At 44.8% G+C, this 71661-nt stretch overlaps 5 protein-coding genes across 5 annotated transcripts; 3 read left to right on the top strand and 2 right to left on the bottom strand.

Moving 5' to 3' along the window:
• The first annotated feature begins 11142 nt into the window (after nucleotides 1-11142).
• Nucleotides 11143-12117, top strand: LOC135984373 (olfactory receptor 52N2-like). The gene has a single exon (XM_065599422.1). It carries the CDS (start codon nucleotides 11179-11181, stop codon nucleotides 12115-12117), a length of 939 nt encoding a protein of 312 aa, XP_065455494.1. The 5' UTR covers nucleotides 11143-11178.
• Nucleotides 12118-20751: 8634 nt separating this feature from the next.
• LOC103306782 (olfactory receptor 52P1-like) lies at nucleotides 20752-21744 on the top strand. The gene has a single exon (XM_008175902.4). The coding sequence runs from the start codon at nucleotides 20788-20790 to the stop codon at nucleotides 21742-21744; it is 957 nt and encodes a 318-aa protein (XP_008174124.4). The 5' UTR covers nucleotides 20752-20787.
• Nucleotides 21745-30263: 8519 nt separating this feature from the next.
• LOC103306781 (olfactory receptor 52P1-like) lies at nucleotides 30264-31238 on the top strand. The gene has a single exon (XM_008175901.2). It carries the CDS (start codon nucleotides 30300-30302, stop codon nucleotides 31236-31238), a length of 939 nt encoding a protein of 312 aa, XP_008174123.2. The 5' UTR covers nucleotides 30264-30299.
• Nucleotides 31239-42186: 10948 nt separating this feature from the next.
• On the bottom strand, nucleotides 42187-43152 carry LOC101933583 (olfactory receptor 51G2-like). The gene has a single exon (XM_005311821.3). The coding sequence runs from the start codon at nucleotides 43150-43152 to the stop codon at nucleotides 42187-42189; it is 966 nt and encodes a 321-aa protein (XP_005311878.3).
• A 13860-nt stretch (nucleotides 43153-57012) lies between these two features.
• Nucleotides 57013-58658, bottom strand: LOC101933299 (olfactory receptor 52P1-like). The gene has a single exon (XM_005311820.3). The coding sequence runs from the start codon at nucleotides 58620-58622 to the stop codon at nucleotides 57666-57668; it is 957 nt and encodes a 318-aa protein (XP_005311877.1). The 5' UTR covers nucleotides 58623-58658; the 3' UTR covers nucleotides 57013-57665.
• Nucleotides 58659-71661: the final 13003 nt, after the last annotated feature.

The following is a 71661-nucleotide window of genomic DNA, read 5'->3' as shown; positions in this document are numbered from 1 at the left end:
GCCACCATGGAAGGACTATGTGGAGCTCAGGAGTGCTGGAGGTCCTGCATCCTATAGAGGGAGGAGGAGCTACAGGAACTGGCAGCCATGACAGGGAATACCCAGAGATGGGAGCATAGAATCATAGAATATGAGGGTTGGAAGAGACCTCAGGACGTTATCTAGTCCAACCCCCTGCTGAAAGCAGGACCAATCTCCAACTAAATCATCCCAGCCAGGGCTTTGTCAAGCCTGACTTTAAAAACCTCTAAGGAGGGAGGTTCCACCACCTCCCTAGGTAACCCATTCCATTGCTTCACCACCCTCCTAATGAAATACTGTTTCCTAATATCGAGCCTAGACCCCCCCGCCCCACCACCACTGCAACTTGAGACCATTGCTCCTTGTTCTGTCATCTGCCCCCACTGTGGACAGCCAAGTTCCATCTGCTTTGGAAACCCCCTTCAGGTAGTTGAAGGCTGCTATCAAATTCCCCCTCACTCTTCTCTTCTGCAGACTAAATAAGCCCAGTTCCCTCAGCCTCTCCTCTTAAATAAGCTCATGTTCCCCAGCCCCCTTTTCATTTTCGTTGCCTTCCACCGGACTCTTCCCAATTTGTCCACATCTTTTTCGTATTGGGGAGCCCAAAACTGTTCACAGTATTCCAGATGTGGTCTCATCAGTGCCAAATAGAGGAGAATAATCACTTCCCTCCATTTGCTGGCAATACTCCTACTAATGCAGCCCAATCAGCCATCAGCCTTCTGGGCAAGAAGGGCACACTGTTCACTCATATCCAGCTTCTCGTCCACTGCAATCCCCAGGTTCTTTTCTATAGAACTTCTACTTAGCAAGTCAGTTCCCAGCTATCGCGGTGCATGGGATTCTTCCCTCAGAAGTGCAGGAGTCTACACTTGTACTTTTTGAACCTCATCAGATTTCTTTTGGCCCAATCCTCCAATTTCTCTAGGTCACTCTGGACCCTATCCCTATCTTCCAGCATATCTACCTCTCCCCCCACCTTAGTGTCATCTCTGAACTTGCTCAGTGTGCTATCCATCCCATCATCCACTTCATTAATAAAGATGATGAAAAAATATGGCCCCAGGACAGACCACAGGGGCACTCCGCTTGATACCGGCTGCCAATTAGACATAGATCAAGACTCACTGAGGCTGACGATCTAGCAGGCTTTCTATCCACCTTATAGTCCATTCATAGAATCCATACTTTTTTAACTTGCTGGCATTTATACTGTGGGAGCCGGTAACAATAGCTTTGCTAAACTCTAGATATATCACATCCACCATTTTCCACATATCCACAGCGCTAGTTATCTCATCATAGAAGTGAATCAGGTTGATTAGGCATGACTTGCCCTTGGTGAATCTATGTTGACTCTTCCAGATCAGCTTCCTCTCCTCTAAATGCTTCAAAATGGATTCCTTGAGGACCTGCTCCATGATTTTTCCAGGGACTGAGGTGAGGCTGACCGGTCTGTAGTTACCCGGATTCTCCTTCTTTCACGCCTTTTTTTTAAGGATGGGCACTAGATTTGCCCTTTTCCAATCGTCTGGAACCTCCCCTGATAGTTCTGAGCTTTCAAAGATAATGGCCAATGGCTCTGCAATCACATCAGTCAACTCCCTCAGTACCCTTGGATTCATTACATCCAGACTCACGGACCAGTGCATTTTCAGGTTTTCTAAATGGTCCTTAACCTGTTCTTTCACTACTGAGGGCTGCTCACCTCCTCCCCATACTGTGCTGCCCAGTGCAGCAGGCTGGGAGCTGACCTTGTCTGTGAAGACTGAAGAAAAGAAACCATTGAGTACTTCAGCTTTTTCCATATCACCTGTCATTAGGTTGCCTTCCCCATTCAGTAAAGGTCTCACACTTTCCCTGACTTTCTTCTTGTTGCTAACATACCTGTAGAAACCCTTCTTGTTACCCTTCACATCCCTTGCTAGCTGCAACTCCTGTTCGAAATGGAGCCCCGGTCTAGACATCAGAGAATCCACATGGGAGAGTCCCAGGGGAGCGTGAGAAGTAACTGTGGGTCTTGCACTTGGAGATGAAGGGACCTAGGTGAGCTGCATTTGGTCTGATTGTATCACTGAAGGCAGTGTGGCTGGGACACCTGGGTCTCTCAGACCAGGTGTGTGAAGTGAATGAGGTTAATCCCTGCTCGCTAGAACAGATCTCGGAGCTGCTGATCTTCTACCTGGACATAGAAGCTGCCAATAGTGGAGATCTCCTCTTCCAGGCCTTACTGCCCCACCCTCATATCCCTGCTCTGGAGACAGACGGCCTCTCACCAGATGTTGGTCCTAGCTGGTGTCAGTCTGAGTCCTTCTGGACAATGGGTACCAGGACTGGGAGCACAACAGTGCTTCTCCCACATCCATGGCCCCATTCTAGAGTAAGATAACTGTGCCCTTGTACCATGGGCAGAGACCGTAGCTAGTGAGACAGTGCGGCCCTGCCATGCACAGAGTTCATAGACAATGGATATGATTAGTAGGTGGTTACCATTGTTTGTTGGTGGGAAAATGGGAAAAGTTTGTCTAGAAATGGGTTTATTTTGAAGTTTGTTCATGCACAGGGGGATGTTTGCCTCGGAGCATAGAGGGCAGGACAGAGGGGAGTTGGTTTGTTCTTCAGACCCTGAAGGACAGCAAACAAGGGACTCCTAGCCTTGTGATCCAGAAGGCCCTGGTAGCAAGAACAGAGTTAGGATTACGGTAACCCATACAGAGCATGTTTTTACTATTGTGTATGTATGCTACAGTATCACTCAGTAAACAATGTGTGTTTTATGGAGTGGGTCTCCTAGTCTCTTAACCAAAGCCCTTCAGTGCAGAACCCCACCCTAACCTGCAGGGTAAACCCATGAAGTCACAAGACCTCATCAGACTTTCCCTGGCACTGGCCCAAAGAGCCATCAATCGATCCAGGAAGATGACACTGAACAAAGAGTTTCCTTCCAAAAATGTGAAGCCACCAAGCACACTGATGCCACGGAGCAGACTGACGTGTGACAAGGCCTGGAAATGTTGCTACTAACAGTCTTCACAGCAGGTACATTTAAAGTCTTCAGGGATTTGTGTCTGAGAGAGCAATCCACACACAGCGTTCTGCAATCAAACGCATGGGCACAAACTGTATCACCAAGGGCTGCTAAACAGGATCATGGCCCCCAGGATGGGGTCATTGTTCCCTGTAAGTTGCCACCTGCACAACAGTCCATCAAGTGCCACACACTTGATTATTACAGCTACGCACATCCTAAGCCTTGGTGACTTGTGTTTATCTTGGTAGATTCAGTCAGAGAAAGGGAGAGAGTGAAGAAAAAACCCTCTAACACCCGCTGTCTGCTGTTTGTACTTGGGTGGCTTAAGTAAGCCCTCGGGTAGCTCAGTTTGGGTGTGTGGCGCCATCTGCTGTTGTGCTGGGTGATAACAGTGCCTGGAGAGGCTTAATCACCAGCAAAGCAGTGTGAAAAAGGGCCAGCCCAGCTGGGTGGTTAGAGAGGCATAGCAGTTTCCAGGGATCCCAGACTGAACCCCGGGGCTGATAACTCGTCACACTCATACCTTCCAGAGCCCAAGTTAGGGCAACAGGACCTGTGATGCACGCATGGGGAAGAGACTGTATCCAGAACAAAAGATCAGTATATAGCAATTGTTTGATTCCTTTACCCGTGTTCCCACCCCAGCATGGTAAAACACCACAGTGAGTGGAGCAGTCCCATTGTACTAGTTCTCACACAGGATAGCACAACCCCTTTTCTGCACTGATTTCTGAAAGATCCACAGAATATTGAAATTTGATGATTACCCGATGCAGAGAGGAGATGAAATATTAGAAGAGTTTGAGCTTCCAGATATATATCCACCGTAGACCTCACAAACAGATACTGGCAAATAGCTTTGATACCAGAATCCTGGGAGAAGAAAGCCTTTTCCATGCCCTATGGCTTACTTCATTTCAAGTTCACTTCATTTTGCCTTCACAGAGTGGCATTGACTTTGCAGCGAGTAATGCACTGTATATTACAACTGCATGGGCAGTATGCAGCGGTATTCTGCTACGATCAATTGAAATGGTTTTTGGTCCCATATCTTGTGGCAGCATTTCCCACACACAGTGCAGATGGCTGTACATTACACACAGGGGAAAAAACAACAACGTCAATTGCTAGCCTGAACAACAGACTGTAAGACTCAGTTTGCCCTGACAATCTTGAGTCCCTGGTATCGGCAAATCATTTCTTCACTCCCGGGGGAGACTCTCAAGCTGAAGTTCTCCAGGGTCTATTTTCTGCTCTTCCATCTGCTCACGGAGCCAAGGGAATTGTCTGGGAGTCCTGGCCAATCTGAGAGTCTGCAGGGACTGTAGAGGGGAATCATAAAAATCGCTGCCCAGCATGGCGATGTGAGATTCATACCTTCATTCTTAAGGCTCTTCCTTCCTATCCGTAAGGAGATTTCTTCTCTCTGCTAAGCAGGATTGTGGTGAGTTGCCTGTTTCTACCTTAAAGTTAGTGCTGAGGGCTCAGGAAGGGTTCCAGGGTTCAACTCAAGAACCATCTGGGCAGGAATTCAGCAGCACGGTGACTTGAACTGTTTAAGTATTGTCAGAAACACCAAGGGATTCACTTGGTAAAATTGGAACTACTAATGTATTGGAAATAGTTTAGGCAAATATTTATTTGTATAATCAGTTCCTTGTCTTTTACTGTGTCCTTCTATCTGTCTCAGTAGCTTCCTTTTTGGGGGGGGGGGGGGGGGCTGTGTGGTTTTTCCTCTGCTTTGCTCACGTTTTCCAATTCAGCAAATTCACTGGCCTCTGAAGAAGTGAAGCCAAAACCTCTGCAACAGGTATCTGTGTTACCAGAAGGTTCACAACAAGAATGGGTCACACACTGGCCAGATTCTGCTCTCACATTCTGCCTACAGTGGGTCACTCTGATTGACATTGGACTCCCTGAGAGCAAAATCAAAGCCCATGTGTTTTGGAATCCCCATCTTTCATGCTTGGTCCCAGAATGCCACATAAACTGGGAGTTTCCTTCAGACTCTTTCTGAGCACAACAAAATAATGCCCTCGGTAGCAGGACCCACTGAGATCTATGGCACTCTTCCAACACAGCCACTCTAAATCCACATGTAGGGACCTAAATAAATGGTCTGATTTACTCCGGCCAGAAGCTGCCAGTGACTTCAACTGAAATCGTCCTGTGGCCTCTAAGGATGGGTGAGTTCATTTGGACCAAAAATAACAACTGACAAGAGTCTTGCTGAAATCTCACATTCACAGACCTACAGAACACTGAGGATAACGATTTTTTGTGTAGGGAGAGGGGTCTTCTCTCTCTGTGCTGTGGGATCTCAGGTTCTGGAGAGGACGAGAACCATGAAAATAAAAGCATGTTTCTGGCTTAGAGGAAACCAGGTGGTGTTGGAAAACTCTCCAGGGGAGGTCGCAGAATGCACAGTGTGTGTGTGATGGTGGGGAGGATGTGCGAGGGGACGTGCTGTATCCAGATCACAATGGTGTGGGGTCCTGAAAACAGTCGAAATAGGGAACAGGCATCCTGCCTAATGCACAGACCAACAAGATGTAATAAGGCCTCCTGGGGTGGGGGTGTGTGTCTCAGACACCATCGCTCATATGGACCACCCTTCCCCCATGAGCAACCCCACTACAGCCTCCTGGTAATGTCAGCAATTGCCAACATGGAAAAGCAGTCTCAGGAAGGGGAGTCTGGTTTTCTAACAGACTGCAATACGATAAAGCTTTGGGTCTTTTGAGGAAGAGTTACACGTGCTGGTTCTTTTTAGTCTCCACGTCCTCTCTTCCTCCCACCAGGTCTGTCCCTCACTCCTTCCCTGCACAGGCTGAGCCCCAGACACTGGAGTTCCCTTCACCCCTGGAGAGGCAGTTCAGACAGATCTCCCCATGCAGGCAGACAGTGAGTTTAACCTAGCCTGATGACGTATTTCTGTGAGCTGTCGCTGTGGGGTCTGGAACCTGGCTTTTGTCTGGGATGAGTGGTATCACTGTGTGGCAGTAGTGTGAATTGTGCAGATGGGGGACATAAATGGACAGGTGGGGAGCGTTCGGTGTTGTGGGACATGCGGGGGGTGTACATGGGCAGGTGGGGATTGCTGGGGGTTGTGGAGCAGGCAGGGGCTGTACACAGATAGGCAAGCAAACGCTGGGGCTGTGGGGACTGGAAGCAGGGTATACACGGACAGACGGGAAGTAATCGGGGTTGTGGGGTAGGCAGGAGGTGTTCATGTATAGGTGATCAAACGCTGGGGGTTGTGGGAGTGGGGTGTACATGGATAGGTGGTCAGCGCTGTGGGCTCTGGGGCAGACAGGGGTTACATGGCCAGGTGGACAGTACTGCTTCGTGTGGGGATGGGGAGTGTATGTACATGGAGAGGCAGACAGCACTGGTTCGTGTGGGGACTGGGAGCAGGGAGTACAGGGACAGGCGAGCAAACACTGGGTGTTGTGGGGGCAGGGAGCAACGTTTACATGGTCAGACAGCCAATACTGTTGAAACTGAATTTTCCTTTGTGATTGTTGGTCCAAGGCCAGCGCTGGGACCTTTCCTGGCCTTGAATGCATGTGGGTGGGTATCAGGGTCTCTCTTGCCTCACAAGCCACAGAGCTGCAACCTGGGTGTCACAACCTTTATTCAGTTTTGTTTCCAATTGTTGTTGTTGCTACATAACTTCAGGCATCTCACCGGTGAAAAGAACCATTGAACTTTTCTTCTCAGATGGTTCACTCTTCCATTATACTCTGACCCCCTGTCCGTACTCTCCTTCCCCATCGCAGGGTGCCCTGATTCCAACAGCACGCTGGATGCTAGTGTCTGCTTCATGCTCCCCAGTCATCCCTGGCTCCCACAACCTCCGAGCTGCTCTATGCCCACCACAACTCTTCCTCTGCAGGGGCTGAGGTGCCTCCCATCACACCTGCTCCCTTGGCTGCGGGGTAATCAGTGACTGTGTCTCACCAGTGAGAAGCTCACAAACGAATGGCAAATACCAGGGCACCTGTGCTGCTTTTCTTGTTGCACTCATAGACGCGGCATGAAGCTTCGGGGACTGCTACACAGGAACAACTCGCAAGCCGAGAAGTTTGCACATTATATAATGAGAGATGGAAACTCTGGCACATGTAAGGGCCTAGATTACTACAGCTACCATGTGCAGGAGCCACTGGCAGATGCCTGAAACAAGTGGGCCACTGGGACACAGACGTTAAACCCAGGATGCTCTGGGACCATTTCTAAGCCAGCTCTGTTAGCCATTCACGGTGACGCTTGTACATACATTCCTCAGTGCAGAGATTTTATGGGCTCAGGTTATATAATTTCTCACCTAAAATATTCATCCATGCAGTGTGTCACGGGATCCCGCAGCCTCGGGCAATACCCACCTAGTGTCCCATTTCCAGGCACCACAGTCACATGAGAATTTCTCCCCACAGGGCTAAACTCACCACTGTCACGAATAGAAAAAATGCCTTAAGTAAACTCAGGCTTGAGCATGCAGGCAAAATGCCTCCAGCTGACTCCTGGGGACATGTTCGTAGTTTCCATGGACAGAAGGGACCGTTGTGCTCATGTAGTCTGACCTCCCGCATAGCACAGGCCAGAGACCTGCCATGAAATAATTTGTGTTTGAACTAGAGAAGGTCTTTTAGAGCAGTGGTTCTCACCAAGTGTACACGTACCCCTAGGGGTGCAGAGAGGCCTTCCGGGGGGTATGTCAACTGCTCTAGATAGTTGCCTAATTTTACCACAGGCTACATGAAAAGTAGTAGCGAAGTCAGTACAAATAAAAATTTCATACAGACTTGTTTATACTGCTCTCTATACTATACACTGAAATGTAAGTACAATATGTGTATTCCAATTTATTTACTTTATAAGTACATGGTAAAAATTAGAAAGTAGCCATTTTTCAGTACTAGCGTGCTGTGTCACTTGGGTATTTTTATGTCTGATTTTGTAAGCAAGTAGTTTTTAGGTGAGGTGAAACTCGGGGTACACAAAACAAATCAGACTCCTGAAAAGGATACAGTAGTCTGGAAATGCTGAGACCCATTGTTGGAAAGAAACATCCAATCTTGGTTTAAAAATTGTTCCCATGGTTAATTACTCTCACCATTTATTAAGTGTATACCTTATTTCCCGTCAGAATGTGTCTAACTTCAACTTCCAGCCATTGGATTGTGTTAGACCTTTCTCTGCTACACTGAAGAGCTCACATTAATTATTTGTTCCCCATGTAGGTACTTATAGACTGTGACCAAGTCTCCCCTTAGCACTATAAGGCAGGTTTTCAATTCTTTACTTATTCAGTAAAAGCAGCAAAGAGTCCTGTGGCACCTTATAGACTAACAGACGTATTGGAGCATGAGCTTTCGTGAGTGAGCTTTCATGGTATTCACCCATGAAAGTTCATGCTCCAATACGTCTGTTAGTCTATAAGGTGCCACAGGACTCTTTGCTGCTTTTACAGATCCAGACTAACATGGCTACCCCTTTGTTACTTATTCAGGTGGCTCGTCTCTCAACCCTCTTTCTTGAATTGTGGACATCAAGACTGGATACAGGATTGCAGTAGCAGGCCACTAGAGTAAAATACAGAGGTAAAATAACCTCTCTGCTCCAACTTGAGGTTCCCCCGGTTATCATCCCAGGATCGCATAAGCTATTTTGCCCAAACCGTAAAAGTGGGAGTCTTATGGTTAGCTAATTATCCCTTCACAACCCCAAATCTTGCTCAGAGTCATTGTGCTTCCCGCGATTGAGACCAGCATCATTTCTCAGACAAAGGTGGGTGCCTGCAAGAAAGTGTCTCACCAAAAGAAAGTGGGGAGGTAACAGAGGTGCAGTCCTGTAGCCCTAAATACCAAGACCCTTGTGCCCTTCATGCCCATTCTGTTGAGCACAAAGTCATAGCCCAGCAGGATAATGTCTGTTTCCATGGGGGAAACTTGAATCCTTTCCAACATAGGAATTGCATCATGGATCAGGCCTATGGTCCATCCAGTCCAGTGTCTTCCATCTGACAGTGACAGTGGCCAGTGCTGTAGAAGAAGGTGTTAGAAACCCAGCAGTGGGTAGATGAGGGGATGAATTGACTATCAGGAGGTTGTTACCCTAATGCCTAACTGCTAGAGATTGGCTTGTGCCCTGAAACACATTGGCTTATGGGCTTTCCAAAATATTTATTTAGCTGTTACTATTGTAACTGGATAGTCTCACTATCCATGTAAATGTCCAAATACTTCCTGATCCTTGCTTAGCTCATGGACCCAATTATGTCTTGCGACAATGAGTTCCTCAGTCTAATTAGGCATCAAGTGAAGAAAGCATTCTTTTTTTATCTGTTTTGAATTTGCCACATTTCAGTTTAACTGAATGTCCTCTTTTGATCTTGTGTTATCTACCAGTCATCCCTCTGAAACTTGTCTATCAGTCAGTAATTTATAGACTTTTCTCATATCCCCTCTTATTCATCTCCTTTGTGAGGTAACAATCCCAGTCTCATCAATAAGAAGAACAGGAGTACTTGTGGCACCTTAGAGACTAACAAATTTATTAGAGCATAAGCTTTCGTGGACTACAGCCCACTTCTTCGGATGCATATAGAATGGAACATATATTGAGGAGATATATATACACACATACAGAGAGCATAAACAGGTGGGAGTTGTCTTACCAACTCTGAGAGGCCAATTAATTAAGAGAAAAAAAAACTTTTGAAGTGATAATCAAGCTAGCCCAGTACAGACAGTTAAGAAGTGTGAGAATACTTACAAGGGGAGATAGATTCAATGTTTGTAATGGCTCAGCCATTCCCAGTCCTTATTCAAACCGGAGTTGATTGTGTCTAGTTTGCATATCAATTCTAGCTCAGCAGTCTCTCTTTGGAGTCTGTTTTTGAAGTTTTTCTGTTGTAATATAGCCACCCGCAGGTCTGTCACTGAATGACCGGACAGGTTAAAGTGTTTTTGAGTATTTTGATTCCTGATGTCAGATTTGTGTCCATTAATTCTTTTGCGTAGAGACTGTCCGGTTTGGCCAACGTACATGGCAGAGGGGCATTGCTGGCACATGATGGCATATATCACATTGGTAGATGTGCAGGTGAACGAGCCCCTGATGGTATGGCTGATGTGATTAGGTCCTATGATGATGTCACTGGAATAGATATGTGGACAGAGTTGGCATCGGGGTTTGTTACAAGGATAGGTTCCTGGGTTAGTGGTTTTGTTCAGTGATGTGTGGTTGCTGGTGAGTATTTGCTTTAGGTTGGGGGGTTGTCTGTAAGCGAGGACAGGTCTGTCTCCCAAGATCTGTGAGAGTAAAGGATCATCTTTCAGGATAGGTTGTAGATCTCTGATGATGCGCTGGAGGGGTTTTAGTTGGGGGCTGAAGGTGACAGCTAGTGGTGTTCTGTTATTTTCTTTGTTGGGCCTGTCTTGTAGGAGGTGACTTCTGGGTACTCGTCTGGCTCTGTCAATCTGTTTTTTCAATCTGTCAATCTTCTTTTTGCGGATACAGACTAACACGGCTGCTACTCTGAAAAGTCTCATCAATCTCTCTCTATATGAGAGTTTCCCCAGGCCCTTGATCATTCTCGTTGCTCTTCCGTGAACCCCTCTGGCTCTGCAATACCCTGTGTGAGAATGTGCCCAGTACTACACAGAAGAGTCCAGAGGAGGGTAAAACATTGATTGACTGATCTCATGGCATTGTATTTTCTGTAAGATTCCCCATCCCACTGTACAGTGATTCCCAGATCCCTGTACTAAATTCATATAGTTAAATTAGAACCTCATAAGAAGTTTGAGAAGTACAAATTTTCCCCTCCAATTCCCTCCAGTTATTGACATCTAAGTTTCTCTGCCATCATGCCGCCCATTCACCTGGCTTGGTTAGCTCCTTCTGAGGACTTCTCTGCACCTGAGTATGACCTCAATATACTGGTGCCTTCAGTAAATGTTCCCACCTCACTGCTCACCCCCTTTTCTAGATTGTTAATAACTATAAAATATTTACCATGCTATTTCTTATAAACTGTGTAAACCCCCTTGCTTTGCTTCTCTCCCTTCACAGGCACGTTGAACATTTCTGAGCCCGATCAACGCATCAGCTATCTCATGGCAGCTTTCAACCTCACCCCCTCTGAACCTGCACCATTTATCCTAATGGGCATCCCAGGCCTGGAAGTAGCCCATATGTGGATTTCCATCCCTTTCTCTACATTCTACATTATCAGCTTGTTTGGAAATTTCATGCTTCTGTTTATCGTAGGCAAAGAGCAGACCCTGCACAAGCCGATGTACCTGCTGCTCTGCATGCTGGCGCTCACAGACATCGGCATGTCTACCTCCGTTATGCCAAAGGCACTGTGTATATTATGGTTCAATCTGAAAGGCATTACTCTGGGTGGCTGCCTCACCCAGATGTTCTTCATTCACGCAGTTTCTGTTATGCAGTCAGCCGTCCTCGTGACAATGGCCTTTGATCGTTACATTGCCATATGTAACCCTCTGAGATATGCCACAATTCTCACCAATGCACGAATAGCTAAACTAGGGCTTGTGGGTTTGACAAGAGCTGTTCTCTTCATTCTGCCAATGCCCCTACTTGTGAGCAGGCTCCCATTCTGTGCCAACCGCATTATCCCCCACACGTACTGCGAGCATATGGCTGTGGCGAAGATATCATGTGGGGACTTCACAGTCAACAGGATGTACGGCTTGGTGGTAGCATTTGTGGTCATTGGGTTGGACCTGACGCTCATTGCCCTGTCCTACAGTCTGATCATCAGGGCTGTCCTCAGAATTTCCTCCAAGAAAGCCCACCAGAAAGCCCTTAACACCTGCACATCCCACATCTGTGTGATGCTGATGTCTTATACTGCCTGCCTCTTCACCTACCTGACACAGAGGTTTGGTCAGGGAATTGCTCCCCATGTGCATGTCACCTTCGCTAACTTCTATCTCCTTGTCCCCCCGATGCTCAACCCTATCATTTATGGAGTCAAAACCAAAGAGCTTCGTGATAAAGTGGACAAATACACCTGCAGAAGGTAATTGCTGGTGGCCACTGACTTTAAGGCTGCGCGAAAAGAGGGGGAATGGACATCTCCTCATTAATCAAGAGTGCTCATCCCTGTGGAAGTTGAGAGTCTGAGAAGCTTCTCACACCTAACATCTTATCACTCCATCACAAAGCAGTGCTCTCTCCGATGTCGAGTTCCCTCTCACTGATCATCACCTGATCTCTTTCAGTGTCACCCATCAACCCCCGATCCCACACACCCTGTCACTCAGCCTTTCTGTGACTACCAGACCACCAGAAGATACTCCACTTTTCTGACAGAAGGTGGGTTCCTGTGTGAATGGGTTTCTTAATCAGTTAGACAAACTGAAGCTACACTTTTACATAGCTAAAGACAAAGAAAGAAACTACAGTGCTGAGCAGCGATATGGTGAACAAAATTTACCTGATTTTTTTCTACTTTTAATTCTTCTGTAATCCTGGAGAATAAAGCAAATGTTTCAGATGGAAAGTGGAAAGATAGTAAAGTTGCTGCAGGAATTGGGGCTAGAGCATGTTGGTTGGAGTTGTGAAACTGTGTGTTGTTGAGAACAGGACTAATGTGTTAAACTGTGATATCACCTTTGTTTCACATTACTTACCACTTTGCACAGTCAATTTTAGACTTTCTTTCAGCTGGACCTTTCAAAACACACCTTAACCATTCCCATTGTCAAAGATATCAAGAGCAGGTGTCAAAATTTCATGTTAGAGTTTGTGAAACAGGTGAAACAGGGATTATCACCAAACATCTGGATGATTGAATCACTTCCAGCACTAAGTCCTTCGACTGCACTCGGTTCTGCACGAGCTAGATTGGCTAATATCTCATATTTGCCATTGGTTTGTGAACACCTTGGACAACTGGAGAAGTAGTGGAGAGTTTTTCCTATGGATCACTGGCCTCATACTCAGGACAAACAAGTTGAGTAGTTTGGGGTTGAAGTTATCAGACACATGGATGCCGCTGGGGACAAAGACTTTATTGAACTTGGCTTGTGTGCGCTTTCTTTGCTGTACCTACCTTTTTGCAACACTGCAGTTCAAAGAATGTTTCTCAGATGAACTTGATAAAAACAAAACTGCACAATAAGATGCAAAAGGAACTTTTAGAAAACATTCTTCATGTTAAAGCGTATATGCAACGACACAAATTCTCTTGTGAACAGTTTGCACCAACAAAAGAAATGATTACACTGGTCTCTGCTGATGTATGACCAGCACCAGAAGCATTCTACTTCTGATGAAGACAGCGAGGATGAAATGTCGCATTTCAGAGACTAACAGTAACAAACTAATTCAACACAAAATATAGTCAATGACTACCATTAGTGAATGCCATTAGAAATAAATACCATAATAATTTTACTATAGTTTTTGAACTACATACATTTTAGTCTCCTTCTGGGTTGTTTTATCACCATCATTCTGTGTTTTTGTCTGAAACATTTACCAGTCCTCAATCAGGATACAAGTACCAGTAGGTGGGTTTTGAATTTGATTTTCATCTCATAGTTTTGTTCCTAAGCTGGACAAACTCCTGCTGTGCCTTGTACCTTTTAAAAAAAATATATCTAATTTGTACTAGGTATCTAATGACATTTTTCACTTCTTACTTGATGTATACACCAATGTGTTAATAAAAAAAAAGCTTTGCTTAAGGAAGTGGACTGGGCTATTATCAGATTAGTTTTTAAGTGATATTGGGCCATGAATGCAGTAGAAATCTGGCAACCCCAGACCAGAGGGTCCAGAAAAACAGCCCTGAAGGCAGAGCTGGGCTGGAGGCAGAGCAGCAGCACTGAGGAAGAAGGCAGAGGTGGGGAGCAGGCGCAGACCAAAGCCAGGGGTTGGGGCAGTGCAGGACCCAGGGCAAGACTATAGCAGGGAGCTGCAGGGCCGTGGATGCCAACCGTGGCAGAAGTAACATGGCAGCTGAGAACAAAGAGCAGCTGGGAAGAGCAAGGGGAGGCCACGTGCAGAGGGCCCAGCCCAGGGAGATGTTGCTCGACAGGAGGGCTTTGAAGGCCGGACTCAGAAGGGGGGACATGAATCTGATGGGAGATGCTGGGGAGAAGGGTCCTGCCGCCTACAGACTGAGAGAATGCCAGGATAGGTGTCTGACCTGCGGAGGCTGGAGTCTTGGGCAGGAGCACCAGATGGGGGAGGCTGGTGGAGAAAGGACCATTGTCCTCCCACTTTTGAGAGTGGACAGGCCTGGGAAATCCACCATTCACCCCAGGCCCAGCCCCCTACCCCTCCTCTTCACTCCGAGGTTACGCCCCCATCCAGGCCAGAAGCTGGAGCCCAAGCCGGGTAAGAGCAGCCCAGGAGCCCAGGCAGCTGAGGGGAGCTGCAGAGTCTCCACCTGCCCAGGGTAGGGGGGGCCCAGGAGCAACCCCTGGCCCATGTCCCTGCCCCCTGGATCCCCCCCACCTAGGGGAAATGGAGGGTCTGCAGCTCCCCACAGCTGGCTGCAGCTCTTTGGTGACTGAGGTCCCACGTCCAGGCAAGGCCAGAACCTGGAGGTGACTCAGTGTACGCCATGTGGGCAGCTGTGGGGAGCCACGGACCCTCCATCTGCTCTGGATGGGACTTTCCACTGGGTGGGGGTATCTGTGGTGTCCTGGTGCCCATAGGTGGGTGAATCCTCAGAGGGAAGCCAGGAGAAGGGCTGCATAGGAGGAGTGCCAAGAAAACAAAGAGGGCAAGTGCTGGCGGGGGCTAAAGGTAGACAGCCCAACTGTGCAGGGTCTGAGGGGGAGACGTGTGTTACAGGGATGATTCCTGGCTTTGCTGCCACCGTGGAAGGACTATGTGGAGCCCAGGAGTGCTGGAAGCCCAGCAGCATATGGAGGGAGGAGGAGCTACAGGAAGTGGCAGCCATGACAGGGAATATCCAGAGATGGGGGCATAGATTCATAGAATCATAGAATATTAGAGTTGGAACAGACCTCAGGAGGTCATCTAGTCCAACCCCCTGCCTCAAAGCAGGACCAACACCAACTAAATCATCCCAGCCAAGGCTTTGTCAAGCCAGGCCTTAAAAACCTCTAAGGATGGAGATTTCACCACCTCCCTAGGTAACCCATTCCAGTGCTTCACCACCCTCCTAGTGAAATAGTGTTTCCTAATATCCAACCTAGACCTCCCCCACTGCAACTTGAGACCATTGCTCCTTGTTATGTCACCTGCCACCATTGAGAGCAGCCGAGCTCCATCCGCTTTGGAACCCCCCTTCAGGTAGTTGAAGGCTGCTATCAAATCCCTCCTCGCTCTTCTCTTCTGCAGACTAAATAACCCAGTTCCTTCAGCCTCTCCTCATAAGTCATGTGCTCCAGCCCCCTAATCATTTTCATTGCCCTCCTTTGGACTCTCTCAAATTTGTACACATCCTTTCTGTAGTGGGGGGCCCAAACCTGGACAAAATACTCCCAGTATGGCCTCACCAGTGCTGAATCAAGGGGAATAATTACTTCCCTCGATCTGCTGGCAATGCTCTTACTAATGCAGCCCAATGAGCTGTTAGCCTTCTGGGTAAGAAGGACACACTGCCGACTCATATCAAGGTTCTCATCCACTGTAATCCACAGTTCCTTTTCTGCAGAACTGACATTTAGCAAGTCAGTCACCAGCTTGTAACAGTGAATGGGATTCTTCCGTCCTAAGTGCAGGACTCTGCACTTGTCCTTGTTGAACCTCATCAGATTTCTTTTGGCCCAATCCTCTAATTTGTCTAGGTCACTCTGGATCCTATCCCTACCCTCCAGCATATCGATCTCTCTCCCCACCTTAGTGTCATCTCTGAACTTGCTCAGGGTGCAATCCATCCCAAGATCCAGTTCATTAATAAAGATGATGAACAAAATGGCCCCAGGACAGACCCCTGGGGCACTCCGCTTGATACTGGCTGCCGACTAGACATTGACCCATTCATAACTACCAGTTGAGCCTGACAATCTAGCCAGGTTTCTATCCACTGTATAGTCCATTCAAACAATTCATACTTTTTTAACTTGCTGGCAAGTATACCATGGGAGACGGTAACAAAAGCTTTGCTACAGTCTGGATATATCATGTCCACAGCTTTCCACATATCCATAGAGGCAGTTATCTCACCATAGAAGTGAATTAGGTTGGTCAGGCATTACTCGCCCTTGGTGAATCCATATTCACTGTTCCTAAACACCTTTCTCTCCTCTAAGTGCTTCAAAATGGATTCCTTTAGGACCTGCGCCATGATTTTTCCAGGGACTGAGGTGAGGCTGACCGGTCTGTAGTTCCCCAGAATCTCCTTCTTCTTTTTTTAAAGATGGGCACTATATTTGCTTTTTTCCAATCAACCGGGACCTCCCCTGATCATTCTGAATTTTCAAAGATAATGGCCAATGGCTCTGCAATCACATTAGCCAACTCCCTCACCACCCTTGGATACATTAGATCCAGGCTCATAGACTTGTGCATGTCCAGGTTTTCTAAATGGTCCTTAACCTGTTCTTTCACTACTGAGGGCTGCTCACCTCCTCCCCATACTGTGCTGCCCAGTGCAGCAGTCTGGGAGCTGACCTCGTCTGTGAAGACTGAAGAAAAGAAACCATTGAGTACTTCAGCTTTTTCCATATCACCTGTCATTAGGTTGCCTCCCCCATTCATTAAGGGTCCCACACTTTCCCTGACCTTCTTCATGTTGCTAACATACCTGTAGAACCCTTCTTGTTACCCTTCACATCCCTTGCTAGCTGCAATTCCAATTGTGCTTTGGCCTGCCTGATTACACCCCTGCATGCTTGAGCAATATTTTTATACTCCTCCCTAATCATCTGTCCAAGTTTCCACTTCTTGCAAGCTTCCTTTTTGTGTTTAAGCTCACCAAAGATATCTGTTTTAAGCCAATCTGGTCACCTGCCATATTTGTAATTTTTTCTGCACATTTGAATGGTTTGTTCCTGTGCCCTCAATAAGGCTTCTTTAAAATACAACCAGCTCTCTTAGACTCCTTTTCCCCTCATATTAGCTTCTGAGAGTGTCCTGCCCATCAGTTCCCTAAGGCAGTCAAAATCTGCTTTTCTGAATTTCAGGATCCATCTTTTACTACTCTCCTTTCCTCCTTTTGTCAGGATCCTGAACTCAACCACCTCAGGGTCGCTGCTGCCCAGGTTGCCACCCACTTCTATTTCCCTACCAATTCTTCCCTCTTTGTAAGCAGCAGGTCAAGGGGAACATGGCCCCTTGTTGGTTCCTCCAGCACTTGCACCATGAAGTTGTCCTCAGCAGTCTCCAAATACTTCCTGGATTGTCTGTGCATTGCTGTATTGCTCTCCCAGCAAATGTCAGGGTGATTGAAGTCCCCCATGGGAACCAGGCCCTGCGATCTGGAAACTTCTATTAATTTTCCGAAGAATGCCTCCTGTTCCTCATCCTCATGGTCTGGTGGTCTATAGCACACTCCCACCATGACATCACCCGTTTTGCTCTCACCTCTAAACTTAACCCAAAAACTCTCAATAGGTTTTTCTAGTTTCATACTGGAGCTCTGAGCAATCATACTGCTCCCCTACATACAGTGCAACTCCTCCACCTTTTCTCCCCTGTCTGTCCTTTCTAAACAGTTTATACCCATGCATGACAGTGCTCCAGTCATGTGAGCTACTCCACCAAGTCTGTTATTCCAATCACAGCATAGTTCCTTCACTGTGCCAAGACTTCTTATTCTTCCTGCTTGTTTCCCAGGCTTCTTGCATTTCTGTAGAGGTGTGACAGATTTCAGTTACCAATCTGCCTGAGGCGTGTGGCTAGATCACAAGAAAAGAGCTATGATTTCAATAAACCATACAGAGCACGATTTTACTATTGTGTATGGATGCTTAAGTATCACTCAGTAAATGACGTGTGTTTTCTGGATAGGGTCTCCTAGTCTCTTAACTAAAGCCCCTCGGTGCAGAACCCCACCGTTACCAGCAGGGTAACACCATGAAGTCACAAGATCTCATCAGACTTTCCCTGGCACTGGCCAAAACAGCCATTAACTGACCCAGGAGGACGACATTCCACACAACGTTTCCCTGCAACTATAGGGGAGGTCTGTTTCTGTAGGGTAATCATCAAATTTCAATATTGTGTTGATCTTTCAGAAACTGATGCAGAAAAGTGGCTGTGCTACCCTGTGTCAGAATTAGTACAATGGGACTTCTCCACTCACTGTGCTGCTTTACGTTGTTATGCCCTGCTCGGGGGAGAACACAGTGGACAAGGAATCAAACAACTGCTATATCTGGATCTTTTGTTCTGGATACAGTCCCTGCCCTATGCTTGCATCACAGGTGCCTGGGGACCTAATTTCTTACCCAGCATAGTTCGTGGGTAAGAACCTCACTTCTTCAGATGCAAGTCACTTGCATCTGAAGAAGTGAGGTTCTTACCCATGAAAGCTTATGCTCCCAATACTTCTGTTAGTCTTAAAGGTGCCACAGGACCCTCTATTGCCCTATGCAGAGAGGAGAGGAAATATTAGAACAGTTTGAGCCTCCATATATGTAGCCATTTTAAACCAGTATCCTGGAAGAAGAAAGCCTTTCCCACACCCTATTGCTGGCATTAATTAAGAATCACTTCATTTGCCCTTCACAGAGTGGCATTGACTTTGCAGAGGCTAATGCACTGTATATTACAACTGCATGGGCAATACGCAGCAGTATGCTGCTACGATCAATTGAAAATGGTTTTTGGTTCCGTGTCTTATGGCAGTATAGCCACACACAGTGCAGATGGCAGTACATTACACACAGGAAAAAAAAACCCATTGTCAATTGCTAGGCTGAACAACAGTGTGCAAGTCTCAGTTTGCCCTGACAATCTTCAGCCCCTGATATCGGCAAATCATTTCTTCACTCCCAGGGGAAGCTCTCAAGCTGAAATTCTCCAGCGTCTATGTCCCACTGCTCACGGAGCCAAGGGAGTTTTCCAGGAATCCTGGCCAACCTGAGAGTCTGCAGGGACTGTACAGGGGAATCATAAAGATCACTGCCCAACATGTCGAATAGATTTCTTCTTTCGGCTGAGCGAGATTATGGTGAGTTGCTTGTTTCTGCACTAAAGTTAGTGCTAAGGGCTCAGGAAGGGTTCCAGGGTACAAGTCAAGAACCATCTGGGCAGGAATTCAGCAGCACGGTGATGTGAACTGTTTAGTATTGTTAGAAACACCAAAGGATTTACCTGATAACATTGAAACTACAAATATACTGGGAATAGTTTAGACAAATAATTGTTTTTAAGAAAATTCCTTGTCTCTTACTTTGTCCCTCTATCTGTCTCAGTAATTTCCTTTTTTGGCCGGTGTGATTTTTCTCTGGTTCATTAATTTTCTCCAATTCAGCGACTTCACTGACCTATTAGGAAGTGCAACCAAAGCCTCTGCAATGGGTATCTGTGTTACCAGAGAGTTCACAACAAGAATGGGTCACACACTGGCCAGATTCTGCTCTCACATTTGACCATCACTGGGTCACTCCAGATTGACGCTGGCCTCCCTGAGAGCCAAATCAGGGCCCATGTGTTTTGGAATCCCCATCTTTCATGCCTGGTCTCAGAACACCACATAAACTGGGGGTTTCCTTCACAATCTTTCAGCGCTCTCACAGAAGTGCTCTCTCTGTAGCAGGACCCAAACAAGTGATTTTTGCAGCTTGTAGCCAAAAGTTAAAAACTCAGGGTGAATCTCGTCCCATTGAGATCTAATGGGCTGCAATACGTTAAAGCTTTGTTTCGCTTTGAGGAGGAGTTACTCATGCTGGCTCCTTTTAGTCTCCACGTCCTCTGTCCCTCCCACCGGGTCTGTCCCTTTCTCCTTCCCTGCATAGGCTGACTGCTGCTGGGGTTCCCTTCACCCCCGGAAAGGCAGTTCAGGCTGATCTCCCCCTTTTCCCCGGTGCAGGCAGACACTGAGTTTAACCTCGTCTGAGGAGATATTTCTGTGAGCTGTTGCTGTGGGGTCTGGCACCTGAGTGAGGGGTATCGCTGTGTGGCAGGGATGGAAGTTGTGCCGGGTGGGGACCTGCCCTGTCAAGTCACAGAACTGCAGCCTGGGTGTCACCACCTGGACATTCTATAACAGATTTAAAAGTAGCCAAACTTGAACAAAAAAACCTCAGAACCAGACTTCAAAGAGAAACGGCAGAACTAAAATTCATTTGCAAATTTTACGCCATTAATCTGGGCTTGAATAGGGACTGGGAGTGGCTGGCTCATTACAGAAGCAACTTTTCCTCTCCTGGAATTGACACCTCCTCATCAATTATTGGGAGAGGACGACATCCACCCTGATTGAATTGGCCTTGTCAACACTGGTTTTCCACTTGTGAGGTAGCTCCCTTCTCTTCAGGTGTCAGTATAACAGTGCCTGCATCTGTAATTCTCACTCCATGCATCTGAAGAAGTGGGTTTTTTACCCACAAAAGCTTATGCCCATATAAATCTGTTAGTCTTTAAGATGTCACTGGACTCCTTGTTGTTTTTGTGGATACCGACTAACACGGCTACCCCTGGAGGTTTATCAAATATAACTATTTGTTATAATTGTTATAAAGTGTGTAATCCCCTTGCTGTGCTTCTCTCTCTTCACAGGAACCTTGATAGTTTCTGACCCTGATCATCTCATCGACCACCTCATGGCAGCTTTCAACCTCACCCCTTCTGACCCTTCAACATTCATCTTAATGGGCATCCCTGGGCTAGAAGCTGCTCACATCTGGATTTCCATCCCTTTCTCTATGTTGTTTGTAATTGGCCTGTTGGGAAATTTCATGCTTCTTTTTGTTGTAAGCAAAGAACAGACCCTGCACAAGCCGATGTACCTGCTACTCTGCATGCTGGCACTTACAGACATTGGCACATCTACCTCCGTCGTGCCAAAGGCACTGTGTATATTTTGGTTCAATTTGAAAGGCATTACTCTGGGTGGCTGCCTCACCCAGATGTTCTTCCTTCATGCAGTTTCTATTATGCAATCAGCCGTCCTCGTGACAATGGCCTTTGATCGCTATGTTGCCATATGTAACCCTCTGAGGTACACCACCATCCTCACCAATGCACGAATAGTTAAGCTAGCGCTAGTGGGTTTGATAAGAGCTGTTCTCTTCATTCTGCCCCTGCCCCTGCTCCTGAGCAGGCATCCATTCTGTGCCAACCGCATTATCCCCCACACGTACTGTGAGCACATGGCTGTGGTGAAGATGTCATGTGGGGACATCACAGTCAACAGGATGTATGGCTTGGTGATAGCATTTGTAGTTTTAGGGTTAGACCTAATGCTCATTGCCCTGTCCTATGGTCTGATCCTCAGGGCCGTCCTCAGAATCTCCTCCAAGAAAGCCCACGAGAAAGCCCTCAACACCTGCACAGCCCACATCTGTGTGATGTTGATGTCTTATCCTCCCTTCTTCTTTTCCACTCTGACACATAGGTTCGGTCAGGGCATCAATCCCCACATTCAAATTATCTTGGCCAACCTCTATTTCCTCCTCCCCAACATGCTGAACCCTATCATTTACGGGGTCAAAAACAAAGAACTTCGTGAGAAAGTGGTCAAATGCACTTACAGAATGTGTTCTCTCGGGGGCCACTGACATTAAACCTTCCTGACTAGATGGGGAAATGATATCTCCTTGTTAATCACAGGTGCTCTCTCTTAGTTTGGCTTAACTCACCATTGTGGAAGTTCACTGTACGAGAAATTCCACATACCTAATATCTTATCACTCCATCACCAAGCTCTGCTCTCTCCATAGCTGAGTTCCCTCTCTCTGACCATCACCTGGCCTCTTTCAGTATCACCCATCAGCCCCCAACCCGCACACACCCTTTCCATGACTTCCAGACCACCAAAAGATATTGCAGCTTTCTGGTGCAAGGTGGCTTGTATTAATCCCTGTGTGAACAGGTTTCTTGATCAGTTTGACAAACTAAAGCTGCGCTTTTACATAGCCAAAGACAAAGAAAGAAACAACAATGCTGAACTTCTTTTTCATAGGTGCAGTGATCCGGTGAGTAAAATTTACCTTCTAGAGCTTATTGGTGAGAGTTGTGAAACCATGTATTTTTGAGAACGGGACTGCTATATTAAACTACAACCAAAACCATTGAGTCACTTTCTAGCTGGAACTCTCAAAACAGACACTAACAGTTCACATTGTCGAAGATGTTAAAATAGGTGTCGAGATTTCATGTTTGAGTTTTGAAACAGATGAAACAGAGATTGGCACCAAATGTCAAAGTGATTGGATCGCTTGCAGTATTAAGTCCTTCTACTGCACTCAGCTCGGCACAACCTAGATTGGCTGATATCTCATTTTTGCCATTGGTTTGTGGAGACTTTGGACAGTTGGAGCAGCAGTGGGGAGGTTTGTCTATGGTTCACTGGCCTCATGCTCAGGAAAACCAAGTTGAGCAGTTTGAAGTTCTCTAACACACGGATTCTGCTGAGAACAAAATCTTTAGAGAACTTGGCTTGTTTGCTCTTTCATTCCTGTTGCTACCTTCTAGCAATGCTACAGTTGAATGATTTTCTCAGATGAACTTGATAAAAACAAAATTGTGCAAGAAGATGCAAGAGGAACTTTTAGAAAACATTCTTATTATGACACAAAATCTGTTGTGAACAGTTTGCATCAAAGAAAGAAATGATTGCAGTGGTCACTGCTGATGTATTAGCAGCAGGAGGAGCATTCGACTCCCAATGAAGATAGCGAGGATGAAATGTTGCCTTTTAGAAATGAACAGCAAGAAACTAATTCATCTCAAAATATGGACATTGACTACCATCCCTGAATGCCATTAGAAAAAAATAACATAATAATGTGATTGTGGTTTTTACACTACATATGTTTTGGGCTTCTTTGGGGTTATTTTTAATACTGTTTTTTTGAAACACCTGCCAACCCTCAATCGGGATACAAGTACCAGTACTGGGATTTTGATTTTGAATTTGATTATCATCTCATAGCTTTGTTGCTAATGTGCACCAGCTCCTGCTGGGGTTTGTAGCTTTTTAAAAAAAAAAAAAAATCTGTCCTAGATATCTAATGAAATCTTCCATTTCTTTCTTGATGTATAGGCCAACATGTTGATTGAAAACCAAAACCAAAACTGTTTGCTTCAAGAAATAGATTGAGTTACTTTTTGGTTAGTTTTTAAATTTGGGGTCATAATCCAGTCGAAATCTGGCAATTTTTTGAGCTGAGCTGGAGGCAGGGCAGCGGCAGCCAGAAACATAAGGGAAGCGAAGCAGGCCAGAAGGCAGAAGGGTGTACATAGACCTGATGGAAGGACAGATGCTGGGGAGAAGAGTACCACAACCTAGAGCCGGAGGGAGTGTGACCACCACCAGAACAGCTGCCTTACTTGCAGTATCAGGCAGAGAAGTCACGGCCTGGGTTGGAGGCATGGGACATGTGAGGAACAAACTGGGAACATTTCTTACATCAGTTGTTTGTGGTGTTCCCCGTGCCCACAGAGTGGGGTTCCTTGTTTCTTGAACATTTTTCATGTTTTCTTTTTTTTTTAACAATTACCGTTTAGTAAATTATATTTGGTTTGAACTTAATGTAGTGATCAGTGGGTCACAGAAGCATTTGGTGTGAAGAGGGTACCCTGGAGTGGGGCCACCCTAGCACCTGTCCTAAGTGACCACGATGAGACTGGAGGTTCAGCCTGCCAGGAATCCTGGGCCAGCCATGTCACCATTACGAGGAATCTGCTACACAGGAGAGTGTAAGGGGAATCCTTGAGGTGAGGCAGGTCTCTGGGTAAAGGGAATTGGAGTGGGGACTCAAACCCTTTCACTAGCCAATTCTCCTGGGTGCTGCAGAAGCCAGGAAAGTTTCCCACAATAGCAGGACCATTGCCCTACGTACAGTAGGGAATGGGACAAACTGGATTTTGGGCTGGATTTTAGTGACTTCTGAAATATCATATACATGAAAAAAATCTGAAATGTGTAACTTTGGGGAGCACACTGTCTGAGTAAGGTGAATGTAACATCACTGCACGCAGCTGGCTGCCCTGTCTCAGGCAGATACGGGCAGCCTGTGTCATGGCTTACCATGGCTGTAGAGGAGCTGGAGTGAGCTGTTACCAATGGCCCTGAGTACTGAGAGAAGCACATCCCCTGCCACAAGTTCCCCCCACCACAGTGGCCACCTCAGCCCAGCAGGCCCCCGGCTGTGGAGGGAATGCAGCCTCATGGTGATGGGGACCATTTTGGTGAGATGCCATCTCCCGCAGCCACACATGGCTCTGGTCTTTACGCCCCTCAGCTCCCTTGGTGCCAGACACCACTCCCTTTACATCGTATTCAGGCCCATTGTGCCCTGAGAGTCATGATCCCATGGCAGGGTTTCTTGGTCACCGCATGTCCCAGGAGAAATCACTTCAGCAGCCCATTTGCTTCAGTCTCCAGTGTGAGCTCGACTCAGGGCACTTGGAGTCCCACTGCTGAGTCCATGAGGTGGTGGCCAGCATGCGCCATGGTGGGGTTAACACACTGATGGTTCGTGTGAACAACATACATCTGTGGCATGGTGGTACATCGCCCATGGCACAGTCTATGTGCCAGCCCTCCCTCCATGCCCATGTACAGCACCAATCTGGGAGCCAACTGTCCTGTCACCCCACTTAAAAGAAAACATCCATAGAGATGCTGAAGGAGAGCACACAGTCTGGTAAGCTTGTTATCCCCCAAAAAAGATGGGCAGAGGTGGGCGGGATTAGATGGGTCACACTGACTGCTCTGGGAAAGCAATGACTGAAGTAGGTTCCCCCCCACACACACTATTAAAGCATTCAGGGTTTTGTACTTGAGGTGGTTGCTGAGTTGGGAATCACTCTGCATAGAGGGATCAGCTGGTTCTGTGCTTCTCCATGTTCTCCACTAGGTTGGGCTGACGTAGAGATTAGATTTTTTTGCCCAGACTTTGGTCTCCTGGTGCAGAATGAAAAAAATTCACTGCAATCCTGGACCCTTCTTAGGCTGAGTCGCAGGTAAATCATGCATCCAAAGAAGTGGGTATTTCACACAAAAGCTCATGATTCTATACGTCTGTTAGTCTGTGAGGTGCCACAGGACTCTGCTGCTAGGTAAATCATTGTCGTCAGGGACGGCTGTAACTTTTTTGCTGCCCCAAGCAGCAAAAAAAAGTGCCGCTCTGCCGAGCCCCCCCCCCCGCCGAGCGCCACGCTGCCGGAACCCCCCCCGAGAGCCGCACCCCGCGCCGCCCCCCCACCGTGCGCCGCGCGCCACGCCACCAGAGCGCCCCTCCCGCCCGCCTAATGTCGCGCCGCGCTGCCCCCTGCCACCCCAAGATTGGCCACCCCTTACCAGGTGCCGCCCCAAGCATGTGCTTGGTTGCCTGGTGCCTGGAGCCAGCCCTGATTGTCGTATAAGTAAAGTTGTCCTACAATTCCAAAATAGGAAAGCTACCAAGAGGAGCTCGGCCCACAGTCACCCCCAACCATTTGTCCCTGGCAGAGGTCTCTCAATATCAATTTCTGTGCAGGAAGGACAAAATCCCAAATCCCCAAAGGAGACATGCAAATATCACAAGACTCTGTTCCACTTGGAGTTTAATCTTCTTCTTTCCTATAGCTTCGTTAGGTAGCAACGACTACAAATGTATATCTAGATTTGATAGCCAGCTTACTGCCTCACCCCCATCTCCTTACCCTGGTGGCAGAGGGTCCCTCACCAGAGGTCGGTCCTAGCTGGTGTCAGTCTCAGACCTTCTGGACAATGGGTACCAGGACTGGAGAAGACAACAGTGCTTGCCCTTCTCCCGCATACGTGGCCCCATTATAGAGTAAGAGAACTGAGCCCTTGGACCACGGGAAGAGATCATAGTTAGTGATAGAGTGCAGCCCTGCCATGCACGGTGTTCATAGACAATGGTTAGGATTAGTAGGTGGCCGCCATTACTTATTGGTGGGAAAATGAGAAAAGTTTGCTTGGAGACAGGTTTCTTTTGAAGTTTGTAAATATGCAGGGGGTTGTTCGCCTCGGAGCATAGAGGGTAGGACAGAGAGGGGAGTTGTTTTGTTATTCAGACACTGAATTACAACAAGCAAGGGACACCTTGCCTTGTGATCTAGAGGGCCCCCGCTAGCAAGAACAGAGCTGGGATTAAGATGAATCATAAAGAGCAAGTTTTTTCTATTGTGTATGTACGCTACTGTATCACTCAGTAAATGATGTGTGTTTTATGGAGTGGGTCTCCTAGTCTCTTAACCAAAGGCCCTCGGTGCTGAACCCCACCCTTACCAGCAGGGTAACACCATTGAGTCACAAGTCCTCATCAGACTGCTCCTGGCACTGGCCAAAACAGCCATCAATCCATCCGGGAGGTCAACACTCAGCAAGGAATTTCACTGCGACTATAGGGGGTTTGTTTCTGTTCCTTAGCTGTCTGATTACCTGATGCAGAAAGGAGATGAAATATTAGAAGTGTTTCAGCTTCCTGATGTATATCTGCTTTAGAGCTCACAAAGGGATACTGGCAAATACCTTTGATGCCAGAATCCTGGGAGAAGACAGCGTTTTCCATACCCTACGGCTTGAATCAATTAAGGATCACTTCGTTTGGCCTTCACAGAGTGGCATTGACTTTGCAGAGGCTAATGCACTGTACATTACAACTGCATGGGCTGTATGCAGCGATACGCTGCTACTATCAATTGAAAAAGATTTTTGGTCCCATATCTTGTGGCAGTATTCCCACAGATAGTGTAGATGGCCGTACATTACACACAGAAGAAAAAAATCCCATTGTCAATTGTTAGGCTGAACAAGAGTCTGCAAGACAGTTTACCCTGACAATCTTGAGCCCCTGGTATCAGCAAATCATTTCTTCACTCCCGGGGGAGGCTCTCAAGTTGTAGTTCTCCAGGGTCTATTTTCTGCTCTTCCTGCTGCTCATAGAGCCAAGGGAATTGTCTGGGAGTCCTGCCAACCTGAGAGTCCCCAGGGACTGTACAGGGGAATCATAAATATTGCTACCCAACATGGCAAGTGTCAGACATGTGAGATTTATACCTTGATTTTTAGGGCTCTACCTTCCTGTCGCCATAAAGAGACTTCTCTCTGCTGAGCAGGATTTCGGTGAGTTGCCTGTTCCTGCACTAAAGTTAGTGCTGAGGGCTCAGGAAGGGTTCCAGGGTGCAAGTCAGGAACCATCTGTGCAGGAATTCACCAGCACAGTGACTTGAACTGTTTGTTTAGTATTGTCAGAAACACTAAGGGATTTACCTGGTAAAATTGAAAGTAAATATGCACTGGAGATAGTTTAGACAAATATTTATTTTTAAGATCAATTCCTTGTCTCTTACTGTGTCCTTCTAACTGTCTCAATATCTTCTTTTTTTGGGTGGTGTGGTTTTTCCTCTGGTTCACTCAATTTTTCCAATTCAGCGACTTCACTGCCTTATTGGGAAGTGCAAACAAAACCTCTTCAGTGGGTATCTGTGTTACCAGAGGGTTCACAACAAGAATGGGCCGCACACTGGCCAGATTCTGCTCTCGCATTTGACCTTCACTGGGTCACTCCAGATTGACACTGGCCTCTCTGAGAGCCAAATCAGGGCCCACGTGTTTTGGAATCCCCTTCTTTCATGCCCAGTCTCAGAACGCCACAAAAACTGGGGGTTTCCTTCATACACTTTCAGCACCCTTACAGAAGTGTGCTTTCTGTACCATGTCCCAAACCCGTGATTTTTGCAGCTTGTAGCCAAAAATAAAAAACTCAGGGTGAATCTCATCCCATTGAGATCAATGGCAAAGCTCTGAAAAGAGTCAGGAGTTCACCCTGAATCCACATGTTGGGACTTAAATTAATAGCCTGATTTGCACCAGCCATGAGCCTTGTGACTTCAACTGGAGTCATCCTGTGGCATCCAAGGACGGATAAGCTCGTTTGAATAAAAAATGAGCTGACAGGAGAGTTACTGTAATCTCATACTTATTTCCAGACAGAATTTCTATAACTTCAACTTATAGCCATTGGATCCTATTACACCCCTGTATGATAGTCTGAAAAGCCTATTATTAAATATTGGTTCCCTGTGTAGGTACTTACGGACTGTTATCAAGTCACCCCTTAACCAGCTTTGTTAAACTACACCGATTGAGATCTTTGAGTCTATCGCTATTGGGCAGGTTTTCTAATCTTTTATTAACTCTTGTGATAGTTCTCTGAACCCTGTTCAGTGTATCAACATCCATCTTTAATCATGGACACAAGAACTGGACAGAGGATTCCAGCAGCAGTCACACCAGTGCCAAATATACAGGTAAAATAACATCTCTACCTCTCCTTCAGATTTCTCCTGTTATCATCTCAAGCTCTTTTGGCCACATGGTCACACTGGGAGCTCCTGTTTAGCTAATTATCCCTTCATGCCCCCAAATCTAGTTCAGGGTCATTGCACTTCCCATGATATCCCCCCATCGTGTAAGCATCACCCACATTCTTTGTTCCTAGATGTAGATATTTAGATTGCCAAATTAGAACATATTTTGGTTACTTCGACCAAATTTTCCAATCAGTCCAGATTGTTCTGAATCAGTAATTTGTCCTCTTCATTATTTATCAACCCCCAATTGTTGCATCATCTGCAAACTTCTTTAATATTCAGGCATGAGAAGGGTTGGCAGGTGAGCTGCTGACCCATGTCTCTGCTTACACTTGTCAGTTACCACCTGTAACTTATGCCTCAGACAAAGCTGGGTGCCTGCAAGAAAGTGTCTTACCAAAAGAAACAAGGGAAGTGATAGAGGTGCCAGCCTATAGTTGGAAATACCACAACACTTGTGCCCCTCATGCCCATTCTCTGGAGTACAAAGTCATATGCCAGCATGAGAATGTCTATATCCATTGGCTCCTTTCCAATATAGGAACTGCATCGTGGATCAGACCTATAGTCCATTTAATCCAGTGTCCTCTCTCTGACAGTGACAGCCCCAGGTGCTGCAGTACAAAGTATAAGAAACCCAGAAGTGGGTTTATGCAGGGGGATGAACTAACTATCATGAGGGTGTCAACCAAATGCCTAACAGTTAGAGATTGGCTTGTGTCCTGAAACACGTGGTCATATAGGCTTTCCAAAATATTCATGTAGCTGTAACTATTGTAACTGGATAGTGACACTATCCATGTAGATGTCCAAAGCCTTCCTGATTCTTGCTTAGCACCTGGCCTCAACTTCCTTTTGTGGCAACTAGTTTCTCAGTTTAATTAGGTATCAAGTGAATATAGCATTCTTTTTGATCTGTTTTGAACTTGCCATGTTTCAGTGTAATTGAATGCTCTCTTGATCTTGTGTTATCAAACAGGGAGAACACATTCTCAATCTACTCTCTACCAGTCAGTATGTTATAGACTTTTTTCATATCCCCTCGTATTTATCTCCTTTGTAAGATAATGATCCCAGTCTCTTCAACCTTTTTCCTTGATCATTTTCGTTGCCCTTCCCTGAACCCCTCTAGTCCTGCAATATCCTGTGTGAGAGGGTTTCAGAGTAGCAGCCGTGTTAGTCTGTATCCGCAAAAAGAACAGGAGTACTTGTGGCACCTTAGAGACTAACAAATTTATTAGAGCATAAGCTTTCCTGGGCTACAGCCCAGGGTGCCCAGGACTACACAGAGGAGAGTGAAACATTGTCAGACTGATCTCATGGCATTGTATTTTCTGTGTGATTTCCCATCCCACTCCTCCTGGATTTCAATATTTTGCTTAGTTTCTGTCCCTGCTTGCCCTGGGAGCTTCATAGGGCTGTGCACCCTGACACCAAAGTCCATGTCTTGAGCTCATGTAATTAAATTATAACCTTGTTAGGTGTTTGAGGAGTTCATGCTTTTTCCTCCAATGGGCATACATGTTGCAGTTATTGACATTGAAGGTCATGTGCCATTCACATCGCTGGGTTAGCTCCCTCTGAGGACTTCTCGGGACTTGACTATGACCTAAATAATTTGGTGCCATCTGCAAATGTTGTCACCTCACTGCTCACCCCCCCATTCTAGATTGTTAATAATTATCAAATATTTGTTATAAAGTGTGTAACCCCCTACCTGTGCTTTTCTCCCTTCACAGGCACCCTGAGCATTTCTGAGCCCGATTGATGCATTGACCACCTCATGGCAGCTTTCAACCTCACCCCCTCTGACCCTTCACCATTTATCCTATTGGGCATCCCTGGCCTAGAAGCTGCCCACGTCTGGATTTCCATCCCTTTCTCTATGTTTTACATTATTGTCCTGTTGGGAAATTTCATGCTTCTGTTTGTTGTAGGCAAAGAGGAGACCCTGCACAAGCCGATGTACCTGTTGCTCTGCATGCTGGCTCTCACAGACATTGGCACGTCTACCTCCGTCGTGCCAAAGGCACTGTGTATATTTTGGTTCAATTTCAAGGGCATTACTGTGGGTGGCTGCCTCACCCAGATGTTCTTCCTTCACACAGTTTCTATTATGCAGTCAGCCGTCCTCGTGACAATGGCCTTCGATCGCTATGTTGCCATATGTAACCCTCTGAGGTATGCCACCATCCTCACCAATGCACGAATAGCTAAGCTAGGGCTTGCGGGTTTGATGAGAGCTGTTTTCTTCATTCTGCCCCTGCCCCTGCTTCTGAGTAGGCAGCCATTTTGTGCCAACCGCATTATCCCCCACACGTACTGCGAGCATATAGCTGTGGCGAAGATGTCGTGTGGGGACACCACTGTCAACAAGACATACAGCTTGGTGATGGCATTTGTAGTAATTGGGTTAGATCTGATACTGGTTGCCCTGTCCTATGGTCTGATCATCAGGGCCGTCCTCAAAATCTCCTCCAAGAAAGCCTACCAGAAAGCTCTCAACACCTGCACAGCCCACGTCTGTGTGATGATGATGTCTTTTACTCTCTTCTTTTTCTCCACTCTGACACACCGGTTCGGTCAGAGTATCACTCCCCACGTTCACATCATCTTTGCAAACCTCTTCTTCCTCATCCCCCCCATGCTCAACCCGATCATTTATGGGGTCAAAACCAAAGAGCTTCGTGACAAAGTGGTCAAATACATCTGCAGAAGGTGATCACATGGGACCACTGACGTTAATCCTCTGTGACAAGCGGAGGAAAGGATTTCTCCTCATTCCAAGCACTCCTCTTTCTGTTGCATAGTTCCCTTTCTCTAACCATCACCTGATCTCTTTAAGCATCACAACCCCCAACCCCACATACCCGTCACTCGGCCTTTCCATGACTTCCAGACTACCAGAAGATAATGCAGCTTTCTGAAGCAAGGTTGCTTTGCATTAGTCCCTGTGTGAACAGGGTTCTTGATCAGTTTGATGAACTAAAGCTACGCTTTCAGATAGCCAAAGAAAGAAACTACAATCCCAAACTTCTTTTTCATATGTGCAGTGATCCAGTGAGAAAAATTTACCTGATTTTGCTCTGTCCAGTAATTCAGGAAACCTGGAGGATAAACCAAATGTTTCAGTTGGAAAGTGATAATACAGGAAAGCTGCTGCAGGAATTGAGGACATTCTTTAGAGCTTGTTGGTGAGAGTTCTGAAATTATGTATTTTTGAGAATAGGACTGCTGCATGAAACTATGACAATAACTGTTGAGTCAAATTACTGACCACTTTGCACAGTCATTTTTCAGCTAGAACTTTCAAAACCGACACTAACCGTTCACGTTGTCAAAGATGTCAAAAGTAGATATCGAAATTTCATATTGGGGTTTTTGCAACAGATGAAACAGAGATTATCACCAAAGGTCGAGGTAATTGAATCGCTTGCGCTACGAAGTCCTTTTTCCTGCGCTCAGCTTGGGACAACTTAGTTCAGCTGATATCTCATTTTTGACATCGGTTAGTGGAGACCTTGTCCAGTTGGAGCAGCAATGGAGAGTTTTGCCTATGGTTCACTGGCCTCATACTCAGAACAGCCAAGTAGAGCAGTTTTGGGTTCAAGATCTTGAACACATGGATGCCACTGGGGACAAAGACTTTAATGAATTTGGCTTGTTTTGCTTTTTCATTGTTGTTGCTACCTTTTAGCAACGCTTCAGTTTAACGATTTTTTTTCAGATGAACTTGATAAAAACAAAACTGTGCAACAAGATACTAGAGGAACTTTTAGAAAATATTCTTAAGGAGTATATGCAACGACCAAAATCTGTTGTGAAGAATTTGCTAATGAAAGAAATGATTGTTCTGGTCATTGCTGATATATATGAGCAGCAGCAGAAGCATTCTTCTCCCAGTGAAGACAGTGAGTATGAAATGTTGCCTTTTAGAGACTAACATTAGCGAACTAATTCAACTCAAAATATGAACATTGGCTTCCATCATCTAATGCCATTAGAAATAAATAACATAATAATGACATTGTTGTTTTTAGCTACACATGTTTGCGGCTACTTTGGGGTTATATTTAATACCGTAATTCTCTGTTTTTCGTTTGAAACACCAGCCAAACCTCAATCGGGATACAAGTGCCAGTACTGGGATTTTGATTTGGAATTTGATTGTCATCTCACGGTTTTGTTGCTAATATTCACCAACTCCTGCAGGAGCTAGTAGCTTTTTAAAAAAAAAATCAAATCTAATCTAGAGATCTAATAAAACCTTCCATCCTGATCTTGATGTGTAGGCTAATGAGTTAATTAAAAAAAACCCTTTGTTTCAAGAAATAGATGGAGCTACTTCTAGCGTAGTTTTTAAGTCACTTTGGGCTAATGATGCCGTAGAAATCTGGCAATCATTCAAGCTGAGCTGGAGGCAGAGAACAGTGCCGGGGATCTTCAGCTGGAGCAGACCAAACCTGGAAGCTGGGTCAGCACAGACCAGCTGCGCTAATGGGGCTCCAGGGCTGAGCTACCACAACAGTGACAGGACAGTGGATGCTGGCCATGCCACAACTAACACAACAGCCAAGTGCAATGAGAAGGTAGGGAGAGCAAGGTAGGGCCTGGGCAGAGGGCCCAGCACAGGGAGATGTCACCCGACGGGGGGGCCTTGAAGGATGGATTAAGAAGGGGGTATGTGACTCTGAAGGGAGAGCAGATGTTGGGGAGAAGGGTCCTACTTCCTAGAGCCTGAGGGTATGTGGCCACTGACAGAGCAGATGCCTTACTTCATAGAATATCAGGGTTTGAGGGGACCTCATGCGGTCATTTAATCCAACCCCCTCATCCCTAAATGGCCCCCTCAAGGATTGAACTCACAACCCTGGCTTTAGCAGGCTAATGCTCAAACCACGGAGCTATTCCCCCTTACCTGTGGTATCATCACAGCTTAGAGCCAGGGCCTGGGCAGGAGGCCTGGGTTGTGTGAAGAACAAACTAGAAAAGTGTCTTACATCCCAGAGATGGCTGTTCGTTTTGTTCCCCATGCCCACAGAGCGAAGTTCCTTGTTTCCTTGAACATTTCTCAGTTTTTCATTTTTTTTTAAATTGCTGTTTAATAAATTACATTTGGGTTGAACTTAGTATAGTGATCAGTGGGTCAGGGAAGCGTCCAGTGTGAAGAGAGTACCCCAGAGTGAGGACACTCTAGCCCCTGTCCTAAGTGACTATGATGAGAATGGGTCTTCAGCTTGCCAGGAATCCTGGGCCCAGCTGTGTCACCATTTCCATACAGGAGTGTGGAAGGGGAGTCCTTCAGATGAGGCAGGTCTCCGGGTAAAGTGAGTGGGAGTGTGGACCCAGACCCTTTCTCTAGACAATTTGCCTGGGGTAGTGCAGAAGGCAGGAAACTTCCCCACAATAGTTTACGAGTCTTCAGCATTAAAGAAATTAATAGAAAATTTTAGTTTTGTTTTTCTCATTGTGCTCCAAAGAAAGTTTCTGGAAACGGGAAATGCTGTTTCAAAACTGCTACAACCCAGAGAGAAAGACCTATACAAAGTAGCAGTATTATTTTCCATAGACATTGAACTTCTAGGTACATTTGAAAATGTGGTCCAAGAAGCCAAACATTCAGCAAGTAAATGATCAGAGGCAGTTCTCAGCATCCTCAGGAAGGCTTTCCAGGAAGGCTCCCCAGTGGGAGATTAACATCTTCTAAGACCTATTGTTTAACCAGCTATCTACCCTGATTGCATTCTGTCTAGTCGGCGTTCTCAAGGTGTAAATAGTTTTGTAACAGATACACAGACAATGTGCCTAACTTCAGAGACAGAAATGATACGTTCATTCAAATAGGATAATCATATTCACTAAATCATAACCTTTCCAATGATACGTCACATGACCTATCTTGTCTAAAATGCATCATATTTATGCCATAATCATATATTATAACAATATCTCTATGAATAATATGAGAGCGTAGTGTGACAGTCAGCCCCTATGAACTCTAAACTCTGTACAGGGGTGAAGGTTCATTTTTGGATGTTGATCTCCAGAACCAGGTCTGTGAGCATGTCTATCAGTGTCACCCAGCAGGGTATACTGAAGGAGTGGACGCTGAGGATACAATTATCCAGCTACAGGTCGATTGTTATCCCCTGGGAACATAGGTGAGCATCTGCTACTTAGCTTCCTCTGAAAAAACTCTCCATGTTTATCTACTAAGGTAGGATGGCTTGTTTTGGGTTGCAGGGCCGTATACTGTCATTTGCCAGTACATCGCTACATATAACGCAATGAATCTTCAGTGCATCGCTGAACCCTCTCCATCTAAAGCCGAGTTTGAAATAAGCTTCATCATATTCCCTCCCATCCCTTGCCCTATTTGTTGACCCCTTCAAAGAACTCTAATAGATTAGTAAGACATGAGTTCCCTTTACAGAAACCATGTTGACTTTTGCCCAACAATTTATGTTCTTCTATGTGTCTGACAACCTCCTCTATTTGACAAACTGGTTTTGAAAAATTTAAGCTCCCACATAAACATCTGTCCACTTCTAAAGCCAACCTGGAACTTCCTGGAGAGCTCTGGCTTGTGTATTTATCTCCCCCATCTCCATGTGTTCTTTTCTATTTCATTTAACATTTTTCACCTGTCTCTTCACGTCCCATGGTTCAGCCAGGATTGGGACTGGAAGTGCAGAGACCCTTTTGCCTGGGGACATCCACAGTTAAAATCAAGACCCAGTGAGCTTGAGCTAAAAGACCAGAGGCTTTAGCTGACAGCTCTAACAGGCCTATATCGTCAGGTTCAGGCACAGAGTGAAATGTAACACTCACTGTCCCGTGTGTTATACAAGCTCTCCCCTTCTTGGGGCTCAGTTTTCTTAATGCAGAAATTAGCAATAATAAAACAGAAGTTCAGCTCAAACCTCCTCTATTGGTTAGTATGTTCATATGGATCCTCCCTCCTGGCTGCTCAGCCCAAACCCTATATCCTCTCTTCCCACAGAACCCCTCCCTGCTCTGAAACAAAGGAAGACATTTGCTCCTGGTTCAAATATAGTCCCAAATTTCTAGGGCAATTACCTTTCAACAGCACTGGTACATTCATAGATTTTAATACCAGAAGTGGCCAGAGGGACAGGGGAGGAAGGAGCAGTGAGAGACAATGAGAGTGGAAAGGGAGGAGAAATACTGGGGCGAGTGGAGGAGCAGGGAGAGAGAATGCAAGAGGGGCAGGTGATTAAGTGGGGGCAGTAAGGGTGATAAGGAAGAAAGGGAGAAGGCTAGAAGGACAGGGAGGGACAGAACAACAGCAGAGATTCACTGGAGCTCCTGCCAAGCAGACACAGGAAGACCCGCATGTCTGTTGGTGCGTTTAAGTTTGGGATTGAAACCTGAAATGCTCACATATTAATTGGGGATGGCAACTGCCCTCTAAATGTTCAAAAAACAGAATATTACCTTCTCTCTAATATCCTGTAGCCAACACGGCTACAAGGACACTGCACACACAAAACAGAAGGCAGTTGAAAAGTCCCACAATAGTTATAATAATAAATTAATAATTACTGCTAGGATCACATTGTTTTTCTGTCAATCTCATGATCTTTGTGTGTGTGTGTGTGCGTGTGTGTGTGTGTGTGCGCGCGGTGGGGGGATCTGTCCCATGGATTTTGAATGTTTTGGGTTGACAATAATGAGAGACAACTTCACTGACAAAAAAAAGCCGATTGGCGGGACTTCGGCGGCAGCTTAATCGCGCTGCTCCATTCTTTGGCGGCACTTCATCAGCGGTTCCTTCACTCCTTCTTCCTCTTCGGCGGCACTTCAGTGGCAGCTCAAAGAGGAAGAGAGGGACTGAGGGACCCACTGCCAAATTCCCACCGAAGACCCGGACAGGCCGCCCAATAGCGGACGGAGTGCCACCCCTTTCGATTGGCCGCCCCAAGCAACTGCTTCCTTAGCTGGTGGCTGGAGCTGGCCCTGTCCATGGCCTGTCCTCTGCTCACCTGCCCAGGATACAGATCAGGTATGAAGTCTGTGATGTGCTTGAAAACTGTGTTGGAATTGTGGACTGTCACTTTAATTTCAAAGGGGTTTACTGATCCTGCTTGTAGGAAAGGAGCTCTGTAGGGAAGTGAGATATCTGAGTGACTAGAGTAAGGTGAGGTAAGTTGGGGATGTCTGCCTTAGGGAGCAGTCTGTTTTGTCTCTCTCTGCTTTGGGGTTCTTCTATGTGAGAACTCTGAATTCTAAGAAACAAAGCAGGGATACACTGCAATCTACAAGTAAGATGATTTTTTGTTGTCAGACAAAAATAATGGTTGTAGTCCATTAAGGTTGCAGCAGAACTCACCCCCTCCACCCTTTTACAAACAGAAAGAAAATGTTCCAGAGTGTGTTGGTCAATTGTTTCCAATAGAGACAGGGAAGTGTTATTGCCATTGTAGAAGGCACTGGTGAGACCTCATCTGGAATACTGTATGCAGTTCTGGTATATCACGTATAAGAAAGATGAATTCAAATTGGAACAGGTGCAGAGAAGGGCTATGAGGATGATCAGAGGAGTGCAATACCTACCTATACCTGGATTTTTCTAGCATGGAATTTCTATCCATACAGATTCTATGGTACAGTTTAGATTTTTACTTTAGTTGATTCAACACATTCTTTCACATATAGTACCACTTCCACAGCAGCACAATCTATTCTGTCATTCCTATATATCTTGTACCGTAGTATTACAGTGTCCCATTCATTATTATTTTTCTGCCAAGTTTCTGTGATGCCTATTATAGCAATATCCTCATTTAATACTAGGCACTCTAGTTCACCCATCTTAGCATTTAGAATTTTAGCTCTCCCATATAAGCATTTGTACATTTTGTCAATATGCAGTTGCTTGCCTGCCTGTCTTATATTTTAATGGGACTCATTCATGTTTGACTGTTGCTTGCTAACTCCTATTTGTAGAATCTTAGAAGTGTGGGACTGGAAGGGACCTCAGCAGATCATCTAGTCCAGCCTCCTGCACTCAAGGCAGGACTAAGCAATAACTAGACCATTCCTGGCAGGTGATCTATACTATCCCTGATTTAATATGTTCTTAAAAATCTCCAGTTATAGAGAATGCACCATCTCCCTAGCTATTTGTTCCAGTGCTTAACTACCCTGACAGGAAGTTTTTCCTAACGTCCAACCTAACCCTCTGTTGCTGCAATTTAATTCCATTGTTTATTGTCCTATCCTCAGAGGTTAAAAAGAGAGAAAAAATCACCCTCCTTCTTGTAACAATCTTTTATGTACTTGATAACTGATATCATGTCTGGGACTTTTCAGCTTGGAAAAGAGATAGCTAAGGGGGCTATAAAATCATGACTAGTGGGGAGAAAGTAAATAAGGAAGTGTTATTTACTGCTTCTTGTAACACTTGAACTAGGGATAACCAAATGAAACTAATAGGCAGCAGGTTTAAAACAATTAAAAGGAAGTATTTTTTTCACACAACACACAGTCAACCTGTGGAACTCCTTGCCAGAGAATATTGTGAAGGCCAAGACTGTAACTGGGTTCAAAAAAGAACTAGATAAATTTCATGGAGGATAGGTCCATCAATGTGGATAGTGATATCATCCCTTGGCCCTCACTCCCCTCACAACTCAACACCTGGAAACATGTAGCACGAAAAAAGACTGAATTAGGGAGTTGGTCCCAGCTTGAGCGTGGAAGATCTTCTATTATTTAAGAGGGTTAGACACTGCTTGATTCAAATCCTGTCTAGTTTATAGAACTCAGATTATGTTTTTTACTTTTATTTCTTAGGTAATCAACTTTGATCTGTACAGTTACTACTTGTAATCACTTAAAATCTATCTTTTTCTAGTTAATAAATCTGATTTATATTTTATCTAAGCCAGTGTATTTTGCATGAAGAGCTTGGGGAAATCTGCTCAGAAACAAGAGCTGGTGCATGTCCTCTCCATATTGAGAGATGGGCAGACTAGATAATAAACTTACAACAGTCAGGCTTCTGACCAGGGCAAGATGTACAGCTCTGAGGTCCTAGGTTGGGGAACTGGGGAATTGGCTGGAGTTTCTCTAATGTTGGTTCATGAGTAGCTGACAAAAGCATTCATGTAACTCAGCTGGGTGTGTCCCTGCCTGTGGATGGCTGTGTAAGTGCAGGACCTGGAGAGGTTTAAAGCTTGTCACAGCATCACAATGTGAGAGGAATTGATAAGACAGAGGGCTCAACAGTACCCCAGTTTGAGTTTGCACCCCAGGGAACCCATCACAACAATGCAGCGACCTGTTTGCTAAGCAGCATATATGGTGTTGAGCAACTAACATCAGTGATCTGAGATCTGCTCTAGCTGCCCATCATCTTTTGGGTGGAATTTAAGATATTGGTATTGACCTACGTAGGACCTGATATCTACAAGATCATCTGTCTTTCTCTTTCTCCCCAGGCGATACTCTCCTTGTGACAGGCAGAAGCGCGTCAGCTGGAGCCCCCACTGTTTAAAAATTGGAAGATTTCCAATTCAACTTTAGAACCCAAATGCCCCCTCTGCTGCAAAGATCTGAAAGAAGGCTGGGTACTTGACCCACTGCCTCCAAACCTTGGAGATAGGTCTTGTTCCTAGACAGGCCCCCAAACTGTAAAATACATGGGCACTAATCAGCACTCTCAGGAGAGAGAGGGGGGCATTATTAGTCAATGATCAGAAGGTGTGCCATGTGGGCTTATCTGACCAATTGTTCACCAAAACCTTTTGGCTAACAAATGCACTTGTGGGTTGGTTTCCAAACAAATAAAAGGGTTCACTCTGCCTGAGAAGTGTTTGGAACTAGGTACTCACTTCGCCTGGCAGGAATGGGCTGTCAGTGGAAAGACAAAACAATACAGATCTAAAATTCTCTGGGTGACCGGGAAAGGCTAGAAAAGACCACTGCAATGGACATATACAACGGTGGTGTCTTGAATGGGTCTTTTCAACAAACCTATTATATTTCAACCACATGTTATTGGGCTTGAGGCAGGAATTGCTAGGTATAATTCAATGATCTATTTTACAGGAAGTTATATTAGATCATTATGTCCCTTCTAGGTTTATAATCTATAAAGATGAGTATGGCAGATGGTGGGGAGCTGTTTAACAGAAGGCTTCATAGTATGCAAATTTTATTAAAGAATGGCATATTAAGGAAGGATTTCAACAAATAAGTAAATATTAATAACAATTATTTACAATAAAGAGCAAGGTAACAATGCTTAAAAATTACATTTTATTACGAGGCATCAATAGCAAAGCCATAGTTAAAGATGAGTCAAGTTTTGTCCTTAGAGCAGGGATACAACTTCTGTATGTGTGAAAAACACAGTGTAGCCTCAGCCAACACTTATTCTCTGAGTGCAGAATGAGTTTTCAGAGAATTTACAAGTCAACCTGCTAATTAGGTTAGGAATGAATGCATGTAATCTTTCTCCCTTAAAACTCTGTCTTCCTTATATGTATTCCACTGAACACCCCAAGTCCCTGTATGAAACAGGATACCTTATTCATGAAGGAGAAGCCCTAAAGGCATACGTTTTGCTGACTGGAATTTTCCGTGGTGAACACTACAATCTTTCCTTTTGGGAGTGTCATAAACATAGATCTCAGAGTAGCATAAAATCCCTCCTGAGCAGCTGTATTGAATCCTTACCTGTAAGGGGTTAAGAAGCTCAAATAACCTGGTTGGCACCTGACCAAAAGGACCAATCAGGAAAGAAGATACTTTCAAATCTGGTGTTGGGGGGAGGTTTTGTTTGTGCTCTCTTTGTTGTTCCCTCTCTGGACAGAGAGATAGAGCAGACAGTAAAAACATCTTCTGAAAACAAATCTGAGATGAGTATCTAAGATTACAAAAATTGTAGGTAAGGGCAATGAAATGTGTTAGATTATCTTTTGTTTTAGCTTGTGAATTTTCCCTATGCTAGGAGGGCGTTTTATTCCTGTTTTTTGTAACTTTGAAGCTGAGCCTAGAGGGGATTCCTCTGATTTTGCAGGTGGGATTCTTTTACTTTTTCTTTAAGTAAAGTTCTTCTTTTAAGAACCTGATTGATTTTCAGTGTCCTAGAGACAAAGGATCTGGCCGGTACTCACATTATTCTCAGGCCTCCCTCGCCAGGAAAGGGGGTGAAGGGGCTTGAGGGAATATTTTGGGGGAACAGGGACTCCAAGTGAACCTTTTTCCTGAGTTTTTGTCTAAATCACTTGGTGGTAGCAATACCGTCCAAGGACAAGGAAAGTAATTGTACCTTGGGGAAGTTTTAACCTAAGCTGGTAGAATATAAACGTTGGGGGTCTTTCATGTGGGTCCCCACATCTATACCCCAGAGTTCAGAGTGGGGAGGGAACCCTGACAGTGAGTCTGTAACCAGAGTCGCTGGAGGGGCTATACTGAAAATGTTCAATCAGGAAAAACTGCAAGGAATAGGGCAGACAATCCTCAAAAATGATGGCTTTTTCTTATAAATGATTCACCAAAACAGTAACCAAACAGCTTCTATAATACCAAGAAGCCAAAATACAGTTCTCTTTAATGAATCTAACCTTTGGCTACCACCCAGACAACAAAGTCTATATTGAGGGTTATTTAAAATCTTATTCACCATCTATAAAGTTCTACCACTCCCAAAAGAAGTTCTACTGCCAAGAGATTGGACACGTTACTCACCAGGTAAATGAATATTTCAGATCTTACCCAATACAAAATTACAGCCAATTTTTATTAACTAATCTATTTATTTAAAAGGAAAAAAAAGAGAGTTATTGTGGTAAAAATCATACAGATATGAATCAAGTTCTTAAGTCAGTTTCATAGCAGACATGGTGAGGCGGCTGATTTGTAGAAATCCTTCTGGAATTCATGGAAAAATTCATAGTCCAGTAGGTAGTCCATGTGCAGAGTTAGTTCAATTTTTTTCATAATAATTTCAGGGTTAATCCAATAGTTCTCAGTCTTGTGATTTGAACTTCCCCTGACAAAGTTTAAGCAGAACTGAAATAGTAAGGATGAGGCCCCAAAATCCCGTTATAACTGAAGTTCAGCTGTTTAGCTCCAGGTCTGCAAATTATCACTACAGGCATTCCTTGGATGAAGAATAGGTAGTGTCCATGGTGACTTTGAAGTAAATCTCTATTTCCTAGGCATACACCAATAACTAGATGCATAGATTAGCATAAGGCAATTAACCATTCAAACCATTTCCTAGGTAGTTTACTACAAACTTCAAGAAATAAAGACAATGATATTACTACACTACAAGTTTCATCTAAATGTTAATATCTCCTTTTCATCTCTGAATCAATAGAATATAGTAATGAAACATTAATGACAGGAACTGAAATTTAGCATCTACAAGCTAATTAAATCACATCGCTGAACTTCTAATAAGATATAGGTAAAGGCAGATGAATAGGATTAGTATCTACTTCTGATTCTCTAACGATACAGGGATACATTTCAAGAACTCTAGTCTATTTACCATGGCTTTGCTAAATATCTACAAGGAATGTCCCTCTTTACAATTTCAATACTTTTCTAATATGTCCTTAAAGGTTGCTTTTAGTTCAACCAGCCTGCTGGTTGCTTAACCCTCACTGGCTCAGTGTGACAGAACCAACTCAGTGCTCCCATTGGAGCCTGTTAGTGGAATAGTTTTGAAAGATCTTCACGATCCGTTTACGAAGCTCCTTAGTTTTTATGCTGTACACAATGGGATTGAGCACTGGGGGGAGGAGGAGGTGGAGATATGACAGAAGAATTTGACTCTGAGGAAGAGCCTTGTTCTCGAACCTGTGAATCATAGACAAACTGATCAGCGGGGTGTAGAAAAGCAGGGTGGCACAGATGTGGGAGACACAGGTGTTCAGAGCCTTGAGACGCTCTTGCCAGGATGTGATACTCTGCACAGTCTTAAAGATCATGATGTAAGACAAAACTATGAGCACTGAGTCTAATCCGAGAGAAGAAAGGACAATAAACAAACCATAGAAGCTGCTGGGCGTAGTATCTGCACAGGCCATCTTCATCACATCTGGATGCAAACAATATGAATAAGAGAGAGGTTGGTTCTTGCTGTAGGGCAACCTCTTGAGAAGAATGACAGCTGGGATATGCAGACCACTACCCCTAATTATTATCGCCAGCCCTATGTTTCCTATCCTACCACTGGTTAAAGTCGAAGCATATCTCAGCGGGTGGCGTATTGCAACAAAGCGGTCAAATGCCATGGCTAATAGTACAGAGGATTCCATAACAGAAAAAGTGTGAATAAAGAAAAGTTGGGCCAGGCAGACATCAATGCCAATTTCTCTGGTGTTAAACACAAAGACGCTGAGCATTGTTGGCAAGGTGGAAACAGATAAGCCAAGGTCAGTGACAGACAACATGGAAAGGAACAAGTACATGGGCTCATGGAGCTTCTGCTGTGTCTTTATCACAAACAGAATCAGACTATTTCCTAACATTGCAATGAGGTACATGGAACAGAAAGGGATGGAGATCCAGGGGCCATCAGCTTTCAGCCCTGGAATTCCTGCCAGGAGGAACATTGCAGGACTGATGTTGGTTTCATTGCAGGTTGGCATGATGTGCAGGGGTGGAGGGTGGTTCTGGTCAGTTTACCATACCACTTTCCCTACAATTAAAAACAACATTATTAAAAATACGTGAGACCATGACAGAAAATATGGCTCTTCCTGCCACTGGTCTACAGACAGTTTGGAGTCAGTACCTTGATTAAAAACCCTTGTGGTACTCACAGATCCCCCGATCAGTTATAAAACTCCATTACTAATAATATCCTGTGCTTGCATAGAGCTTTGCATTCATAAATCTCAAAGTTCTTTATGAAAGATCCCAAGTGTCCATGGGTCTGATTCAAAGCCCATTGACACTCATGGGGAGGATGAAATAGATCCTCATTTAACTGAGGGGGAAACTAAAGCGTAGAACAGGTAAGCAACTTGTGCAAGGCCATGCAGGAGATCAGTGACAGAACTCAGGTCTCCAGGCTCTCAGCTGAATGCCCCTTCACTAGATGGAATTTAGAATATGAAAAGTTGTATGAACTCAAATTGTAAAATGGAACATAAGAAAAGTAGAGCCGACCTGAACCAAAACACTGGATCAGAATACCCCTGCACTCTGGAACAAGGTTTCAGTCTGGATCCCGATCTCAACTCTTTAGCTTGGATCCATCTTAAAAAAGTAAATGGTTTAGCTATTTTAAAATCTTCTGAGAGGAAAACAATGATGTGGATTGTGAATGGTGCATGGGCTGAGAAGCATTTGTACAAACTACTCAGTTATGACTGAGAGTGACCCAAGGGAGGCTGTGGCAGAACAGGGAACAAACCCCAGCTCTGCTGTGTTTTAGCTATAAACACCAGCCTTCAGCTTCTGTTGTACATGATGTTATTGTTGGAGGGGGAGGAAGCCACTGAAAACTGCAAATGTCGGCAATGTGCTGTCTTCATTCAAGATGCCTCCTTTGCTCACACTTGGTGAAATCCACTCCGTGCAGAAAGCCAACACATGGCTTATGTACCACTTACATTCCTCAACCTGGAATTTTGCCATATGCACCAGTTTACTGTGAAAAAAAACCCTATCCTCAGGTGTGTGCCTACTCCTAGAGTCATCAACTGGCCAAACTAGCCCTTACCCAGGCAAAACTCTCATTGAGATTAAGTTCTGTTGGAACAAAGATAAAGAGCTTGATTATCCCACTTAGGGTATCACAGCAGATACTCCGGGAGGTGTTATATGCCAAGCAAGCACCATGCCTCTGGAAGCTGTAGGAAGCACAGGGAGTGTATGTTTCTCTTTCAGAGGTTACAGCACAGAAACTATGGTCAGATTATTCAGTATTTGCCAATCCGGGGTTACATGCACCCCTTCTTGTTAAGTGTCTGGTGCTAGTCACTGTCAGTCAGGTTATGAGTTTAGCTAGACCACTGTTGGATGTGGTATGGCCATTCCTAGGTTCCTTGTCACCATACACAGCTGCACGCAAGCCAATGGCACTCACGGAAAAGTGCCACACGGAGTTAAAAACACAAGCTCACTTTCACTGGGATTTGGGTTCCTCCCTCCTGAAAATTCCACCCTACACGGGTAATGTTTGCACCACTGTTTGCAACCTTAGATTGCAGGTGCCAGAAGGCAGGGACCTGTTTTCCTAGGGGTTTGGGTCCTGAATAAAATAACGAATAATGATGCTGATAATAAAAATGTGCAGTTCTCATTGGTTACAGATTAAACGTTTCAAGCAGTTGAGACTGCTATTAATAGAAGTGAAATCGATGCAATATGAACAGCGCACTTACCAAGCCACTAAAACAGAAGCTGGAAGAGTGTTCATTGTCTACTCCTGCGGAAGCAGAGCTTCAATCCTCTGCGCAGAAACATTCCCTCTTTCTGTCAGACATGCAGTGTGGAAGTATTTATAGAACACCTGGTAAAAGCTCTTGAGGATCAGTTAATCAACTGGGAATCACCATGGATCGCACTGTTGCATGTTTTAGCTCTACCAGCACAAATGGAAAATACTTAAAAGTTAAACGATTTGAAGCATTTCTGCACTGACTCAGTTTTTCACTGGTGCAGCTTCCAGGATTAAGGGGTAACCCAATTCAGAAATTTTTTTGGAATATTCAGCAATCGTCCATCTCAGAGCTGGTGTAAATGGTGTAACTGCATGTGTCAGGGGACTGGGACTGACTTACTTTCAGTCAGGATTTGACCCTGATTTTTTTTTCTCAAAGAGAAGTTAGTTCTTGTGAAAGGTGCCAGACTGACAGACCTGGAGATGTCTGTGCTTTATTGAGCCAAAATATCATGTGTACTATTATGAAATCATAAAACTAGAAGGCACCTTGAGAGGTCATCTAGTCCACTTCCCTGCACTTATGGCAGAAATATATATTATCTAGACCATCTCTGACAGGTATTTCTCTAACCTGCTCTGAAAAATCTCCAATGATGGAGAATCTACAATCTCCCTAGGCAATTTATTCCAGTGCTTAACTACCCTGACAGTTAGGTAGTTTTTCCTAATGTCCAACCTAAATCTCCCTTGCTGCAATTTAAGCCCATTGCTTCTTCTCCTATCCTCAGAGGTTAGGGAGAATAATTTTTCTCCCTCCTCCTTGTAACAAGCTTTTATGTACTTGAAAAAAGTTATCATGTCCCCTCTCAGTATTAGGAACATAAAAATGGCCAAAGTAGGTCAGACCAAAAGTCTATCTACCCCAGTATCCTGTTTTCCGACAGTGGCCAATGCCAGGTGCCCCAGAGGAAATGAATATAACAGGTAATCATCAAGTGATCCATCCCCTGTCACCCATTCCCAGCTTCTGGCAAACAGAGGCTAGGGACAACGTCCCTGCCCATCCTGGCTGATAGCCATTGAGGGACCTATCCTCCATGGATTTATCTAGTTATTTTTAAGCCTGTTATAATCTTGCCCTTCACAACATCCTCTGGCAAGGAATTTCACAGGTTGACAGTGTGTTGTGTGAAAAAATACTTCATTTTATTTGTTTTAAACCAACTGCCTATTAATTTCATTTGTTGGCCCCTAGTTCTTGTGTTATGAGAAGAAGTAACACTTCTTATTTACTTTCTCCACACCAGTCATGATTTTAAAGACCTCTATTATATCCCCCCTTAGCCATCTCTCTTCCAAGCTGAAAAGTCCCAGTCTTATTAATGTCTCCTCATACAGCGTGTGTTGCATTCCCCTAATATTTTTCCTTGCCTTTTTCTGAACCATTTCAATTCCAATATATATATTTTTGAGATGGGGCGACCACATCTGCACGCAGTATTCAAGATGTGAGAGTACCAGAGATTTATACAGAGACAATATGATATTTTCTGTCTTATTATCTGTCCCTTTCTTAATGATTCCCAAAATTTTGTTCACTTTTTTGACTGCCGCTGTACATTGAGTGGATGTTTTTCAGAGAACTGTCCACAATGACTCCAAGATCTCTTTCTTGAGTGGTAATAGCTAATTTAGATCCCATCATTTTATATGTATACTTGGAATTATGTTTTCCAATGTGCATTACTTTGCATTTATCAACATTGAATTTCATTTGCCATTTTGCTGCCCAGTCACCCAGTTTTGAGAGATCCTTTTGTAGCTCTTCCAGTCTGCCAGGGGCTTACCTAACTTGAACAGTTTTGTGTCTTCTGCAAATTTTCCCACCTCACTGTTTACTCCTTTTTCCAGATCATTTATGAATACGTTAAATAGGACTGGGCCCAATAAAGACCCCTGGTGGACACCACAATTTACCTCTTTCCATTCTGAAAACTGACCATTTATTCCTACCCTTTGTTTCCTACCTTTAAACCAGTTACCAATCCATCAGAGAACCTTCCCTCTTATCCTATAAGTGCTTACTTTGCTTAAGAGCCTTTGGTAAGCAACCTTGTCAAAGGCTTTCTGAAACTCTAAGTATGCAAAATCCTCTGGATCCCCCTTGTCCACATGCTTGTTGACCCCATCAAAGAATTCTAGTAGATTGGTGAGGCATGATTTCCCTTTACAAAAAACATGTTGACTCTTCCCCAACAAATTATGTTCATCTATGTGTCTGACAATTTTTTTCTTTACTTTAGTTTCAACAAGTTTGCCCATGACTGAAGTCAGGCTTACTGGACTGTAATTGCTGGGATCACCTCTGGAGCCCTTTTTAAAAATTGGTATGACCTGAGCTGTCCTCAAGTCATTTGGTACAGAAGCCGATTTAAATTATAGGTTACAGATGGCAGTTAGTAGTCCTGAAATTTCACAGTCCTGCAGGATTCCTTAGAATCATAGAATCATAAGACTAGAAGTGACCTCGAGAGGCCATCAAGTCCAGTTCCTTGTACTCATGGCAGGACCAGTACTATCTAGAACAGTAGTTCTCAAATTAGGGCTGCCACTTGTTCAGGTAAAGCCCCTGGTGGGCCAGGCCAGTTTGTTTACCTGACACGTCTGCAGGTTCGGCCGATCGCCGCTCCCATTGTATTCCCAAGTTTTTCCTAATGTCCCACCTAAACCTAATTTGCTGCAATTTAAACCCATTGCTCCTTGTCCTATCGTCAGAGGGTAAGGAGAATAATTTTTCTCCTTCCTCCTTGTAACAACCTTTGAGGTACTTGAAAACTGTTCTCATGTCCCCTCTCAGTCATCTCTTTTCCAGACTAAACAAACCCAGTTCTTTCAATCTTCCCTCATAGGTAATGTTTTCTAGACCTTTGTCCACATCTTTCCTGAAATGTGGCACCCAGAACTGAGCACAATAGTCCAGTTGAGGCCTAATCAACACGGAGTAGAGTGGAAGAATTACTTCTCATGTCTTGCTTACAACACTCTTGCTAATACATCTCAAAAGGATGTTCACTTTTTTTTGCAGCAGTGTTACATTGTTGACTCATATTTAGCTTGTGGTCCACTATGTCCCCCAGATCCCTTTCTGCATTACTCCTTCCTAGACAGTCATTTTCCATTTTGTATGTGTGCAACTGATTGTTCCTTCCTAAATGGAGTACTTTGCATTTGTCCTTATCAAATTTAATTCTATTTACTTCAGACCATTTCTCCGGGTTGTCCAGATCATTGTGAATTTTAATCCTATCGTGCAAAACATTTGCAACCCCTCTCAGGTTGGTATTGTCCGCAAACTTTATAAGTGTACTCTCTATGTCATTACCTAAATCACTGATGAAGATATTGAACAGAACCGGACCCAGAAGTGATCCCTGCAGGGCCCTTCCAGCATCACTGTGAACCATTGATAACTACTCTCTGGAAACAGTTTTCCAACCAGTTATGCACCCAACTGATAGTAGCGCCATCTAGATTTTATTTCCCTAGTTTGTTTATGAGACGGTCATGTGAGACAGTGTCAAATACTTTACTTAAGTCAAGATATATCACGTCTACCACTTTCCCCCATCCCCAAGGCTTCTTACCCTGTCAAAGGAAACTATCCAGTTGGTTTGATATGGTTTGTTCTTGACAAATCCATGCTGACTATTACTTATTACCTTATTATCTTCCAGATGTTTGCAAATGGATTACTTAATTATTTGGTTCATTAACTTTCGGGGTACAGAAATTAAGCTGACTGGTCTGTAATTCCCCAGGTTGCCCTTATTTCCCTTTTTATAGGTTGGCATTATATTTGCCCCCTTTCCAGTCTTCCTGAATCTCTCCTGTCTTCCATGACTTTTCAAAGTTAATTGCTAATGGCTCAGAAATCTCCTCAGACAGTTGTTTGAATATTCTAGGATGCATTTCATTAGGCCATGGTGACTTGAAAACAACTAATTTGTCTAAGTAATTTTAAACTTGTTCTTTCCCTATTTTAGCCTCTGATCCTACCTCATTTTCCACTGGAATTCACTATGTTAGACATCCAATCACCACCAACCTTTTTGGTGAAAACCGAAACAAAGAAGTCAGTAAGCATCTCTGTAATTTCCACATTTCCTGTTATTGTTTTCCCTCCTCATTGAGTAACAGGTCTACCATGTCCTTGGTCTTCCTCTTGCTTCTAACGTATTTGTAGAATGGTTTCTTGTTACCCTTTATGTTTCTAGCTTGTTTGATCTCATTTTGTGCCCTGGCCTTTCTAATTTTGTCCCTCTATAATTTTGTTATTTGTTCATATTCATCCTTTATAATTTGACCAAGTTTCCACTTTTCGTGGACTCTTTTTTGATTTTTAGATCATTGAATATCTCCTGGTTAAGCCAGGGTGGTCTCTTGCCATACTTCCTATCTTTCCTGTGCAGAGGGATAGTTTGCTTTTGTGCCCATAGTAATGTCTCTGGAAAACTGCCAACTGTCTTCAATTGTTTTTCCCCTTAGCCTTGCTTCCCATGGGATCTTGCCTACCAACTCGCAGAATTTAATGAAGTCTGCTTTCTTGAAATCCATTGTCTTTATTTTGCTGTTCTCCCTCCTACCATTCCTTAGAGTCATGAACTGTACCATTTCATGATCATTTATACCAAAGCTTCCTTCCACTTTCAAATTCTCAACCAATTCCTCCCTATTTTTCAAAATCAAATCTAAAATAGCCTCTCCCCTACTAGCTTTCTCCACCTTATGAAATATATTTATATGTTTTCGCCAATACATTCCAAGAACTTGTTGGATAATCAATGCCCTGCTGTGTTATTTTTCCAACAGGTGTCTGGGTAGTTAAAGTCCCCCATCACCACCAAGTCCTGTGCTTTGGATGATTTTGTTAGTTGTTTAAAAAAAGCCTCATCCACTCTTCTTCCTGGTTAGGTGGCCTGTAGTAAACCCCTCCATGACATCACCCTTGTTTATTACCCCTTTTATCCTTACCCAGAGACTTTCAACAAGTCTGTCTCCCATTTCCATCTCAACCTCAGTCCAAGTGTATACATGTTTAATATATAAGCAACACCTTTTTCCCTGTCTGTCCTTCCTGAGCAAGCTGTTCCTTTTTATACCAGTATTCCAGTCATACGTATTATCCCACCAAATAAAATAAAATAAAATTATAAATTAATGGAGATATCCTATCTCCTAGAACTGGAAGGGACATTGAAACATCATCTAGTCCAGCCCCCTGTCTTCACTAGCAGGACCAAGGACTGATTTTGCCCCAGATCCCTAAGTGGCCCCCTCAAGGATTGAACTTACTACTCTGGGTTTAGCAGGCCAATACTCAAACCACTGAGTCATCCTCCCCCACTTGCTTGATGGGCCACATAAAAATGTATGTCTTATTTCCAGACAGAATTTCTATAACTTCAATTTCTAGTCATTGGATCCTGTCACACCCCTGTGTGCTAGCCTTAAAAGCCTATTATTAAATATTGGTTCCCTGTGTAGGTACTTACAGACTGTTATCAGCTCACCCCTTCACCATCTTTGCTAAACTACACAGATTGAGATCTTTGAGTCTATCAGTATACGGCAGGTTTTCTAATCTTTTACTAACTCTTGTGATAGTTCTCTGAACCCCGTTCAGTGTATCAACATCCATCTTTAATCATGGACACAAGAACTGGACAGAGGATTCCAGCAGCAGTTTCACCAGTGCCAAATATACAGGTAAAATAACATCTGTACCTCTCCTTCAGATTTCCCTGGTTATCATCTCAGGCTCTTTTGGCCACAAGGTCACACTGGGAGCTCTTGTTTAGCTAATTACCCCTTCAAGCCCCCAAATCTAGTTCAGAGTCATTGCGTTTCCCACAATCTCCCCTTGCATGTGAGCACTGCCTACACTCTTTGTTTCCAGATGTAGATATTTAAATGACTACATTAGAACACATGTTGGTTGCTTCAACACAGTTTACCAATCAATCCAGATTGCTCTGAATCAGTGACCCATCCTCTTCATTATTTACCATCCCCCAATTTTTTGTGTCATCTGTAAACTTCATCGATATTCAATCAAGAGATGGGTTAGCATGTGTGCTTCTGACACATCTCTCCTTACACCTGTCAGGTAGCACCTATCATTTATGTTTCAGACAACGCTGGGTGCCCGCAAGAAAGTGTCTCACCAAAAGAAGCAAGGGAAGTAACCGAGGTGCCATCCTGTAGCCTGAAATACCACAACACTTGTGCCCCTAGTGTGCATTCTCTTGAGTACAAAGTCATAGACCTGCATGAAATTGTCTGTTTCTATAAGGGAAACTTGGCTCCTTTCCAACATAGTAACTGCATCGTGGATCAGACATATGGTCCATCTAGCCCAGCGTCCTCTCTCCAACAGTGACAGCCCCCAAAATCCCACTCAGAAGAGAGAAGAAATCTCCTTACAGCGACAGGAAGGCAGAGCCCTAAGAATCAAGGTATGAATCTCACATGTCTGACACTCTCCATGCTGGGCAGCAACCTTTATGAATCCCCTGTACACTCCCTGCAGTCTCTCAGATTGGCCAGGATTCCCGGACAATTCCCTTGGCTCTGTGAGAAGGCGGATGAGCAGAAAATAGACCCTGGAGAACTACAGCTTGAGAGCCTCCCCCGGGAGTGAAGAAATTATTTGTTGATACCAGGGGCTCAAGATTGTCCAGGCAAACTGAGTCTTGCACACTGTTTTTCCGCTTAACAATTGATGATTTTTCCCCCTGTGTGTAAAGTACTGCCAGCTGCACTACATGTGGGTACACTGGCACAAGAGAAAGGACCAAAACCCATTTTCAATTGATCGTAGCAGTGTACCGCATGGGCATATTTCCCATGCAGATGTAATATACAGAGCATTAGCCTCTGCAAAATCAATGCCACTCTGTGAAGGGCAAATGAAGTGATTCTTAATTGATGCAAGCTGTAGGGTGTGGGAAAGGCTTTCTTCTCCCAGGATTCTGGTATTAAAGGTATTGCCAGTATCCCTTTGTGACGTCTAAAATGGCTATATATCTGGAAGCTCAAAATGTTCTAATATTTCATCTCCTCTCTGCATCAGGTAATCATCACATTTCAATATTGTGTTGATCTTTCAGAAATCGATGCAGAAAGGGGTTTTCCTATCCTGTGTGAGAACTAGTACAATGGGACTTCTCCACTCATTGTGGCGTTTTACATTGTTATGCCCTGCTGGGGTGAGAACACAGTGGTAAAGGAATCAAATGACTGCTAAATCTGGATTTTTTGGATTGCATACAGTCCATTCCCCAAGACGTGTGTCACAGGTGCTGGAGGCCTAAGTTTGGATTCTGAAGGTATAAGTTTGATGGGTTATAGGCCCTGGGGTTGAGTCTGGGAGCTGTGAAAACTGCTGCACCCCTCTAACCACTCAGCTGGGCTGGTCCTTTTCCATACTGCTTTGCTAGTGATTTGGCCTCTCCAGGCCCTATCACCCAACACAACAGCAGATGGTGATCTAAGGTATCCGAGGGCTTGCTTAAGCCACCAAATTTCAAACAGCAGCCACTGGGTATTAGAGGGTTTTCCTTTCACTCTCTCCCTTTCTCTGACTGAATCTACCAAGATAAACACAAGTGATGTTGCTGAGGATTGGTGTGGCTGTAATAATCAAGTGTGTGACACTTGATGGACTGTTGTGCAGGTGCACAGGTTAGAGGGAACATTGACCCCATCCTGGTGGCCATGGTCTCGATTAGCAGCCCTTGGTGATACGGTTTGTGCCTGTGTGTTTGATTGCAGAACGCTGTGTGTGGATTGCTCTCTCAGACTCATATCCCTGAAGTCTTTAAATGTACCTGCTGCGAAGACTGTTATTAGCAACATTTCCAGGCCTTGTCACACGTCAGTCTGCTTTGGCCTCCCATCTTTGGAAGCTTTTTGTATCAAGTTGGGCAGTGTCAATTTGGAAACCTCTACATCCAGAAACTTCTCATGAGGGGATCGTCTGGGCAATTTGAAATCCCAGAGAAGTGGGTAGAGCCCTCCGGGTGCTAACTGCCCAGGGCTGGGAATCTACTATTTGGGACAAAACAGGGACAAACGGGAACGGGCTTGTGTTTGAAAGGTTTAAGCTCAGGAGCAGGATGGGGACACTCCTGGATCATGCCGGCTGCACCAAAAAAGGAGTCCAAGGAGTCAGTGAGTCTTCCTAGAGGATCGCTGCCCAAGTGTGTAAGACAGCTAAGAAACAGAAACAGACCCCCTATAGTCACAGTGAAATTCCTTGCTGAGTGTTGACCTCCCGGATGGATTGATGGCTGTTTTGGCCAGTGCCAGGAGCAGTCTGATGAGGACTTGTGACTCAATGGTGTTACCCTGCTGGTAAGGCTGGGGTTCAGCACCGAGGGGCTTTGGTTAAGAGACTAGGAGACCCACTCCATAAAACACACATCATTTACTCAGTGATACAGTAGTGTACATACACAATAGAAAAAGCTTGCTCTTTATGATTCATCTTAATCCCAGCTCTGTTCTTGCTAGTGGGGGCCCTCTAGATCACAAGGCAAGGTGTCCCTTGCTTGCTGTAATTCAGTGTCTGAATAACAAAACAACTCCCCTCTCTGTACTACTCTCTATACTCCAAGGCCAACAACCCCCTGCATATTTACAAACTTCAAAAGAAACCTGTCTCCAAGCAAACTTTTCTCATTTTGCCACAAATAAGTAATGGCGGCCACCTACTAATCATAACCATTGTCTATGAACACTGTGCATGGCAGGGCTGCACTCTATCACTAGCTATGATCTCCGCCCGTGGTCCAAGGGCTCAGTTCTCTATTCTATGTGGGAGAAGGGCAAGCACTGTTGTCTTCTCCAGTCCTGGTACCGATTGTCCAGAAGGTCTCAGACTGACACCAGCTAGGACCAACCTCTGGTGAGGGACCCTCTGCCACCAGGGTAAGGAGATGGGGGTGGGGCAGTAAGCTGGCTATCAAATCTAGATATACATTTGTAGTCGTTGTTACCTAACGAAGCTATAGGAAAGAAGAAGATCAAACTCCATGTGGAACAGAGTCTAGTGATATTTGCATGTCTCCTTTGGGGATTTGTCCTTCCTGCACAGAAATGGATATTGAGAGACCTCTGCCAGAGACAAATAGGTGGGGGTGACTGTGGACCGAGCTCCTCTTGGTAGCTTTCCTATTCTGGAATTGAAGGACAACTTTACTTATACGACAATAATTTACCTAGCAGCAAAGAATCCTGTGGCACCTCATAGACTAACAGACATATAGAAGCATGAGCTTTTGTGTGAAATACCCACTTCTTTGGATGCATGATTTACCTGTGACTCAGCCTAAGAAGGGTCCAGGATTGCAGTGGATTTTTTTCATTCCGCCCCAGGAGATCAAAGTCTGGGCAAAAAAATCTAATCTCTACGTCAGCCCAACCTGGTGGAGAACAGGAGAAGCACAGAACCAGCTGATCCCTCTGTGCAGAGTGATTCCCAACTCAGCAACCACCTCAAGTACAAAACCCTGAATGCTTTAATAGTGTGTGTGTGTGGGAACCTACTTCAGTCATTGCTTTCCCAGAGCAGTCAGCGTGACCCATCTAATCCCTCCCACCTCTGCCCATCTCTTTAGGGGGCTGGTGAGTTTACCAGACTGTGTGCTCTCCTTCAGCATCTCTATGGATGTCTTATTTTAAGTGGGGTGACAGGACAGTTGGCTCCCAGATTGGTGCTGTACATGGGCATGGAGGGAGGGCTGGCCCATAGACTGTGCCATGGGTGATGTACCACCATGCCACAGATGTGTGTTAACCCCACCATGGCCCATGCTGGCCACCACTTCATGGACTCAGCAGTGGGATTCCAAGTGCCCTGAGTCGAGCTCACACTGGAGAAGGAAGCAAAATGGGCTGCTGAAGTGATTTCTCCTGGAACATGCGGTGACCAAGAAACCCTGCCATGGGATCATGACTCTCAGGGAACTATGGTCCTAAATACGATGTAAAGGGGGTGTTGTCTGGCACCAAGGGAGCTGAGGGGTGTAAAGACCAGAGCCATGTGTGGCTGCGGGAGATGGCATCTCACCAAAATGGTCCCCATCACCATGAGGCTGCATTCCCTCCACAGCCAGGGGTCCTGCTGGGCTGAAGTGGCCACTGTGGTGGGGGGAACTTGTGGCAGGGGATGGGCTTCTCTCAGTACTCAGGGCCATTGGTAACAGCTCACTCCAGCTCCTCTACAGCCATGGTAAGCCATGACTCAGGCTGCCCATATCTGCCTGAGTCAGGGCAGCCAGCTGCGTGCAGTGATGTTACATTCACCTTACTCAGACAGTGTGCTCCCCAAAGTTACACATTTCAGATTTTTTTCATGTATATGATATTTCACAAGTCACTAAAATCCAGCCCAAAATCCAGTTTGTCCCATTCCCTACTGTACGTAGGGCAATGGTCCTGCTGTTGTGGGAAACTTTCCTGGTTTCTGCAGCACCCAGGAGAATTGGCTAGTGAAAGGGTTTGAGTCCCCACTCCAATTCCCTTTACCCAGAGACCTGCCTCACCTCAAGGACTCCCCTTACACTCTCCTGTGTAGCAGATTCCTCGTAATGGTGACATGGCTGGGCCCAGGATTCCTGGCAGGCTGAACCTCCAGTCTCATCGTGGTCACTTAGGACAGGTGCTAGGGTGGCCCCACTGCAGGGTACCCTCTTCACACCAAATGCTTCTGTGACCCACTGATCACTACATTAAGTTCAAACCAAATATAATTTACTAAACGGTAATTGTTAAAAAAAAAACATGAAAAATGTTCAAGAAACAAGGAACCCCACTCTGTGGGCACGGGGAACACCACGAACAGCAGATGTAAGAAATTTTCCCAGTTTGTTCCTCACATGTCCCATGCCTCCAACCCAGGCCGTGGCTTCTCTGCCTGATACCGCAAGTAAGGCAGCTGTTCTGGTGGTGGTCACATTCCCTCCGGCTCTAGGTTGCAGTACTCCTCTCCCCAGCATCTGTCCTTCCATCAGGTCTACGTACACCCTTCTGCCTTCTGGGCTGCTTCGCTTCCCTTATGTTTCTGGCTGCCGCTGCCCTGCCTCCAACTCAGCTCGAAAAATTGCCAGATTTTGACTGCATTATGAGCCCAAATTTAAAAACTAACCCAAAAGTAACTCAATCTATTTCTTGAAGCAAACAGTTTTGGTTTTGGTTTTCAATCAACATGTTGGCCTATACATCAAGAAAGAGATGAAAGATTTCATTAGATATCTAGGACAGATTTTTTTTTTAAAGCTACAAGCCCCAGCAGGAGCTGGTGCACATTAGCAACAAAGCTATGAGATGATAATCAAATTCAAAATCAAAATCCCAGTACTGGTACTTGTATCCCGATTGAGGGTTGGCAGGTGTTTCAAAAAAACAGTATTAAAAATAACCGCAAAGAAGCCCAAAACATATGTAGGGTAAAAACCACAATCACATTATTATGTTATTTTTTTCTAATGGCATTCAGGGATGGTAGTCAATGTCCATATTTTGAGATGAATTAGTTTCTTGCTGTTCATTTCTAAAAGGCAACATTTCATCCTTGCTATCTTCATTGGGAGTTGAATGCTCCTCCTGCTGCTTATACATCAGCAGTGACCACTGCAATCATTTCTTTCTTTGATGCAAACTGTTCACAACAGATTTTGTGTCATAATAAGAATGTTTTCTAAAAGTTCCTCTTGCATCTTCTTGCATGATTTTGTTTTTATCAAGTTCATCTGAGAAAATCATTCAACTGCAGCATTGCTAAAAGGTAGCAACAGGAATGAAAGAGCAAACAAGCCAAGTTCTCTAAAGATTTTGTTCTCAGCAGAATCCGTGTGTTAGAGAACTTCTAACTGCTCAACTTGGTTTTCCTGAGCATGAGGCCAGTGACCCATAGGCAAATCTCTCCATTGCTGCTCCAACTGTCCAAAGTCTCCACAAACCAATGGCAAAAATGAGATATCAGCCAATGTAGGTTGTGCCGAGCTGAGTGCAGTAGAAGGACTTAATACTGCAAGCGATCCAATCACTTTGACATTTGGTGGCTATCTCTGTTTCATCTGTTTCAAAACTCCAACATGAAATCTCGACACCTATTTTAACATCTTCGACAATGTGAACTGTTAGTGTCTGTTTTGAGAGTTCCAACTGGAAAGCGACTCAATGGTTTTGGTTGTAGTTTAATATAGCAGTCCCGTTCTCAAAAATACATGGTTTCACAACTCTCACCAATAAGCTCTAGAAGGTAAATTTTACTCACCGGATCACTGCACCTATGAAAAAGAAGTTCAGCATTGTTGTTTCTTTCTTTGTCTTTGGCTTTGTAAAAGCGCAGCTTTAGTTTGTCAAACTGATCAAGAAACCTGTTCACACAGGGATTAATACAAGCCACCTTGCACCAGAAAGCTGCAATATCTTTTGGTGGTCTGGAAGTCATGGAAAGGCCAAGCGACAGGGTGTGTGCGGGTTGGGGGCTGATGGGGATACTGAAAGAGGTCAGGTGATGGTCAGAGAGAGGGAACTCAGCAATGGAGAGAGCAGAGCTTGGAGATGGAATGATAAGATATTAGGTATGTGGAATTTCTTGTACAGTGAACTTCTACAATGGTGAGTTAAGCCAAACTAGGAGAGAGCACCTGTGATTAACAAGGAGATATCATTTCCCCATCCAGTCAGGAAGGTTTAATGTCAGTGGCCCCAGAGAGAACACATTCTGGAAGTGCATTTGACCACTTTCTCACGAAGTTCTTTGTTTTTGACCCCGTAAATGATAGGGTTCAGCATGTTGGGGAGGAGGAAATAGAGGTTGGCCAAGATAATATGAATGTGGGGAGTGATGCCCTGACTGAACCTATGTGTCAGAGTGGAAAAGAAGAAGGGAGGATAAGACATCAACATCACACAGATGTGGGCTGTGCAGGTGTTGAGGGCTTTCTCATGGGCTTTCTTGGAGGAGATTCTGAGGACGGCCCTGAGGATCAGACCATATGACAAGGCAATGAGCATCAGGTCTAATCCGTTGACTACAACCGCTATCACCAAGCCGTACAATCTGCTGACTGTGGTGTCCCCACACGACATCTTCACCACAGCCATGTGGTCGCAGTACGTGTGGGGGATAATGCGGTTGTTACAGAATGGCTGCCTGCTCAGGAGCAGGGGCAGGGGCAGAATGAAGAGAACAGCTCTTATCAAACCGAAGAGCCCTAGTTTAGCTATTCGTGCATTGGTGAGGATGGTGGCGTATCTCAGAGGGTTACATATGGCTACATAGCGATCAAAGGCCATTGTCACGAGGACGGCTGATTGCATATTAGAAACCGCATGAAGGAAGAACATCTGGGTGAGGCAGCCACCCAGAGAAATGCCTTTCAAATTGAACCAAAATATACACAGTGCCTTCGGCACGACGGAGGTAGAGGTGCCAATGTCTGTGAGTGCCAGCATGCAGAGTAGCAGGTACATCGGCTTGTGCAGGGTCTGTTCTTTGCTTACAACAAAAAGAAGCATGAAATTTCCCAACAGGCCAATTACAAAGAACATAGAGAAAGGGATGGAAATCCAGATGTGAGCAGCTTCTAGCCCAGGGATGCCCATTAAGGTGAATGTTGAAGGGTCAGAGGGGGTGAGGTTGAAAGCTGCCATGAGGTGGTCGATGAGATGATCAGGGTCAGAAACTATCAAGGTTCCTGTGAAGGGAGAGAAGCACAGCAAGGGGATTACACACTTTATAACAATTATAACAAATAGTTAAATTTGACAAACCTCCGGGGGTAGCCGTGTTAGTCGGTATCCACAAAAGCAACAAGGAGTCCAGTGACATCTTAAAGACTAACAGATTTATACAGGCATAAGCTTTTGTGGGTAAAAAACCCACTTCTTCAGATGCATGGAGTGAGAATTACAGATGCAGGCATTGTTATACTGACACATGAAGAGAAGGGAGCTACCTCACAAGTGGAAAACCAGTGTTGACAAGTCCAATTCGATCAGGATGGATGTAGTCCACTCCCAATAATAGATGAGGAGGTGTCAAATCCAGGACAGGAAAAGTTGCTTCTGTAATAAGCCAGCCACTCTAAGTCCCTATTGAAGCCCAAATTAATGGCATAATATTTGCAAATGAATTTTAGTTCTGCCGTTTCTCTTTGAAGTCTGGTTCTGAAGTTTTTTTGTTCAAGTCTGGCCACTTTTAAATCTGTTATATAATGTCCAGGTGGTGACACCCAGGCTGCAATTCTGTGACCTGACAGGGCAGGTCCCCACCCTGTGCAACTTCCATCCCTGCCACACTGCAATACCCCTCACTCAGGTGCCAGACCCCACAGCAACAGCTCACAGAAATACCTCCTCAGATGAGGTTAAACTCAGTGTCTGCCTGCACCGGGGAAAAGGGGATATCAGCCTGAACTGCTTTTCTTTCAAAGGGAACCCCAGCGGTGGCTCAGCCTATGCAGGGAAGGAGAGAGGGAAAGACCCGGTGGGAGGGACAGAGGACATGGAGACTAAAAGGAGCCAGCATGAGTAACTCCTCCTCAAAGCGAAACAAAGCTTTAATGTATTGCAGCCCATTAGATCTCAATGGGACGAGATTCACCCTGAGTTTTTAACTTTTGGCTACAAGCTGCAAAAATCACTTGTTTGGGTTCTGCTACAGAGAGCACTTCTGTGAGAGCGCTGAAAGATTGTGAAGGAAACCCCCAGTTTATGTGGTGTTCTGAGACCAGGCATGAAAGATGGGGATTCCAAAACACATGGGCCCTGATTTGGCTCTCAGGGAGGCCAGTGTCAATCTGGAGTGACCCAGTGATGGTCGAATGAGAGAGCAGAATCTGGCCAGTGTGTGACCCATTCTTGTTGTGAACCCTCTGGTAACACAGATACCCACTGCAGAGACTTTGGCTGCACTTCCTAATAGGTCAGGGAAGTCGCTGAATTGGAGAAAATTAATGAACCAGAGAAAAATCACACTGGCCAAAAAAGGAAACTACTGAGACAGATAGAGGGACAAAGTAAGAGACAAGGAATTTTCTTAAAAACAATTATTTGTCTAAACTATTCCCAGTATATTTGTAGTTTCAATGTTATCAGGTAAATCCTTTGGTGTTTCTAACAATACTAAACAGTTCACATCACCGTGCTGCTGAATTCCTGCCCAGATGGTTCTTGACTTGTACCCTGGAACCCTTCCTGAGCCCTTAGCACTAACTTTAGTGCAGAAACAGGCAACTCACCATAATCTCGCTCAGCCAAAAGAAGAAATCTATTCGACGTGTTGAGCAGTGATCTTTATGATTCCCCTGTACAGTCCCTGCAGACTCTCAGGTTGGCCAGGATTCCTGGAAAACTCCCTTGGCTCCGTGAGCAGTGGGATGAGCATGAAATAGACCCTGGAGAACTTCAGCTTGAGAGCCTCCCCTGGGAGTGAAGAAATGATCTGCCGATATCAGGGGCTGAAGATTGTCAGGGCAAACTGAGACTTGCACACTGTTGTTCAGCCTAGCAATTGACAATGTTTTTTTTTTTTCCTGTGTGTAATGTACTGCCATCTGCACTGTGTGTGGCTATACTGCCATAAGACACGGAACCAAAAACCATTTTCAATTGATCGTAGCAGCATACTGCTGCGTACTGCCCATGCAGTTGTAATATACAGAGCATTAGCCTCTGCAAAGTCAATGCCACTCTGTGAAGGGCAAATGAAGTGATTCTTAATTAATGCCAGCCATAGGGTGTGGAAAAGGCTTTCTTCTCCCAGGATACTTGCATCAAAGGGATTTGTCAATATCCCTTTGTGAGGTTTAAAATGGCTATATATATGGAGGCTCAAACTGTTCTAATATTTCATCTCCTCTCTGCATAGGGCAACAGAGGGTCCTGTGGCACCTTTAAGACTAACAGAAGTATTGGGAGCATAAGCTTTCGTGGGTAAGAACCTCACTTCTTCAGATGCAAGTGACTTTTTACAGATTCAGACTAACACGGCTAACCCTCTGATACTCTCTGCATAGGGTAATCATGAAATTTCAATATTGTGTTGATCTTTCAGAAATTGATGCAGAAAAGTGGCTGTGCTACCCTGTGTCAGAATTAGTACAATGGGACTTCTCCTCTCACTGTGCTGTTTTACGTTGTGATGCCCTGCTCGGGGGAGAACACAGTGGTAAAGGAATCAAACAACTGCTATATCTGGATCTTTTGTTCTGGATACAGTCCCTGCCCTATGCTTGCATCACAGGTGCCTGGGGACCTAATTTGGGCTCCAAAGGGTATGAGTGTGATGGGTTGTCACCCCTGGGGTGCAGTCTGGGAGCTGTGGAAACTGCTGTGTCCCTCTAATCACCCACCTATGTCTCTCTAATCACCCCACCTTTTCCACACTTGTTTGCTGGTGATTCAGCCTCTCCAGACCCTGTTATCACCCAACACAACAGCAGATGGCGCCACACACCCAAATTGAGCTACCTGAGGGCTTACCTAAGCCACCCAAGTACAAACAGCAGACAGTGGATGTTAGTACCTGCTGTGAAGACTGTTAGTAGCAACATTTCCAGGCTTTGTCACACATCAGTCTGCTCCATGGCGTTGGTCTGCTCTGTGGCCTCAAATCTTTCGAGACTTTTTGTATCAAGTTTGGCAGTGTCAATATGGGAATCTCTGCAGCCAGAAGCTTCTCCTCAAGGGATTATCTGGGACATTTGAAATCCCAGAGAGGTGGGCAGAGCCCTCTGGGCACTAACTGCCTGGGATTGGGAATCTACTCTTTGGGACTGTGGTGAATGGGGGGCGGGGAACACCATTTTCTGGATGTTCCAGCCATTCACTTAGCTGGAATCTTTCTCAGTAGTTGTTCACTCTTTAGACCTAAGTATTAGTTGCCTTGCCTGTAAAGGTTAAAATCACAGAGTCCCAGACTCCCAGGAATGCTTAAAGAAGCAGGCAGTGAGTTGGCAGGAGGCCAGGAGAGCCAATGAAAACAAACCTTTGATTTTCAATTGGCAGCAGCAGCCCTTTCTTTTCCTGTTGTTCCTGTTGTGTTTGGGAGGGAAGGCTGCTGGAAGGAGATGAATGGCCAGGCATGGAGAATCCAGCGACATCCATGCCTAGGAAAGGACTAAACCTTGAACTACAGATATGTGAGTAGAAGAGGGAATGTTTTGTCAGACGCGATCAGGTTATTTCTTTATTTTTAGTTTGTTGGATTCTCTGTGCTGAGCACTTGTAACTTCCCCCTTGTACCATAAATTTACAAGCTGAATCCCAGGGAAGCAACACTCTGTGTTTTTAATTTTTTTTTAATTGCGCTATAACACCTAGCAACCAAGCAATGTTTTGCCAGATCTGTTTTCTCTTTGTTTCATAAAAATCACTCTTTTAAGAACATGATCTGATCCCTGTGTCCTAGAAAGTGGAGGTTCTGTGTGCACGTGTCTAAGACTGCTCAGACAAATGACTGAGAGGAAATAAAGTTCCATACTTCTCAGTTGGTATCAACAGCACTTTTTTCCCCCAAGATCTCTCCGGAGATGGGGGCGGGAGGTTAAAAGAGCTTGAGGGTACCTCACAGGAAGGAATTACCAAATGCGACTTCCTGGGTTCTCAAGGAGGTTTTTGCATTTTGGGTGGTGGCAGCAATAACAGTCTAAGGCCAGGGAATCTGTAATCTTGGGGAGTTTTAATGCAAGTCATAGGTGGCAAGTACTTTTAAGGTCTTTTGCGGGCCCCCACCTACTGCACTCAAAGTGTCCAAGTGAGGAAACAGCCTTGACAGGGACAAAACGGGGAAAGGGAAATGGGCATGTGTGTGAAAGGTTTAAGCTTGGGAGCAGGATGGGGACTGTCAGGGTTCCCTCCCCACTCTGAACTCTGGGGTACAGATGTGGGGACCCGCATGAAAGAACCCCTAAGCTTATTTCTACCAGCTTAGGTAAAAACTTCCCCAAGGCACAAATCCTTTCCTTGTCCTTGGACAGTATTACTGCCACCACCAAAAGGGTCTCTTGGAGTCCCTAGTTCCCCAAAATATTCTCCCAAGCCCCTTTACCCCATTTCCTGGGGAGGCTTGAGAATAATGTGAGTACCAACCAGACCCTTTGTCTCTAGGACACTGAAAATCAATCAGGTTCTTAAAGAAAAAGGGAAAGAATCACACCTGCAAAATCAGGATGGAAGGTAATTTTACAGGGTAATAAAAAGATTTTAAACACAGAGGATTCCCCTCTAGGCTCAGCTTCAAAGTTAAAAAAAAAAAAACACCAGGAATAAAACTCCCTCTTAGCATAGGGGAAATTCACAAGCTAAAACAAAAGATAATCTAATGCATTTCCTTGCTATTACTTACAATTTTTGTAATCTTAGATGCTCATTTTAGGTATGTTTTCAGGAGATGTTTTTCCTGCCTGATCTCTCTCTCCATCCAGAGAGGGAACAACAAAGAGAGCACAAACAAAACCTCCCCCACCCCCAGATTTGAAAGTAACTTCTTTCCTTGTTGGTCCTTTTGGTCAGGTGCCAACCAGGTTATTTGAGCTTCTTAACCCCTTATAGGTAAGGATTCAGTACAGCTGCTCAGGAGGGACTTTATGCTACCCTTAGTTGTATATTTATGACAGGGACACTGCTGGACCAATCCGGCTGGACCAAAAAAAGGAGTCTAAGGAGTCAGTGAGTCTGCCCAGAGGAACGCTGCCCAGGTATGTAAGACAGCTAAGGAACAGAAACAGACCCCCTATTGTATGGTGAGGTTATGGCAAACCAGTAAACTGCCATAAACCACTATTGCTTATTGCTAAAACCAGCCAAATCAGCAGACTGTAAATTGGCCATGCAGCAGCCTTATCTTAACCAAGGCAGGAGGGGAGGGGATTTGGGTGTCACAGAAAGGTCATGTATATATGTATACAAACTGCTTCAAAAGTTTGAATTAGTTGGACCCTTCGGGACAGTTTCTTCAGGAACTCTCAATCTGGATGCATCTTGGGGTCCCCACCGGCAGACGGAAGTTTGGCCAATGGAAGCCTGTCTCTGTGCTACTCAAGAGCCACACACAGCTTCTGTTGGGGGTGTTTTACTAACCGGTTGCGGACGTGTGTAAGTGCTTGAGACTAAGTAAAGTTTAGCTTTAAGTGAACGCACTCTGGTGTTGCCCTGTTTGTGCCAGCCATCTATCGGTCCGACAGCCGGGTGTCCCCTCATTTATTTCCTGACACCATCTTGCACAGAGTAAAAGTTACCAAGAGCTTTGGATTGAAAGAACCCCGGGTAACACCATGTTCGCAGGGAAACTCCTTGCAGAGTGTTGTCCTCCCGGATGGATTAAAATCATAGAATCATAGAATATCAGGGTTGGAAGGGACCTCAGGAGGTCATCTAGTCCAACCCCCTGCTCAAAGCAGGACCAATTCCCAACTAAATCATCCCAGCCAGGGCTTTGTCAAGCCGGGGCTTAAAAACCTCCAAGGAAGGAGATTCCACCACCTCCCTAGGTAACACATTCCAGTGCTTCACCACCCTCCTAGTGAAATAGTGTTTCCTAATATCCAGCCTAGACCTCCCCCACTGCAACTTGAAACCATTGCTCCTTGTTCTGTCATCTGCCACCACTGAGAACAGCCGAGCCTCATCCTATTTGGAACCGTCCTTCAGGTAGTTGAAAGCAGCTATCAAATTCCCCCTCCTTCTTCTCTTCTGGAGACTAAACAATCCCAGTTCCCTCAGCCTCTCCTCATAAATCATGTGCTCCAGCCCCCTAATCATTTTTGTTGCCCTCCGCTGGACTCTTTCCAATTTTTCCACATCCCTCTTGTAGTGTGGGGCCCAAAACTGGACACAGTATTCCAGATGAGGCCTCACCAATGTTGAATAAAGGGGAACGATCACGTTCCTCGATCTGCTGGCAATGCCCCTACTTATACAGCCCAAAATGCCGTTAGCCTTCTTGGCAACAAGAGCACACTGTTGACTCATATTCAGCTTCTCGTCCACTGTGACCCCTAGGTACTTTTCTGCAGAACTGCTACCTAGCCATTCGGTCCCTAGTCTGTAGCAGTGCATGGGATTCTTCTGTCCTAAGTGCAGGACTCTGCACTTGTCCTTGTTGAACCTCATCAGGTTTTTTCTGGCCCAATCCTCTAATTTGTCTAGGTCCCTTTATATCCGATCTCTACCCTCTAGTGTATCTACCACGCCTCGCAGTTTAGTGTCATCTGCAAACTTGCTGAGAGTGCAGTCCACACCATCCTCCAGATCATTAATAAAGATATTAAACAAAATCGGCCCCAGGACCGACCCTTGGGGCACTCCGCTTGAAACCGGTTGCCAACTAGACATGGAGCCATTGATCACTACTCATTGAGCCCGATGATCTAGCCAGCTTTCTATCCACCTTACAGTCCATTCATCCAGCCCATACTTCTTTAACTTGGCAGCAAGAATACTGTGGGAGACCGTATCAGAAGCTTTACTAAAGTCAAGGAATAACACATCCACTGCTTTCCCCTCATCCACAGAGCCAGTTATCTCATCATAGAAGGCAATTAGGTTACTCAGGCAAACTTCCCCTTGGTGAATCCATGCTGACTGTTCCTGATCACTTTCCTCTCCTCTAAGTGTTTCATAATTGATTCCTTGAGGACCTGCTCCATGATTTTTCCAGGGACTGAAGTGAGACTGACTGGCCTGTAGTTCCCTGGATCCTCCTTCTTCCCTTTTTTAAAGATGGGCACTACATTAGCCTTTTTCCAGTCATCCAGGACCTCCCCCAATTGCCATGAGTTTTCAAAAATAATGACTAATGGCTCTGCAATCACATCCGCCAACTCCTTTAGCACCCTTGGATGCAGCGCATCTGGCCCCATGGACTTGTGCACGTCCAGTTTTTCTAAATAGTCCCGAAACACTTCTTTCTCCACAGAGGGCTGGTCACCTTCTCCCCATACTGTACTGCCCAGTGCAGCAGTCTGGGAGCTGACCTTGTTCATGAAGACAGAGGCAAAAAAATCATTGAGTACATTAGTTTTTTCCACATCCTCTGTCACTAGGTTGCCTCCCTCATTCAGTAAGGGGCCCACACTTTCCTTGACTTTCTTCTTGTTGCTAACATACCTGAAGAAATCCTTCTTGTTATTCTTAACATCTCTTGCAACTCCAAGTGTGATTTGGCCTTCCTGATTTCACTCCTGCATGCCTGAGCAATATTTTTATACTCCTCCCTGGTCATTTGTCCAATCTTCCACTTCTTGTAAGCTTCTTTTTTGCATTTAAGATCAGCAAGGATTTCACTGTTTAGCCAAGCTGGTCTCCTGACATATTTACTATTCTTTCTACACATCAGGATGGTTTGTTCCTGCAACCGCAATAAGGATTCTTTAAAATACAGCCAGCTCTCCTGGACCCCTTTGCCCTTCATAAACAACAAAGAGTCTGGTGGCACCTTAAAGACTAACAGATTTATTTGGGCATAAGCTTTCGTGAGTAAAAACCTCACTTCTTCGGATGCATAGAGTGAAAGCTACAGATGCAGGCATTATATACAGACACATGGAGAGCAGGGAGTTACTTCACAAGTGGCGAACCAGTGTTGACAAGGCCAATTCAATCAGGGTGGATGTAGTCCACTCCCAATAATAGATGAGGAGGTGTCAATTCCAGGAGAGGAAAAGCTGCTTCTGTAGTGAGCCAGCCACTCCCAATCCCTATTCAAGCCCAGATTAATGGTGTTGAATTTGCAAATGAATTTTAGTTCTGCTGTTTCTCTTTGAAGTCTGTTTCTGAAGTTTTTTTGTTCAATGACAGTGACTTTTAAATCTGTGATAGAATGACCAGGGAGATTGAAGTGTTCACTTACTGGCTTGTGTATGTTACCATTCCTGATGTCCGATTTGTGTCCATTTATTCTTTTGCGGAGGGACTGTCCGGTTTGGCCAATGTACATGGCAGAGGGGCATTGCTGGCACATGATGGCATATATGACATTAGTGGATGTGCAGGTGAATGAGCCCCTGATGGTGTGGCTGATGTGGTTGGGTCCTCTGATGCTGTTGCCAGAGTAGATATGGGGACAGAGTAGGCAACGAGGTTTGCTACAGGGATAGGTTCCTGGGTTGGTGTTTCTGTGGTGTGGTGTGTAGTTGCTGGTGAGTATTTGCTTCAGGTTGGGGGGTTGTCTGTAAGCAAGGACTGGCCTGCCTCCCAAGGTCTGTGAGAGTGAGGGATCATTTTCCAGGATAGGTTGTAGGTCGTGGATAATGCGCTGGAGAGGTTTTAGCTGGGGGCTGTATGTGATGGCCAGTGGTGTTCTGTTATTGTCCTTGTTGGGCCTGTCCTGTAGTAGGTGATTTCTGGGTACCCGTCTTGCTCTGTCAATCTGTTTCCTCACTTCCCCAGGTGGGTATTGTAGTTTTACGAATGCTTGATAAAGATCTTGTAGGTGTTTGTCTCTGTCTGAGGGGTTGGAGCAAATTCGGTTGTATCTTAGGGCTTGGCTGTAGACAATGGATCGTATGATGTGTCTTGGATGGAAGCTGGAGGCATGTAGGTACGTATAGCGGTCAGTAGGTTTCCGGTATAGGGTGGTGTTTATGTGACCATCACTTATTTGTACTGTAGTGTCCAGGAAGTGGATCTCTTGTGTGGACTGGTCCAGGCTGAGGTTGATGGTGGGGTGGAAATTGTTGAAGTCCAGGTGGAATTCTTCAAGGGCCTCCTTTCCGTGGGTCTACTCTGGCAACAGCATCAGAGGACCCAACCACATCAGCCACACCATCAGGGGCTCATTCACCTGCACATCCACTAATGTCATATATGCCATCATGTGCCAGCAATGCCCCTCTGCCATGTACATTGGCCAAACCGGACAGTCCCTCCGCAAAAGAATAAATGGACACAAATCGGACATCAGGAATGGTAACATACACAAGCCAGTAAGTGAACACTTCAATCTCCCTGGTCATTCTATCACAGATTTAAAAGTCACTGTCATTGAACAAAAAAACTTCAGAAACAGACTTCAAAGAGAAACAGCAGAACTAAAATTCATTTGCAAATTCAACACCATTAATCTGGGCTTGAATAGGGATTGGGAGTGGCTGGCTCACTACAGAAGCAGCTTTTCCTCTCCTGGAATTGACACCTCCTCATCTATTATTGGGAGTGGACTACATCCACCCTGATTGAATTGGCCTTGTCAACACTGGTTCGCCACTTGTGAAGTAACTCCCTGCTCTCCATGTGTCTGTATATAATGCCTGCATCTGTAGCTTTCACTCTATGCATCCGAAGAAGTGAGGTTTTTACTCACGAAAGCTTATGCCCAAATAAATCTGTTAGTCTTTAAGGTGCCACCAGACTCTTTGTTGTTTTTGTAGATACAGACTAACATATTTGCCCTTCATGTTATTCTCCCAGGGGATCCTGCCCATCTGTTCCCTGAGGGAGTCAAAGTCTGCTTTTCTGAAGTCCAGGGTCCATATTCTGCTGCTCTCCTTTCTTCCTTGTGTCAGGATTGATACCCTGCTGGTAAGGGTGGGGTTCAGCACTGAGGGGCTTTGATTAAGAGACTAGGAGACCTGTTCCATAAAACACACATCATTTACTGAGTGATACAGTAGCATAAATACACAATAGTAAAAATGTGCTCTGTATGATTCATCATAATGCCAGCCCTCTTCTTGATACCGGGGGCCCTCCAGATCACAAGTCTAGGGGTCCTTTGCTTGCTTGTCATTCAGTGTCTGAATAACAAAACAACTCCCCTCTCTGTCCTACCCTCTACGCTCTGAGGCAAACAACCCATTGCGTATTTACAAACTTCAAAAGAAAGCTGTCTCCAGGCAAACTTTTCTCATTTTCCCACCAATAAGTAATGGCGGCCACCTACTAATCCTAACCATTGTCTATGAACTCTGTGCATGGCAGGGCTGCACTGTCTCACTAGCTACGGTCTCTGCCCATGGTACAAGGACACAGTTATCTTACTCTAGAATGGGGCCATGGATGTGGGAGAAGCACTGTTGTGCTCTCTAGTCCTGGTACCCATTGTCCAGAAGGTCTCAGACTGACACCAGCTAGGACCAACCTCTAGTGAGGGACCCTCTGCCGGCAGGGTAGGAAGATGGGGGTGGGGCAGTAAGCTGTCTATCAAATCTAGATATAAATTTGTAGTCATTGCTACCTACTGAAGCTATATGAAAGAAGATAAAACTCCATATAGGATAAAGTCTGGTGATGTTTGCATATACTTTTTGAGCATTTGGGATTTTGCCCTTTCTGCACAGAAATAGTTATTGAAAGACTTCTGCTGGAGACAAGTGGGAGGGGATGAGTATGAGCTGAGCGCCTCTTGGTAGATTTCCCATTTTAGAATTGTAGGATGACTTTACTTATATGACAATGACTTACCTGTGACTCAGCCTAAGAAGGGCCCAGGATTGCTGTGATTTTTTTTTCATTCTGTCCCAGGAGATCAAAGTCTGGGCAAAAGAAAATAAAATAAAAAAATCTAAATAGAGGTAAATAGAAAGGAGCATGAACACTGCCAAATTAAGTGTAAAATGTAATAAGAAAAGCCAAAAAGGAGTTTGAAGAACAGCTAGCCAAAAACTCAAAATGTAATAACAATTTTTTTTTAAGTACATCAGAAGAAGGAAGCCTGCTAAACAAACAGTCGGGCCCCTGGATGATCGAGATACAGAAGGAGCTCTTAAAGATGATAAAGTCATTGTGGATAAACTAAATGAATTCTTTGCTTCAGTCTTCTTGGCTGAGGATGTTAGGGAGATTCCCAAACCTGAGCTGTCTTTTGTAGGTGACAAATCTGAGGAATTGTCACAGATTGAAGTGTCACTAGAGGAGGTTTTGGAATTAATTGATAAACTTAACATTAACAAGTCACTGGGACCAGATGGCATTCACCCAAGAGTTCTGAAAGAACTGAAATGCGAAATTGCGGAACTATTAACTATGGTTTGTAACCTGTGCTTTAAATCAGCTTCTGTACCCAACGACTGGAAGATAGCTAATGTAACACCAATATTTATAAAGGGCTCTATAGGTGATCCCGGCAATTACAGACCAGTAAGTCTAACGTCAGTACCTGGCAAATTTGTTGAAACAATTGTAAAGAATAAAATTGTCAGACACATAGAAGAACATGCATTGTTGGGCAAAAGTCAGCATGGTTTCTGTAAAGGGAAATCATGTCTTACTAATCTATTAGAGTTCTTTGAAGGGGTCAACAAACAGGGCAAGTGATGGGAGGGAATATGATGAAGCTTATTTTAAACTGGGCTTTAGATGGAGAGGGTCCAGCAATGCACTGAAGATTCATTGCGTTGTATGTAGCGATGTATTGGCAAACGACAGTATACCACCCTGCAACCCAAAACAAGACATCCTACCTGAGTAAATAAACATGGAGAGTTTTTTCAGAGGAAGCTAAGTAGCGGGTGCTCACCTATGCTCCCAGGGGATAACAATCGACCTGTTGCTGGATAATTGTGTTCTCAGTGTCCACTCCTTCAATATGCCCTGCTGGGTTACGCTGATAGACGTGCTCACAGAACTGGTTCTGCAGATCATCATTCAAAAATGAACCTTCACCCCTGTACAGAGTTTAGCATTCATAGGGGCTGACTGTCACACTACGCCCTCATATCATTCATAGAGATATTGTTATGATATGATTATGGCATAAATATGATGCATTTTAGACAAGATAGGTCATGTGATGTATCATTGGAAAGGTTATGATTTAGTGAATATGATTACCCTATTTGTATGAACATATCATTTCTGTCTCTGAAGTTAGGCACAATAGTCATCAATGACTTAGATATTGGCATAGAAAGTACGCTTATTAAGTTTGCAGATGATACCAAACTGGGAGAGATTGCAACTGCTTTGGAGGACAGGGTCATAATTCAAAATGATCTGGACAAATTGGCGAAATGGTCTGAGGTAAACAGGATGAAGTTTAACAAAGACAAATACAAAGTGCTCCACATAGGAAGGAAAAATCAGTTCTACACATACAGAATGGGAAGAGACTGTCTAGGAAGGAGTACGGCAGAAAGGGATCTGGGGTTATAGTGGACAACAAGTTAAATATGAGTCACCAGTGTGATGCTGTTGCAAAAAAAGCAAACATGATTCTGGGATGCATTAACAGGTGTGTTGTGAGCAACACACGAGAAGTCATTCTTCCACTTTGCTCTAGTTAGGCCTCAGCTGGAGTATTGTGTCCAGTTCTGGGCACCACATTTCAAGAAAGATGTGGAGAAATTGGAAAGGGTCTTGAGAACATGACCTATGAAGGAAGGCTGAAAGAATTGGGTTTGTTTAGTTTGGAAAAGAGAAGACTGAGAGGGGACATGATAGCAGTTTTCAGGTATCTAAAAGGGTGTCATAAAGAGGAGAGAGAAAACGTGTTCATCTTAGCCTTTAAGGATAGAACAAGAAGCAATGGGCTTAAACTGCATCAAGGGAGGTTTAGGTTGGACATTAGGAAAAACTTCCTAACTGTCAGGGTGGTTAAACACTGGAATAAATTGCCTAGGAAGGTTGTGGAATCTCCATCTCTGGAGATATTTAAGAGTAGGTTAGAAAAATGTCTGTCAAGTATGGTCTAGACAGTATTTGGTCCTGCCATGAGGGAAGGGGACTGGACTCGATGACCTCTTGAGGTCCC

Source organism: Chrysemys picta, chromosome 1, assembly GCF_011386835.1.
Source record: "Chrysemys picta bellii isolate R12L10 chromosome 1, ASM1138683v2, whole genome shotgun sequence".
Lineage (NCBI taxonomy): Eukaryota > Metazoa > Chordata > Testudines > Emydidae > Chrysemys > Chrysemys picta.
The sequence above is the reverse complement of the archived record's forward strand: the minus strand, read 5'-3'. Positions and strand labels throughout refer to the sequence as shown.

What these genes read in the sequence shown, in the direction of transcription:
- LOC101933299 (XM_005311820.3), bottom strand. Translation starts at nt 58,622, where the DNA reads ATGGCAGCTTTCAACCTCACCCCCTCTGACCCTTCAACATTCACCTTA.
- LOC103306781 (XM_008175901.2), top strand. Translation starts at nt 30,300, where the DNA reads ATGGCAGCTTTCAACCTCACCCCCTCTGACCCTTCACCATTTATCCTA.
- LOC135984373 (XM_065599422.1), top strand. Translation starts at nt 11,179, where the DNA reads ATGGCAGCTTTCAACCTCACCCCCTCTGAACCTGCACCATTTATCCTA.
- LOC103306782 (XM_008175902.4), top strand. Translation starts at nt 20,788, where the DNA reads ATGGCAGCTTTCAACCTCACCCCTTCTGACCCTTCAACATTCATCTTA.
- LOC101933583 (XM_005311821.3), bottom strand. Translation starts at nt 43,152, where the DNA reads ATGCCAACCTGCAATGAAACCAACATCAGTCCTGCAATGTTCCTCCTG.